General features: G+C 33.0%; 4 protein-coding genes and 1 long non-coding RNA gene across 14 annotated transcripts in view; 3 read left to right on the top strand and 2 right to left on the bottom strand.

Annotated features, from left to right (window-relative positions):
* Nucleotides 1-4,858, bottom strand: part of glipr1a (GLI pathogenesis-related 1a) — a 6,886-nt gene extending 2,028 nt beyond the window's left edge. For all 3 annotated transcript variants that reach the window (XM_017355245.4, XM_068220713.2, XM_021475192.3), the window contains exons 1-3: nucleotides 4,665-4,858; nucleotides 3,008-3,262; nucleotides 930-1,048 (exon numbers count right to left, since the gene is read on the bottom strand). In XM_017355245.4, coding sequence (XP_017210734.1) covers nucleotides 930-1,048; nucleotides 3,008-3,262; nucleotides 4,665-4,832 — 542 coding nt within the window. In that variant the 5' untranslated portion in view covers nucleotides 4,833-4,858. The remainder of the gene's footprint in view (nucleotides 1-929; nucleotides 1,049-3,007; nucleotides 3,263-4,664) is intronic.
* A 1,863-nt stretch (nucleotides 4,859-6,721) lies between these two features.
* Nucleotides 6,722-28,418, bottom strand: cmah (cytidine monophospho-N-acetylneuraminic acid hydroxylase). The gene is made up of 15 exons (NM_001002192.1): nucleotides 28,410-28,418; nucleotides 26,271-26,490; nucleotides 23,177-23,268; nucleotides 21,002-21,114; nucleotides 17,907-18,097; nucleotides 15,519-15,599; nucleotides 15,205-15,271; nucleotides 15,047-15,128; nucleotides 13,015-13,152; nucleotides 12,709-12,844; nucleotides 12,483-12,626; nucleotides 11,008-11,182; nucleotides 9,388-9,504; nucleotides 9,178-9,293; nucleotides 6,722-7,188 (listed from the first exon to the last, which is right to left on the bottom strand). The coding sequence occupies exons 2-15, from the start codon at nucleotides 26,474-26,476 to the stop codon at nucleotides 7,071-7,073; spliced, it is 1,776 nt and encodes a 591-aa protein (NP_001002192.1). The 5' UTR covers nucleotides 26,477-26,490; nucleotides 28,410-28,418; the 3' UTR covers nucleotides 6,722-7,070.
* Nucleotides 16,474-19,312, top strand: LOC141381553 (uncharacterized). Its single transcript, XR_012401704.1, has 3 exons — nucleotides 16,474-17,682; nucleotides 17,864-18,535; nucleotides 18,750-19,312. It is a non-coding gene; the product is annotated as an uncharacterized lncRNA (long non-coding RNA).
* Nucleotides 28,419-37,583: 9,165 nt separating the features above from the next.
* On the top strand, nucleotides 37,584-50,027 carry si:ch73-278m9.1. 2 transcript variants are annotated; one of them, XM_002661331.7, is made up of 6 exons: nucleotides 37,584-37,809; nucleotides 39,233-39,465; nucleotides 40,680-40,752; nucleotides 41,568-41,658; nucleotides 43,221-43,330; nucleotides 46,699-50,027. In XM_002661331.7, the coding sequence occupies exons 1-6, from the start codon at nucleotides 37,674-37,676 to the stop codon at nucleotides 46,980-46,982; spliced, it is 927 nt and encodes a 308-aa protein (XP_002661377.1). In that variant the 5' UTR covers nucleotides 37,584-37,673; the 3' UTR covers nucleotides 46,983-50,027. The 2 variants fall into 2 exon arrangements, with proteins under 2 accessions (XP_002661377.1, XP_005164520.1); XM_005164463.6 differs by having other exon boundaries at nucleotides 39,230-39,465.
* A 10,376-nt stretch (nucleotides 50,028-60,403) lies between these two features.
* kcnc2 (potassium voltage-gated channel, Shaw-related subfamily, member 2) overlaps nucleotides 60,404-62,500 on the top strand; it is a 139,056-nt gene continuing 136,959 nt past the window's right edge. For 6 of the 7 annotated variants that reach the window (XR_012401392.1, XM_073945381.1, XM_005164447.6 and 3 more), the window contains exon 1: nucleotides 60,404-61,144. Coding sequence is in view for 6 of the 7 variants with exons in the window: in XM_073945381.1 (XP_073801482.1) it covers nucleotides 60,590-61,144 (555 nt within the window). In the remaining variant the exon portion in view is untranslated. The remainder of the gene's footprint in view (nucleotides 61,145-62,500) is intronic. The other variant, NM_001089529.2, reaches the window with a different exon arrangement.

Here is a 62,500-nt window from a genome sequence, read left to right as displayed (position 1 = left end):
ATTTAATATTTTAGATTTGTTGTTAAATTCAGTGTCTTTGCCACTGACTAATTTAATGTTAATGCCCTAATGTATTATTGTAAATCATCATATATTAGAAAATATTCATTTAAAAGAGAGAGATCTGTGAGAAATGAACCCATTTATGTGAGCACTGTATGTATGCTTCATAGTTTACCACACATCCAAATGAGGTTTTATTTACTAACTTGTTATAATCTTAAAATTATAATCTATATCTCATATATATATATATATATATATATACAATATATATAATATATATTTACAATATTTAATAAAATAGATATAAACTAAATTAAAATAGAACAGCTTACAAAAACATCCACCAAAATTCAAATAATAAATAATAATGATAATAAAACAGTTCAGTGATAATAATTATTTGCAACCCAATAAATTCTACAACATTGCAATGCATAATTCAAAATATGCATCACTTACGAAGCAAATTTATATAGCATGTTAGTTTCTTTACTTTATGGTTAAGCCTCAAACAATTAAAAATATTTATCAATGGTGTTGAAAAAATTACTAATTTCCTCTCTCTCTCTCTCTCTCTCTCTCTCTCTCTCTCTCTCTTTCTTTCTCTCTCTATATATGTATGTACTGTTGATTTGAGCATAAACTTGCTTGATTTAGATCAATTAACAACAGCGAGATTTAAAACTTTACATACGATTTTTCATTGTTATGCTCATATACTGTCAAATTAAAAACACCTTTATTAAACAATTAGCAAAGTAGTGAATAAACACCAAATATTCATTTTAAAATTAAACATGGTCAGATTTATACCAGTTAATAACCAATCTCCTAGTGTAAAAAAAAATTATTAGCTTGATTTCTGAAGTTTTCTGCAGTGTTGCTCTAGGAAATGCTCTTATGTATTTAGTGTTTATACTTACGCAGTTGCGTAGTTGCACACAAATATCACTCCTTGTATATTAGAGAAGTGTGTTTCGGCCACACCATTTGGACAGGTCTGAACCGCACAGCCAACCTTATAGGAATCTGCCCAAACAACCTGCAGAAACACAAAACAGGCTGATCATGACACTGAGCTGGAGTCTGAAACCAGCAAAAACTGCCTATAAGTCAAGACTTTCTATCTTTTTTGTTGGAAATGTTGGTTTACCTGTCCAAATCTTATTTTTTACAATTAAATGTAAGTATTTTTTTGTATGCATGATTCTTTGAGCATTCGATATTTGATACATTTACATTTAGTCATTTAGCAGACGCTTTTATCCAAAGTGACTTACAAATGAGGACAAGGAAGCAACTTACACAACTATAAGAGCAAGAATGAATAAGTGCTGTAGGCAAGTTTCAGGTATGTAAAGTCTAAGAAGGAAAGTATTAGTACTTTTTTTTTTTGGGTGCGGTTAGTGTGATATCCAGAGAGGCAATTGCAGATTAGGAAGTGAAGTGGAGACTAAATAGTTGAGTTTTTAGTCGTTTCTTGAAAGTAGCGAGTGACTCTGCTGTTCTGATGCAGTTAGGGAGTTCATTCCACCAACTGGGCAGATTGAATGCGAGAGTTCGGGAAAGTGATTTCTTCCCTCTTTGGGATGGAACCACGAGGCGATGTTCATTCACAGAACGCAAGTTTCTGGAGGCACATACATCTGCAGAAGTGAGTGCAGATAAGAAGGAGCAAGGCCAAAAGTCACTTTGTAGGCAAACATCAGAGCTTTGAATTTGATGCGAGCAGCAACTGGCAGCCAGTGCAAACGGACTAGCAGCGGAGTGACATGTGCTCTTTTAGGTACATTAAAGACCACTCGTGCTGCTGCGTTCTGGAGCAGCTGAAGAGGCTTAATAGAGTTAGCTGGAAGCCCGGCTAGTAGAGAGTTGCAGTAATCCAGTTTGGAGAGAACAAGAGCTTGAACAAGGAGTTGAGCTGCATGTTACATTAAATTTACAAAATCTATTGTAAGGTAAGTGGTTGCAAACAATTTATATGGGCTGAATTTAAACAAGCAAATAAAATTTAGTAATGTATTTTAATTTGTTTGTTTGAATTCAGTCCATATGAAGTGTTTGCAATCCAGTTCATTTTTCATCTTTCTTTCGGTTATATCCTTACTACACAAAGTCTATCTTGATTAAAAAGTAGAATCACTTTAAAAGAATTAACTGTAAAAACAGCAAAATCACTTTAGACATTTAGGATAGTATTAACCACTATAACAATAGAAACAGTTGCTTCCAGTCCTCAGCCCTTCAGTTCCACTCGAGATCTCCGTGACCTCTGATTTAGTTTGGTGGCTCTTGAAAATAGTCACAAAGAGACAGGCAAATGCACTGAACATTCTAATATTAAGCAATGTGTTAACTTTATTCATTCTTCAATAATCATCTTTTATAAAAATAATGAGAAACAGGATGATGAGAAAAGGATAAACGTTGATCCATGCTGAGACGGATTGGAAGATATAAATCAGAATCCTTCACTGCAGGACACCGGCCCTTCAGGACTGAGTTTGAGGTCCCCTGTTATGTTAAAATCAGTATGCAAGCCGAGTAGTATGTCCGAACTCAAAATTTTTTTAAAACCGTATGCGAGTACCTGAATTTACCTGTAACAGGCAATACCAGCAACAATCAAGAATGCATAATTATATGCTGTCATGGCTTTGCAATCAAAAAATGGCTAACTTTTATTTTGATGGTTCATTTGAGTGTTAGTAGACTGTCTGCTTAATATCTGCTGATACTGCTCCTTGAACAGACATTTAACTGACTATAAGACACCTTGCAAGTACATGTCAACTTACACTAACCCCAACCCTAACAGTCTACTTGTAATCTAATGAGAATTAGTTGACATGTAGATGCAATGTAACAAACGGACCATCAACAAAAATGACCAAAATATGTGATTATAATAGAAGTCAATGGGGCAAAAACAGCCCCCAACATAATGAAAGGGGAGTCAATTGAACAATACACAGGGGGTTAAATTTATGATTTGTTTTACCTGAGTGTAGTGTCCGCAGACTTTCTTGTCATTGCACTGATTGTTGTTGTAGTTGTAATCTTTAAGCTCGTTGACCCATGAAAACACTGCTGATTTGACAGTGAATCTGCTGTACGGCGCTCCGGCCCAGATGTTTTCTCCCACTGTGGTGAATGTGGGATGAACCCGCTTTGCCTCCCGCAGGTGAATGTTGTGTTTGAAGAGGCAGAATCTAGCCCAGGCCCGCGCCGTCACTGCCAGCGCTGCGTCCCACGTCTGCACACACACACACACACACACACACACACACACACACACACACACACAGGGCTGTATTAAAGTATACATGAAATTAAAACTAACCATGTTGATTTCGTCAGTTCGCATTGCTAGTTTTGTGCTGAACAATTCATCTGTGCATGTTGTTAACAAAAAAATCAATAGTTTGCCCTTTTAATCTAATTTATATTTTGTAATTTGATGCAAAGATTACATGCGTACACAAGTAAATGTTCACACTTAAACGAAAAAATTTGAATATTAAAAACTTTCAAGGGTTTAAGATGCTGATGACATTAAATGCATAATAACCAATGTTGGGGAACGTTAATTTAGAAAGTAATGCATTTCAATATTGAGTCACTCTCTAAGAAAAGTGACTAGTTGTGTTACTCAGTAATTTTATTGTAGGTAATGCATTGCCTTGCTTTTGAGTTACTTATTTGGCTAAGGCTTTTTCACTTTCAGAACTTGAAGAGTTCAGATGCAAAAACCTTTAAATGCAGTCTGAAATGTTCTTCTAAAATGAGAATTGTTTTTACCAGGCTCTTGGGTGTAGGTTCAGTAATGTCACTTTTATGGCAAAGAATAATTCCATTTCAATGGAAATTTCAAACGACACTTAAAGGTTTTTGCATCTGAACTCCTCACTTTTTTTCTTTCTTTTTTTTAATAGAGGAGCTATGCGTGATGATGTACTGTATGACCTACAGCTTCATTTACCTTAAACAAATCTACACAGAAATAAATATTTTTAGGATAATATTATCTAAGAGAGCTTCATGACCCCGGGGCTATGCATGCTGTATCTACAGATTAAAGAAAGTTTAAAACAGTGTGCTACTTTTGTACTATTTGTCTTAATCACTGTACACTGAGACGATCCCCTTGTCCTTTTCTTCAATGCGTTCAATGTAATGAGCACATTCTTTTGTTGGCTGCGTGATTCATTCGGACTACTTTAATTTTAATTTAGCAATTTTGTTTTTAAAGGCTTAATAATTAAATAAAAAAAAATAACTCGAGTTACATTTTCAAAAAGGTAACTCAAATATTACTTATTATTATTACTTAAATAAAGTAATGCTTTACTTAACTCGTTGCTTAGAAAAGTAATGTTATTACGTAATAGTCAGCGTATTTGTAATGTGTTACCCCCAACACTGGTCAAAAAATAAGTGTCTATAATGAGGCAGTTCCAAGGGAAACTGAATGTTAAATGGGATTTATATGGGCTGAATTTAAACACATGAAGTTGAACATTGCTAAATCTAATTTGCTTTGTTAGACTCAATAGAGCCCAAATAAACAGTTTGCAGTCACTTACCTTAAAAAAAACTTAGTAAATCCAACAAAACATTTTTTCCAGCAATTCCATGAGTGTATTGAGGTTATTTACCATGTATCGCATGTTAGCTGCGGTGGGTGAAACGCTGCTGCGGTTCTGGTTGTGTTCTCGCACACATTCATCGATAAATGCCCGATCTGTGATGTCGAATAGATACTCGCTGGAGAAAACACCCAGCAGAAAGCAGGCAGAGATCAACAGCTGAAAACATGAACTCATTTCTGACACATCTGGCACTCGCTTCTGCTGTTAAGTTTAGAGGAAGTCTATTTATATATGAGGCCAAAAACCACAATGTATCATAGCTTAAAGACTGCATTTCGACATCAGTCAATGCCGTGAAAACTTGTCATTCGCTGTAAAAACATTCTACAGAACTACTTCATGTTGTCCTAACACAAATTGATTGTTTATTTAATCGCTGGTACAAATTTAAGTAAGTCGTTTTAACAAGCAGCAGTATTTTTTTTGAGTGTTTGTTTTGCATTTTACGTTCGTTCGATCACTGCTTTTATCAAGAGATTCTTATTTTTGAGTAAATTTTTTACATTTTTTTGGTAATAATTTTATTTTGATGTGAATTTTAATTATATAGTATATTATTCCCCATAAATAAAATGTATGGTTTGCTGATTTTTAAAATAAATCTATTAAAAATAAACAACAATATTTTACATAATTTAATAACATTTTATTTAAATAATAAAAAATTATTTACAATTAATTTACAATTAAAATGTGCACTTAAACTATTTAAGAAAATATATTATCTGATAAAAGTCATTTAAATTAATATCCTATTGTAATATTAAATATAGTATCTGATCTAGATAATAACACAGAGATCAACGCACATTAGCGCCCCCTGTAGTGTTCATTTCTGCTAAGCCATGACCAATTTTAGCAGGTTCGAACACAAACCATATCACCTTATGTGCACTAGAGGGCGCCTTTTAATTAACATATCTAGTGGTGGTTATTATCAGGAACATAACTGCACAGACATATATCAATAAATGACAGACAGACAGACAGACAGACAGACTAACAGACAGACAGACAGACAGACAGACAGACAGACAGACAGACAGACAGACAGACAGACAGACAGACAGATAGACAGATAGATAGATAGATAGATAGATAGATAGATAGATAGATAGATAGATAGATAGATAGATAGATAGATAGATAGATAGATAGATAGATAGACAGAAAGATGGTTGGATGGATGGATGGATGGATGGATGGAATGTTAGATAGATAGATAGATAGATAGATAGATAGATAGATAGATAGATAGATAGATAGATAGATAGATAGATAGATAGATAGATAGATAGATAGATAGATAGAAGGATGGATGGATGTATGGTTGGATGGATGGATGGATGGATGGTTGGATGGAATGTTAGATAGATAGATAGATAGATAGATAGATAGATAGATAGATAGATAGATAGATAGATAGATAGATAGATAGATAGATAGATAGATAGATAGATAGATGGATGGATGGAATGTTAGATAGATAGATAGATAGATAGATAGATAGATAGATAGATAGATAGATAGATAGATAGATAGATAGATAGATAGATAGATAGATAGATAGATAGATAGATAGATAGATAGATAGATAGATAGATAGATAGATTAAAATTATTTTTAAAACATTCAAAACTGCTTTTAATCTAGCCCAAAATAAAACAAATAAGACTTTCTCTATTAAAAAATATTATACTGTGAACATTGCTCTGTTAAACATCATAGATAAAAACACAGAGATCAACGCACATTAGCGCCCCCTGTAGTGTTCATTTCTGCTAAGCCATGACCATTTTTAGCAGGTTCGAACACAAACCATATCACCTTATGTGCACTAGAGGGCGCCTTTTAATTAACATATCTAGTGATGGTTATTATCAGGAACATAACTGCAGACTCAATAAATGACACTGACAAGATTTGTTTTTTATTACAAATTACTGTATGGGATTTGTTTTAAATAAAACATTTCAAATAATTAATTAAATATTTTAAACTAATTATGAATAATTTTTTTATTGAATTTATGAGAGTTTAAATCACAAATTCTCAGTCAGCTCTCAGGTTTTTAGAAATGATTTTATTGAAAAGTGCTGAAGAGTTTCTTTATAAATAATCTAATTACAGTGATTCTTAAAGGGAGAGTTCATAGTAATTGAACTGGGATGAAACATTGGACAAAAACACCTTTCGTCCATAATCAATTAACAACATGACAGTGATAAATTAGATTTAATCTGGTATAAAAGTTCAGAAAGATCACAACCAGTGCAAACAAGCAATCATTCAACATCATTATCATAACAAAACCTGTGCAGATATTTTTTTGGGTGAAACGTCCCTTTAAGGCAGTAGTGATCAATGTCCGAAGGTATAAAAATAAGACAAATCAAAGAGCACGTCTGAGTGTTAAGAGACGCTGCATCCATTACTGCTCCCATTCTCCTGTGTTTGGCTGCAGATTTGAAGGAAATGTTGCCAATCTGGAGCCGAAAGGGGTAATTCAGTCTGAAAGTGATTCCAGAACCTAAAAAAAAAATATGTACATATATATATATATATATATATATATATATATATATATATATATATATATATATATATATATATATATATATATATTTATATATATATATATATATATATATATATATATATATATATATATATATATATATATATATAAATATAAATTTTAAATTTAAAGAAGCATAATAAGCAATTTTTAAGCAATTTCTGTCTGTACTTCAGTGTTTTTCCACCAAAATGAAGCTTTAGATCTGCCCAGACCTGCTTTAGAGTATAAATATTCAAACGTGCTTAAATAAAGGCGCAAAAGAAATAAACAAGCAAAATTACTTACAATATTTCAAAATAAAGGTCTTGCTTGCGTAAAATGTATTTTGAAATGTTTTATTTTGTATACATGTTTTAGAAAATGAGACTAAATGTCTTAAGAATTTTTTCTCACTATAAAAAAATCCTTTTTGTCATATTTTTAAGCTGAATCAAATTAATCTTATGAGTCCATTGAGCTTATATTATGTTAAACTGACTTAAAACAGCTTGGTTAACTTAGAAAATTAAGTTAGAACTTGATTAACTTAGTTTAATAGGTTACAATGAACTAAATGTACACATGCTGTCAGGACTAATTGATCCTATCATTTTTTAGGGTGTATAAATTAAATGTGTGTTGGATTAAATAATTATACTATGTAATCATTTGGATTGTATTATTTGATTTTAGTTCTATTATTATTACTTTGTGCATTTTTAATTATTACATTTTGTCTTTGTATTTATTCTTGTATGTTTCTTTTACAGCTGCACATTTTATCTCTCTGTACAGTGCCTTGAGATGCTACTTTTAAAGGTGCTTTATATTAATGTATTGTTAATAACACTCAGATACTGTATATACTGCCTATATAACAAACTGATATATAATATATTTAAAGTTAATTACAAATATCCATATATTAAACTGACTAGGACTAAAATAAAACAGAAATATACTTATAAAATATTAATAGCAAAAAATGACAATAGTACATAATAAAGCTTCTAAAACTAAAATCAGGCATCATTATTTGACCAAAAGTGAAAAATATTAGATATAAAATCTTATTTTATTTATCTTATGTTAACTAAAACTTTTAAAAATACAAACTGAAATAAAATAAGTTTAAGTGAAATTTGTCAAATGTTTTTAATTGTTTTTTTATTTAAATGAGAGTGAATAATAAATACCTAATATGTTACAAATCAAAACTATAATAAAAATATCTGCACGCTCCCCTCCTTCTTCCCTGCTGGCCACGCCCACTCCTGCCCTTTGCTTGCGAAGCTCCACGCCCATTATGATGCGTGTTTTGAAAAAAATTCTGAGGTAGACCTCAACCGAAAGTGGGGGGTTTCATGACCCTTTAAAGTGAGACCTTAAACATACATATAAGCCCTAATTTTACATCAGATTTCCATAAATAAACACATATTTCATGAGTATAACTAAACTTATTCTATTAAAAATTATATTAATACAAATCTTCAATGTCAATCTCCTTTGTTTTTTTTCTCCAGCTTGTCCCATAATAATTCCATTTGATATGCATCTAATTTTTGATTCGTTGGCTCAGTGGTTAGCACAATTGCCTCACAGCAAGAAGGTTGCTGGTTCGAGTCCCAGTTGTTTCAGTAGGCATTTCTGTGTGTTGTTTGCATGTTCTCCCCGTGTTGGTTTCCTCTGGGTGCTCTGGTTTCCCCCACAGTCCAAACAAATGTGCTATAGGGGAATTGATTAACTAAATTGGTCGTAGTGTATGAGTGTGTGTGGATGTTTCCCGGTACTGGGTTGCAGCTGGAAAGGCATCCGCTGTGTAAATATATGCTGGAATAGTTGGCGGTTCATTCCGCTGTGGCGACCCCTGATAAATAATTGGCTAAGCTGAAAACTGAATGAATGAATGAATGAATGAATGTTATTTTATTGTATTGTGTAGTGTGTATGTTTTACTTGTGATGGTAAACATCAGGGTCTCGGCTCATTCTGTTGTTGAAGCCGATGTACAGATCGTCCCACAGCAGTCCATTCACAACCACATGCCTCATCACATTCACACGGTTCTTGATCTGAAAACACGCACACACACACACATACAGTTAACGACACACTTAGCATTAGCTTTCTATGTGCTTCATTAGTGTGGTGTACTCTTCACATTACCTCCTCGTATGCATGTTCTCTCTCTGGTCGCTCCGTGGGGAATGAAAGATCCAGGAAATCCACCAGATAATCAAAACCTCCATTCAGGGGCTGGAAATCGTCATCCGTCTCAATGACCTGATGCAGAAAAACTTTAGCACATCTGTGGCTAGCATGACTAAACATGTTGCTATGTCTCTGTTGTTGCAAACCATGTTTTTAACACAAGATTTGACATATTTTTAAAGTATTTATCATGTTTTATTGCATGGCTAACATGATTTAGCATGTTTCTACTAGCATAAATTAGTATGTTGATGAAATATTTCTCTGTGTTGTAGAGCATGCTAACATGTTTGAGGACAAACGAACGTTGCTGAAGTATTTGTGTTGTTGCAGACTATGGTTTGCATGTTTTAGCATGGTTTTAGCATAAACTTTGCCATATTGATAACATATTTAGCATGGTTTATCGCATGGCTAACATGATTTAGCATGTTGCTATTGGCCATGTTTTTATCACGTTTTTAGTGTAAGTTTTGGCATTTTGTGAAAATATTTAACATGTTTTCCTACATGGCTAACAGATTTAGCATGTTGGTACTAGCATAAACAAACACATTGCTGAAACATTTCTCTATTGTTGTGTAGACCATGGCTTGCATGTTTCATCGTGTTGTTAGCACAAAATAGAATGTTAGGATATTTACCATGCATGGGTATCATGTTAAACTTGTTGCTAGCTTAGATTAGCATGTTAAAAACATTTGTCATGTTTAGTGCAGGCTAACATGCATTAACATGTTGTTTGTATAAATGAGCATAGGTAGCATGATTTAGCATGTTTTTACTAGCATAGAGTAATGTCTTACTGAAAGATTTCACTATTTCTGTAGAAGATGGCTTGCATGTTTTAGCATGTTTTTAGCAACAAATAGCATGTTAGAATATTTATCATGCAGGGCTAACAACATGTTTTAACATAAATTAGCATGTTTAAAACATTTGTGATATTTAGTGCAGGCTAATATGCATTACCGTGTTGTTAGCATAAATAAGCATGTTGCTACTAGCATAAAGTAACATCTTACTGAAACATTTCACTATTGTTGTAGAAGATGGGTTGCATGTTTGTTTTAACATGTTTTTAGCAACAAATAGCATATAAGAATATTTACTATGCATGGGTAATTTGTTTGAACTCGTTGCTAGCATAAATCTTATGTTGCTAGCTTAGATTAGCATGTTAAAACATTTGTCATATTTAGTGCAGGCTAACATGCATTGCTATGTTGCTAGCATAAATGAACATCTTCCTAAAAAAGTTTTATTATTGTTTAAGAAGATGGCTTGTATTTTTTAACGTTTTTAGCGAGAAATAGCATGTTAGAATATTTATCATGCAGAGCTAACATGTTTTAACTTGTTGCTTGCATAAATTAGCTTTATGTTTAAGACATTTGTAATATTTAGTGAGCATAAATGAGGATGTTATTGATACTTATACCATGTGGCTGTCCATGTTAAGCACGGTTTGTTTAAACATTTCTGTTTTTTCATGGCTGTTATGTTTTTCTGCATGGCTAATGTGTTTAGTAAGGGTTAGCATAATAAAATAGGTAATCAATGTGAGTTAATTACCCGGATGACCAGATTGTAGTTTCTGAATCCTGCCCAGTTATAATAATACTGGATCCAGTGCTTGTGTTTGAAGATTTCAGCTGAAATGGAGGCGTTCAATTGATTCAAATACAGGTCAAACTCCCAGTTGTCCTTGTAGATCTTTGTGCCATGAGGCGGATCAGTGATGGCAGTTCTGCAAAGAGAAAATCAAGCAGATGGAAAAACAGAAATGACGGATGTGTGGCATGCTAATTTACTCAGATGTGATCTTAACATGCTTCTTTTGCTTGTTAGCACATGGCTAATACGTCACTAGATTCTGCAAGATTCTAGTATAGCCAGCACATGTTTTCATGAATTAACATCTTCAGCAATTTTCTTGCTAGCCATGCATGGGAAATATTTTAGCATGCTAAATTCTGTTAACAACATGCTAAAACATGCAACAACAGTGATTAGTGTTTAGCATGTTCATTTATGCTAATAGCAACATGCTAAATCATGTTAGCCATGTAATAAAACATGATAAATATTTTAGCAATATGACAACATTTTGTTCATCTGTAACTAGCATGAATTAGCATGTTGCAGACAACATTCTAGCATCACCAGACATTGCTATAAATAATTCATGTTTTAGCTTGTTTCACATGTAAACAACATGAATTGAAAAGTGGGGGGTGTCATGAATGCATGTTGTTAACATGTTTTAGCACATATGGATAGCATGTAGTACCATGTTTTTAGTATAAATTAGGATGTTGCAGACAACATTCTAGCATCACTAGACGTTGTTTGAATTAATTCACGTTCTGGCTTGTTTCAGCATTAATTAACATGTTGTTAGCATGTGTTAGCACATATGGATAGCATGTAGTACCATGTTTTTAGCATACATTAGCATGTTTCAGACAACCTTCTAGCATCACTAGATGTTGTTAAGCATCAATTAATATGTTGCTAGCATGTTTTATCACATATGGATAGCATAAATTAACGTTTTCAGCATGAAATAACATGTTTTTGCATGAATTAACATGTTTCCAGCATGAATTAACCTGTTTTCAGCATGAATAAACATGTTTTTAGCATGAATTAACATATTTTCAGTATGACTTAACATGTTTTTAGCATGAATTAACATGTTTTAGCATGAATTAACATGTTTTAGCATGAATTTGCATGTGGCCAACATGTTTTCTTATTTTTATTTTTTTACATGTTTTATAGGTCGACTTCAACATGCTGTTTATGCTAATAATAAATATCAGCGTATGATGTTAAGGAATGTTTACCTTGTTTTTTAAAAATAACATAAGCCTAAATAAAACTAGTTATAGACTAATTTAAATATGACAGAACAAAACAAATATAATAAACATGGCAAAAACACAGCAACATTTGAAATAGAATCTGATCTCATGGCACTGATTGTTGATCTAATGAATTGAAGCTATATCAATATTCTAAATGCTAAACTAATGTAAACGCACTCATTGGATCGGTTATTCAGAGCCACAGCTAAATCCAGGACAGATCCAGGTAGAGGAGTCCAGGTTAAAGTGTTCAGGCAGCTTTTCCTTATCAGTTCGTTCAGCTCTGCTGGACTGTTCTTCGTGTTTGTCTCCTTTATGTACCTGTCACAATCAAGGGCTTATGTTACTGTTAATGAACACTGCAAATGCATCCATTCTTGCTATAGTTAAACATTAACTGCACCTGTCAGACGGGTGAGCTTCAGTGAAATATCCAGCAAACGGACAGTAGATCTTCGGCTGCAGAGATTTGACCAGCTGCGCCTTGTAGTTCAACAGCTTCTTCCTCTCGTTCTTGATAAAATTCGCCTTCCAGCTCTCTGTCAAAAGAAAGAAATCATGCTAGCAAAATGCAGATTAAAAATAAAGACGTGCCTAAATCAAATTATCATGTTAGAAATATGTAAATGACATGCTAATTAATGAAGTTATATCAGTTAGATATAGAGAAGTCACAGTTTTGGTGTAAAGCTCTTGCTGTGTAAGTTACCGGTGTATTTTCCACCATGGAAGGTCATGGGAAATCCAGAGGCGCCGCCTGCGAAGTCACTCATCATCACATCCACACCATGAGGAAGACGGCCATTGTTTGGTCTGGTGCAGTCGACTGTATTCAGGATCATGTGACCTTGAGAAGGGTTTTAATACTGTCTTATTGCTTTTCTGAAAGATTGTGTGATTCTGAACTCTGCAGTAACAATGCTGGAAATTGGAGAGGGGTCTGGATGCAGACTCGGTGCAGATGCAATCTGAGCTGCATGCAATGCTTTTTAGTGCGCTCACCTAACCCCACCCCTAACCCCACCCCTCACAGTGACGTCACTAACTCCATTTAGTGCATCGTGTCTGACATTGCTTTTTCGAGCGATTCAATCTCAGCTTGCATCATAAAGGCTGCATTGAGATACTGTTGGAAAATTCAGCATCAGTTGAGCATCTTCTATTTATTTTTTAGCAATAAAATCAGGTCATCTATCTGAAATGCTTTCAACCCATTTTCCCAGTGATATATCCCATTTTAAAGGTGCAATATTAAAGTTTGACACCCAGTGGATAAACTAAATTTTGCATTTCTGGATCAAAACAAACGCTAGGGCAGGTTGCCAGATTGAGGATCAACAGTCGAGCGTAAAGGCTGATATTAATCATGTTTTAACTAAAAGCAACGGCACACGATATAAGGAATATTTCCATATTAAAGGGTTTTAGTCCTAACCAACACCTGAAATGTATTTTAGAAACGGCTTCTACTTCTTACAGCTTAACAACAGAAAACTGACAATGATCAGCTCAGGTATGAAGCAGCAGCAGATAGTTCACCTCAGATCTGGAGAATAAAATAAATCGCTTGAAATTAAACTTTAGAATACTGAGACTCAGTGCAAACCAACACATATCAGCCATTCAGCATCGATTTAATCATGTTAAAGAGGCTTCATTGATATTAATTCGATTGTAAACCTGACCATTTCGCTGGAGTGCAGTGAGTGCACTATTCTGTGCTTCTGAATGGCTGTATTTACATTTCAGTTGTGTTTTGTCTGGTGTAAACAGCAAATTGCTTATCACTGCAAATCTCGTCATGACAGGATTGCAATGTAACCTGCTCACCCAATGTTTACATTTGTAATATTTATATTAATTGTTTATTAATAACCTCATGTGGAACTCTGAATCTACGCCTCATTTCAGAGTCTGCTACTGTCCACCGGAGGTCGCATTTCGGTCACGGGCGCATGCTTTGAGAGCCTTCATGACTGAATGAATGACATACTCTGTTTTCCACCAAGACAACCCGGGGTACTGAAATATAAATGACTAAACTAGCATTGAGCGGGTTTCCGGCATGTAATGCACATTTTCAAAGCAGAATATCTGACTTCATCATTGTTTTTCAGATGAACAAGAATGTTCACCTGGCATGTTTCTGAAATATCTACACACATATATGGTATTTTAATGCTTTAGAAGAGTCAAAAACTTACATACAGCACCCTTAAGTTGTACGTGGGTCATTTTAGACTCATGTCGTGCATCAGAAGTGGTTCTGCAGCTTGTGCATCAAAGGGTTAAAGTCACAGACTTGATTATATCTTGTGCCTAAATTGTTTAAACTATTCCAGCCAAACTAAACGAAATAAGTCAGAAGACAAATAGAACAGAAGAACACACCATGTAGCTTATCCTTGCTTTGTTAAACATCACTTGGAAAATATTTGAAGAGTGTGTTTGTTAAGCTGTAATTTACCAGCTGTCACTATTTTACAGCCTGATTATCAATGCTGCTTTCCTTCAGCCGAACTTTGCCTTTGCTGTTATACTTCTGTCAATTTTACTGTAACGTGCGCTTTATATCTCATGACAGATAAGGGCAGCCTCGCTCTGCCATCACATTGTTCTTATCGTACGTTTAGTTTATAACTATTTGAACTACTAAGTAACATATAAGTGATTATTGCCTCCTCAATGTGAGACAAAACAGAGAGTGAGGTTTAGAGAAATAAAAGCACCAGCGAAAATACCTTTATATTCCACTATTAAGCAGGTGTCCATTTCAGGATGAACGCCATCCATCAGGATCATGAACCTCAGATGATCATCCACCTTTAAAACGAGACAAATTTAATAAATGCACAACATAGGAAGCATAAATACAAAAACAAAAGCATGAGTATCTTACATTCTGCCACACACCGAACGGCACAACGTTGATGTTTGTTAAATTCACTCCGCTTTTCTCCAGATACCTGCAATGACATTAAAATGCAAGCTGTTGTTTTGTCGGATGGTCTACAAATCACATTTGCAAATGAGTTATGAGATGTGATCAGCTATAAAAATGCTAGTCAAATGCTAGTTTATTTCTAGTGTTTTACATATAATATAGACAGTATAATACACTTCACTATGGTTTTAAAACATAATATTTACCATTAATTACTAAAGTATTTTTTTTTCATGTGAGTTGCAAGAAAAGCTTGATGTGGGTCTCACCAGAAAACCGGACGTGAAGTGTTTCCAACATAAATGGGAATATCCGGACGCTTCTTGGAGAGATGTTGCAAAGTCGGATAGCTGATAAAAAAGAAGAATATAATATATATATATATATATATATATATATATATATATATATATATATATATATATATATATATATATAAATATATATATATATATATATATATATATATATATATATATATATATATATATATATATATATATATATATAAAATATATACACACACACACACACACATATATATACATACATATATACACACACACACACACACACATATATATATATATATATATATATATATATATATATATATATATATATATATATATATATATATATATATATATATATATAAATAAATATATAAAATGTATGCACTATATGGTAGATGATGTGTTTATTAGGGCTGCGCGATATTGGAAAAATCTGATATTGCAAAATCTTGTTCTTCAGGGATGTAGATGTAATTTTACAAGATGAATTGAATTGCTCAATTTGGAAAGAATTCTTTTATTTAGACTGTTCGGGATGATTTTGCATGGGAATGCATCTGCATAAATTATAATAAACAAATTAAAAGCATGGATAAGTACAATAGAGATGTGATGTATGGTTTCCTATGGAGCCAGTTTACAAAAATTCAGTAATTAAATATGAAGTAATACAGCAAAGTCTTCATTGTATGCACTGTTTACAATCTCCTGTAGAATTGCCAGTTACTTCAATTATAAAATCAATACGGTATATGCTGGAGCATGCTAATAGGACTTTTAATTTGCCAGTAACCTGGGTTAACTGCTTCAGGTGAACTGAATGCCAATGCAAGATCTGCGTGTTTAAGGTCTGTTTTCTTTAAAAATCAGCGATCTCCACTGGCTGAGTGATATCCGATGTAATGTGGTGCTCAGATTGTACAAGAAGCACTGCATTAAATCACATTTTCCCCTGCCATGTCTTTATAATATGAAGATTTATTTTACACCATGATATTTAATGGAGCTTCTGAGCTAACCTGCCGATTCTGATGGGCGCGTGCGAGTAAATGGCTTTTTGTCTTGTTTTTACGCTTGAGCAAGTAAATGAATGCCAAAGTCTATTTAACTGAATGTATTTTAATGACATTACAACATCGATACAGTAAAAGGAACTGTATAAAATGGAAAAAAACTCACAATAACGGGCCACCAGAAGTTTATCAGTATGGGAATCACACTAGCTCGGCATATACCCTATTACAGCAATATACTGTATTTACATTTACAGCGCTATTTATCCCACTGTATATTTATTAACAGTCTTGTATATATATGCTTTAAAATATACAGTTATTTTCACAAAGCAACTATAAAATACAATAACATGCTGCATTACTGTCCTACAGTAAAATAAAGCTCACATTACCATTCAATAGCAAACATCATTAACAGTGCACATAATTAAATCATTGTTAAAGCCTCACACTTTATCATTTCTTGTACCTAAATGGTATAAATTATCTTGAAATCTCATACACACGGTAAATAATCATTAACAGTTCTATATTTTAATGTTTTCCATTTATGTACGGTTGTAAATTGATCATTATGGGATGTTGATCTCTGCTTTGCCCACTTTTGATGTTGAAAATTCAACTCTACAGTTTAACAACGTGATGTTTTAGTCATTTAAAATAAGATAATGTACAAGAAATAATAGGAATATAGAGAAATAAGTCTGTAAAATAACAGAAAAGCGGCTGGCAGTTTATTACAAGGTGTTTGTAGGAAAATATATAACACCAACCCAGACAATATAGCACTTTAAACTATTAAAATGTTCATAAAAGTCACTTTTTCACACTTTTCAAGGTTAAAAGTTGTTGGAAAAAAAAGATTAAGATCCCATAATACAATTCAAAAGCAGAAATAAATGGTGGAAAATAAAAACATGAGTCACAAAATACGGAAAACTGCTAATTTACGGATATTTCATACAGTACAGGCCTTTAAAACACAACCAATTGAACATTTTTCATTCCTTTAGGTCAGGGATCACCAAACTTGTTCCGGTGTCCTGCAGATTTTATCTCCAACCCTTATCAAACACACCTGAACAAGCTAATCAAGGTCTTACTATACTTGAAACACCCAGGCTGGTGTGTTGAGGCAAGTTGGAGCTAAACCCTGCAGGGCACTGGACGTCCAGGAGCGAGATTGGTGACCCCTGCTTTAGGGTTAAACATCGCAAATCTCATGTGTCCTGAACTGTAGTTCCCGATTATTATCATTTTGTTTTAGCATTGCAGATCATTCAGATCATGTGATTGTTGCAGATTCATAGATTGCGACTACATTCAAAACAGTATCAGTGCTTACCTGAGGTGGTCTGAATGCATGTGGCTGATGTAAACGAGATCTGCCTCCATCAGTCTGTCCATAGCATCTTTCGGAGGCTCGTGTAGGAGCCACCATCCTCTGGCAAATGCTGGTCCTGTGAGCCACGGGTCAAACATCATCCTGCGCTCGCCCGCTTTCAGCTCCATACACGCATGAGTGATGTAGGTCAGCTGAAACACACAGTCATACACTGTAAAATAAGCAATCTGCACAATGTAAATAAAATGAAATATGTTAATTAACATACAGTTGAAGTCATAATTATTAGCCCTCCTGCAATGTAAAATGCAGTTAGTTGATTATAATTATTGAGTAAACAATGAACTATGTGCATTATTAGCATGCAAGATAAGTCAATGGATTTACTCACTTTTCTTTTAATGTAACCTATAGCTTTTTACAGTGTGTGATTTTTATTTTTTTATTTTTTTTTCAAATATTTCCCAAATGATGTTGCACAGATTTAGGAAATTTTCACAGTATTTCCTATAATATTTTTTCTTCTGCATAAAGTCTTATTTGTTTTATTTCGGCTAGAATAAAAGCAGATTTAAATTTTTTAAAAACCATTTTAAGCATAATATCATTACCCGCCTTAAGCAATATTAGTTTTGGATTGTCTCCAGAACAAACCACTGTTATACAATAACTTGCCTAATTACCCCAACTTTACCCTATTAACCCTATTAACCCTATGTCACTTTAAGCTGAATACTAGTCTTGAAGATTATCTTATTATTATAATATTGAAACATTATTTACTGTCATCATGACAAAGAGAAAATAAATCAGTTATTATAAATGAGTTATTAAAACTGTTAGGTTTAGAGATGTGTTGAAAACAATCTTCTCTCCATTAAACAGAAATTGAGGAATTATATATACAGGGGCGAATAATTCAGACTTTAACTGTATATTAGAGGTGGAGACAAAGCAACTAGTCTGACAACTTTAACAAGGATGTAAATGAAGTGGATAGTTGAAGGCTCGTGGCCAACACCCACCCATATCTCGTCAACAAAACAGTCAAATTAATAATGGCCGAAAGAGCCTAACAAGGAAACACATGCAATTACAAATAATCTTTATTGCTCTAACAGCAAACGTGTTGAAAATCCTCACAACGCAATTAAGAAAACACACTGCAAATTCTCACAGCGCATGCAAGTAACACAGAAGACAGCGGAAATGTTTAAAGGAGACTCAAAAACTGTAAATGCGGACCAAATGTAAATACATATGTTTTTATGCTGTTTTAGGCAGGGTTTTAACTACTTATTGAAAACAAAACATTTCTGTATGACTACAAGGGCTGACACTTTAAATGTTTTTACACATCAACATGCATGGAATTTAGTTTTTCATTAAAAATGAAATGTGAAGCACTGTTGTTTTGTATTTGTTTATTATACCACTAATTAGGTCTGAACCAACAATAATTAAGTTTAAATGTTTTATAATGCACAACTAGCATAGTATGTATTGCATTTTAATAAAGCATATGAATAATTACTGATAAAACAAGCAAAAAACACATAATTCCTGCGCCAGTGTTAAATTGTTAACCGTTTTGAAAATGTTATTTTAACTCTGGCTGGTGTGGATTATATATATATACCGGTAAAGTGTTAAAATTAACTGTTGAATTAACACTGTTGATTTTGCTGTGTGGGAATTTAAAGGAATACAGAACTTTTGGAAAGCTGTGACAGAAATGATAGAAAAGATTCATGAGGTTAATATACCAATGTCTCCTGTAATTTTTTAAATTTCATTTATGTCCCAAGGAGATCAAGTTAAAAAAAGACGGAGCATATATTTATGAATATATGTATTCTGCAAGCGAAGCGGCTTATGTCTTTAAATTGGATCGATGGATCCGCATCAAAGGATTTGCTCTTTAGTGTTTGGACTCTCAGCAGTGATTATTAAACCACACTGAACTGAACTAAACTGAACTTCAGCTCTGAAAACTGGACTGACACTGTTTACATTTACTATTATCTTCAGTGTTTAGCTGCTTTGACACAATCTACATTGTAAAAGAGCTAGAGAAATAAAGATGAATAGAATATAATTGAATAGAATTGGAAAATTATTTGTGCACCAAATATAGGCTTGAAGAGATGGTAACAAACATGTCAAGGAAAAAAAACTTGTATATTCAGAAATAAATACATAATTTTTGAGTTTTTGAGAATTGTTATATTGTTTTTAAAAGGTGGTCGAGTTGGAAATGATTTATTAGAAGATTAGTAAACAAGCTGATCTTTTATTCTGATGTAAAGTACTGAGAAGCCTTTAGTTTTGTTTGTTGGTTCATGTTATATCTGGTACATGGTAATGTGTACTTGTTAAAATGTAATAAAAAGGAATTGGAAAAAAAAAAAAACAGGACAGACCCAGCTGTTATGAGTTATGGGTATTTAGGCTGATGATATATACAAAAGACAAGTTTTGGGGGTGATTTGTTTGTGTCTAGTGTCTAGTTATTTGTTTGTCAAGCTGTAACGCTGATATATCAGATTGTTACAGTGCTCAGGTCTATGTTCCTTACAGGTTGATCAGATAACAGAGAGTGAAACAGATAAAAACCACATCGATCACATTCAAAACAACGGCATTTCCCATGACAGCTTTGTGCTTTCAATAATGATCATTTGTTTGATTTAATGGCGCCTTTGTAAAACGTTCAAGTTCATCTTACAGAGCACACAGTCTGTATTTGAGTTGTAATAACCTCAGAAAGCAACAGATTAGGATGTAATGCATGACGCATACAATGCTTGTGTGTGTTGTCCATTGTAATTTGTGTGTATTGAGTCGGGCAGGTGGAGCGTTCAATACACTAAAGGCTTTTCTTTATCTGTGGATTTATATATTTACATTAGGCATAGTTTTATAGCTACAATACTCAGACATCCCTTTTCTGTTGTGATTAATAATTCGTTGGTAATGTTTGGCAAGCCTGATTAAACACATGGCTCATCTCCTTCTTGATTCTCTGAGTAATACATGACCAATATCGGTGCAGAGTTTTTAATTGTTACTACTCTGCTGGGGTCTGATTGTACCGTAATCTCTCCGGCTTGCAGATCTTGTGCTTCTCTGGGCTCTGCAGTCCAGGGGTCTGGAGGATTCAACTCCAGCAGCTCTAAACTCCCGTCAGTCTCAGACAGCACTGCTTCTACACACAAACATGACAACACGGGGTTCACTTCAATCTGATTGACAATTAATACATATCTATTCTATATGTACAGAGCTCAGGATATATAAATACACCTCTCACAAGTCTCTCGTTTAAACTCATATATTCTTAATACGACGCTCTACAATATTTGATGTGTGCATATACATTAGATTAGTCAGTACTGAAGCCAAATCTGGAGCTCATCTAACAAAATGACTTATGATAACGCTCCAAAAACTAGTGCAGCCAAAGTTATATTATAGAAAAATATTAAATACAAATTTAATAAAGAGGAAAAATCAAGAGAAGCAAAAAAAAAAAAAAATGAAACATTTAGTTGAAATTTGATAGGTTTTAATTTATTTTTGCAAAAATTAGCTTGAATTTAATAGTTTAAAGTATGTCATTTAATTAATCTTTCATTTCCCCAATATGGTTGGTGACTGAAATACAATTTTAATAAATATATCTGTTTAATAAATCTGTTTTGTTTAAACGCAGCAAATACAATGCCTATATTCATTGAAAAATGTAGAAAAATATTCATTTTCAAAATGGGCTGTACTCTATTATGCTGAGCACTGTTTAACTAGACAACATGTGTCAATTTTACCTCAAAATCTAGTAAATATTCAGTAAAGTGTAGTTTCTGGAACATTTCATTCCAATTTTTAAAACATTCCATTTTTGACAGATAACAGTTTAGAATGTTCCATTCCATTTTTGAAACAGTCTGTCTTTGGAACATTACATTTTTGGAACAGTCTGTTTTTGGATCATTCAATGTTCAAGCTAGTGTGCTACAAAACAGTGACTAAACCTGATCTTAATCTGCCAATGGTGTAAGTAATCTTCGGCTCTATTTTATCGATCTAAGCGCAAATCTAAAGCACATGGTGCAAAGGCACCGTGTCCGAATCCATTTTTGCTATTTTAAGGATGAAAAAATGTGCTCTGCAATCTGGCGCATGGTCTAACAGGGCTGTGCTTATTCTCTTAATGAGTTATGAGTGTGTTTTGAGCAAAGCTTGCATTAAACCAATCAAAGTCTCATCTCACATTTCCTTAAAGAGTCAATTGTGTTGCACTATTGTTGTGTTTGCTATTTACATGGCAGAAGTTTCAAGTGGAGAAACTGAACGCTTCACTAGCTAGAAAACAGTTAAACAGAGCCTCTGCAGCACGAGGATAAAGAACGAGCCTCCTCCATTCAGCCTTTTTACCTTCTCTTTACTCACTCTACTGAAGAAAGCCATTAGCCCACATATTTAATTCAATCTGTTAAGAGCAAAGATTTGTTTGAAAACTATTCCTAAATTAAGTTCTAATATCCAGCAAAGGAACAAATGATCAATAATAATGAAGTGTGGTCAAAAAAATGGAGTTATATCCAAACACACTTCCTGTTTTTATGCCCCATATGATGATGCAGACGTCTCCAAAACCCCACAGGTGGACAAATCTAAACTAGTTTTTATTAAAACAAATATAAATATGCATGCAGTAAATAACGCACCAACAATGCGTCGCAACTCATTTCTTTTATAGACAAAGTGGCGCAAATGGATTTGCTATTTAAACAATATGATGCAAAACGTGAAAATTACTGTTGTGCTGATCTGAAAATAGCAACAAATCGCGCCATACACGTTTTGTGCCTTATTGCACCGGGTGTATGATAGAGCCCCTTAAATAAATAACTTATTTAACTTGTTTAACTTATCACATTGGTTAATTATTTTGCTTTTTTTTAAAGAAAAACTCACTTAATTTGGACTTATTATTTCTGAAAACAACACATTATGCGCTAGTTGTATAGAAAGTGCTTCTTGATTTAGGAATTTCTAGACATTGGGACTAAAAACAAGACAAAAACTCCATGTAAGAAAAGCTTGCAGTAATACAGAGGCAGATTTACTTCCAGAAATCTAAAGTTAGAAAAGAAAGATGCATTAGTTGTTGTAGCTTCTTGGTGAATCCACTGAAGCCGTAAAGACTCTTGTCAATGTTGTCATCATTGCTTCATTTACAAAAACAAACGTTTGAGGGATCTTACCGAGTTCATCCTGCATGAAGCTGTCTGGTGGATTGACGTACTGCATAGTGGCCACGTTGAGTTTCCAGTAGTGTTTGGTACACCGAACTGTTCTGTAACGAACACACAATTCATTATTTACAATAATTTCTACAGTACGGCATTTGTAAATCTTGCTCAAAACCTAAAGTAAGAGTAACACATTTTGCACAGTATAAAATATCAGTGAAATGAACAGTTAAAGATGCAGTTATTAGCCACAAATGGTTGTGAATTTTGTTTGTTTTTTTACAAATGTTTCCCAAGTGCTGTTTGACAGAGCAAATCAAATTTTCACAATATTTCCTATTATGTTTATTCTCTGGAGAAAGTTGTAATTCTTTTAGTTTGGCTGGAATATATATGTAAATCAGGGTGTCCGCGGGGTCTTAAAAAGTCTTGTAATATCTTTAATCTCAAAAAGAAAATTCTGGGCCTTAAATTGACTGAAATATTGTGTTGTAGGTCTTTAAAACCTTTAAAACTTTGTTAAACAGGTCTTAATTTTCCTTTGTTCAAGTATAGTTACCCAATCAGGCTAACTTATACAATCACCAACAATCCCTCTCAATAAAACTTTTAACTTTTTATTTAAGAATGTAACTTTTAACCATGATGGTTTAATTATTTTCCTCACAATTACCTTTGTTTAAAAGTTCTCCATGTATTTACTGCTGAGGACGCTGACCTGGACAGACCGCTGTGCATACATTTAGTTTATAATAGTTTTAATACATTTTAAATGCTTTTCTATTATTTCCTTTTAGGAAAGGTTATAATAATAATTAATAATAATTCCTTACATTTATATAGCGCTTTTCTGGGCACTCAAAGCGCTTTACACACAATGGGGGGGATCTCCTCATCCACCACCAGTGTGCAGCATCCACCTGGATGACGCGACAGCAGCCATTTTTTGCGCCAGACCGCACACCACACACCAGCTGATTGGTGGATTGATGAAGCCAATTGGAATATGGGGATGGTTAGGAGGCCATGATGGACAAAGGCCAGTGGGCAGATTTGGCCTGGATGCCGGGGTTAAACCCCTACTCTTTTCGAAGGACATCCTGGGAGACCCCCAGAGAGTCGGGACCTCGGTTTAACGTCTCATCCGAAAGACGGCACTCACTGAGCAGTATAGCGTCCCCGTCACTATACTGGGGCATTAGGACCCACACAGACCGCAGGTTGGGCGCCCCCTGCTGGCCTCACTAACACCACTTCCGGCAGCAACCCAGCTTTCCCATGTGGTCTCCCATCCAGGTACTGACCGGGCGCAGCCCTGCTTAGCTTCAGTGGGCGACCATGTGAGAGTTGCAGAGAGCTAGCTGCCGGCGGTTATGTTGTTATGTTGTTATGTTATGTTGAAAAGGTGTATGTAAATATTTAGAGCTTGCTTGCTTGATTTGACACAATATTTAAAATATTTTGCACTGAATTACTTAAACTATTTACTCTTTAATGATTAAATTATTATTATTGCATGACTGAATTTATTAAATTATTTTAAAAAGGTTGAAAAGGCAAATAAAAATCTTTTCCAGCTGGCCCATTCCACAATTCATTAATGTTTAGCCCTGTATGAGTCTTATTTCATTCATAATGGTCTTAGAAAGTCTTGAATTTAACTTGCTGAAATCTGCAGAAACCCTGATAAATCAATGTAAAAATTGCTAAGGTCATCATTATTACCGCTTTAAGAAATTTGTTCTACAGAGCAAACCACTGTTATACAATGACTTGCCTAATCACCCTAATTTTACCCTAATAGGTAAGCCTTCTTTAACACTTTTAAGAGTGTGGACTACGTTCATAAACACGTTTTTTAATGTCCTGTCTAAAAGGAAGCAATTGTTAAAGGTTTTCCTGTGTGAAGCTGTTGTAAAAACAACCAGTCAGCAAACGACTTTCGCTGTAATCGATCACAATCTTTACCACAGTGTGTGTTTGAGGTGTGAAAAACACCTCAAGAAACAAAAGAAAAGTTGTTGAAGAAAGGACACCTGTACAGAGAGGTTTATGTTCATTTTGCTCTAATCCAGCACAAAACTGCTCTGTTTGATTAGGAATGAGATAGTTGGTGATATGAAACAAACGTTTAGACAGCACAGACACAGTTTTGTTTGTCCGATTGTTTCTTTTGTTGATCTAAATAGCCGATACTGCAGTGTCACTTCTCCTTTGGCCTCCTTTGTGGTTGCTGTCAATGCATTTTTAAGTTATTTATAAATGGTTGACTTGTATAGACGGTGGTTGTTTTATGTACTATCAATTTTTAAATAGCGCTACCTCAGGAGCCCTTTGTGCTTTGGTACCAAAACTTAACACAAGGACTGATCATTCCACCAGATCAACAAATGCATGTTTGGCATTAATGGCTTTTAAGAACTGTTATGGACAGAGATCTTTCTTTTATGCATTCACAAAAGCCTGGAATGAGATTCCGCAACATCTAAACACAATACCAACACTGAGAAAATTTTTAGAAAATCCCATGCTCGTCATCTGATGGTCAACTATCGCTGGAGCCACTGAGATAGTAGCCGGCTTTTCTCTATTTTATATGTTTGGTGATTGTTTGTACTGTGTTGATGGATGAGATGGCAAGTGTGTCTGCCTGTTTTAATGTTCTGCAGAGCAGGAACCTGCTGAAAAATAGCATTCATGCTGAGTCAGGCCCGATTATCTCTTAATCTTTTCCTGTATTTTTATAAATAAATAAATAAATGTATATGGAGGTCTATTAAAAACACATTTTGTTATGATTTGTCTGGATTTAGGTCTGATCTGAATGTTTATCAATGTCAAAAAGTAGCAAAAATATTATAACAAAATAAATATTTAAATGCAAAAGACTTGGACATTTTTAAGTGGTTGATTTATGCATGTTCAGTAAAAACATGGTCTAGAAAATGCTTCTTAATCAAAGATTAAGATAGTTTTGATTTATTTGGACTAGAAACAAGTCAAAACCTCTAAGAAATAAATAATAATAATAATAATTATTATTATTATTATAGGCATGTTTAACTAGTAATGTTATTTATTTTTTAGAAAGAGTGTATCTATTCACCTGCCGTCCATGTCCTCGATGTCTTTAATGAACAGTCCTCCCTGGTGTTTGCACTGGTTCCTGCACGCCCGCAGCTCGCCGTTTGCTTTGTAAATGATGTAACATTTTCCATCCTTGTTGTTTTTCTGAAAATTAATTCCGTCTTTGAGGTTTCGAACATCTTCAGCCTCCAACCGCAGCACTGTGTGCGAGACCTGAGCTGCCATCCTGCTGCAGTGGCCTAAAGAACAGCATGCTAGATCATCTTTAACATGTTTACATATGTTTTTTGGTATTAGGGAAATTTTTTAGTACTGATTATATTATAATGCAATATTTAAATATACAAACTAGCAACTGTGTGTTTAAATGTGCACTGATTTGCATACTTTTCCAGATCAGATGCATATTTGTTGACATATAAAAGTCAAATGACGCACACTTTAAAATCATGGCCCCTTGTTAATGTACTTACTAACATGGACAAAAAAAATTAACAATATATTTCTGAAAGGATTTGTTAATGTTATTAAGTAAATCTTATGGCATTATAAAATGCTATTAATATTCAGTTAATGAAAATACAGCTGTTCATTGTTGGTTCCTTTTATCTCACAGTGCATTAACTAATATTAATAAGCACAACTTTAATAATTTTAATAGATTTTAATAATGTATTGGTAAATATTGATCTAGTAAATGCTGTGCAAGTACTGTTCAAAACATTAGTTTGGTAAATGCTGTAAAAATTATATGACTAAAAAGTCATGACAAGACTTTAACTTATTTTAATAAGTTTATCAGGTTTCAACTAAATTATTTATGTTATTTAAAGCTTAACTTAATATTTACTTGTTATGTTGATTCATGTTGATGAAGTTGACATTATTATTTCTTTTATTTAGCCAGGAGATCACATTGAGACAGTTCTGTCTCTTCTTCCTGTGAAACCTGGTCACGGACATGACTAAAAAGGTTAATTTATCGCTTTAAAACAAGTTCCCTCACTTTATTTTACAATGAGATTCAACTTATCACTTTAAAAGCTACAGGTTTCATGCATTTTTTTTATTAAAATCAACTTATCACTTTAAAAGCAACAGGTTTACTCACTTAAAAATAAAATAAGGTCAAATAATTTCTTCAAAAGCAAAGGTTTTACTCACTTTTTAAAATAAAAATGAACTTATTGCTTTAAAAGCATCATGTTTACTCACATATTTTAAATTAAACTCAAATAATCACAATAAAAGCAACAGGTCCCATTCTTATAAAAGAAAGGCAGTTTTTTACTTTAAAAGCAACAAGTTTGTATAGTTTATTACTTAAACTATTGATTGATTCACAAATAGATTCACTTCCCTTTCACATATTTTTCACTTTCATTAATCACTTAAAAGCAACAGGTTCACTCGCATTCTTTTACAATAAACTCAACTCACCACTTTAAAAGCAACAGGTTTACTCATATTTTTTTTTAATTTAAATCAGCTTATTGCTTTAAAAGCAAAAGCTTTGCTCACCTTTTTCAATGTAAAATGAAATGATTACTTTCAAAGCAACATGTTTACTCACTGAATAAAATAAAATCAAATAATAACTTAAAAAGCAACGGGTTTACTCACTTTAAAAAAATAAAATCAAGTTTTTGCTGTAAAAAAAGCAACAGGTTTACTTACTTTTTAAAAATGTACTCAGCTAATCGCTTTAAAAGCAAAATATTTGCTCACTTTTTTAAAAACAGGTCATCAAATCACTTTAAAAGCAACAGGTTTACTCATTTTCAAAAACAAAATCAACTAATCGCTTTAAAAGCAACAGATTTACTACGTTTTTGACTGTAAAGTCAACTGATCACTTTAAAAGCAACAGTTTTACTCACTTTTTAAAAATCAACTTAACTAATCACTTTAAAAGCAAAATATTTGCTCACTTTTTAAAAATAAAGTCAACAATTCACTTTTAAAAGCAACAGATTTACTACGTTTTTTACTGTAAAGTCAACTAATCGCTTTACTTTAAAAAACTAAATAGATAAAGTTTATCACATTAAAAGCAACAGGTTTACTTTATATTTTAAAATAAAATTTACAGTGCAGATGAATATAGATAAATAAAAAGCGAGAGAGAGAGAGAGAGAGAGAGAGAGAGAGAGATTACCGTAGTGTGCAGTGCAGTCTGTGGAGTATGTCAGAGTGAAGGTCTGTGGTCTTTATCAAGCTCTACTGACTCTAAACTCCACGTCATTCTGAAAACAAAGCCTTTCTGATTGTACTCAGGACTTTATGGTATGCAATTGCACAAATGTGTAAAGGAAATGCTGCATGTTAAATGACTTATGATTGTATTGACTTTTTTATTATATGCATAACATTTTAAATAAGTCAATTATATCTTTAGAGTTTTGTGTGTGTGTGTGTGTGTGTGTGTGTGTGTGTTAATGGCACGCCCAAGTGAAAGAGCAAAAGTGTTTTGATGTAAAGGACTGAATGTGAGTTGAACAGGTTCAATTATAGAGTTGAGAGTGTTTCTTTTCCAACATTTCAATGACAAACAAGTAAATCAGGTGTTGCACTTTTGCTCACAGTCGCAAATGTCGTCTCGACACACTGAGGACACACCGTCACTGGTCAAAGTGAGCTGACGCATTTACATTTATTTATTTATTTAGCCAATGCTTTTTATTTGAAAGCGACTTCAAATGAGGATAAAAGAATCGCCAGAAAGCAGCATAGAGATCCCATTACAAGTTAGTTTGTTTTTGTGAAATGTGGGGACATTATATAGGTGTCCATTGTTTTCATACTGTACAAACTGTGTTTTGTATGATCCTAACCTCACCCTAGCCCCAAACCCAAACATCACTGGAAACTGTGTGCAGGTTTACTGTCAGAGAAAACTCATTGTGTGTGATTTGCAAGCTTTTAGAGAAATGAGGACATCAGCATTGTCCTCATATTTCACCAGCTTCTTGTAATACCAGTGTCATACCTGTGTCATTATATAGTTTGATATCCTGAGATGCCACAAAACACCTACAAACGCACACACACACACACACACACACACACACACACACACACACACACACACACACACACACACGCAAAGAGGAAGGAACAAATAAAATTAAAACATGATTACCGCTTATGTGCCCTCTATTACAGAATTATTGGATTAATTATTTTACAATTATGTCCAAGGTGTTGCAGGTAAATATAAACCCATCCCCTGATGTTGCCATTTTTGGGGTTCCAAAGATTTGGTCCCAATTCAATTTTAAACAGCTTAATGTTTTGGCCTTTACCTCACTAATAGCCAGGCGTCGTATACTACTTCACTGGAAATCAAATAAGCCTCCAACTACATCCCAATGGCTTGTAGATACCATGCATTTTCTTAAGTTGGAAAAGGTTAGATGCTCTGGGAAAACTAATTTCTTTAAAAAGTGACAATGTTTTTTAACTTTAACTCTCTTAAGGTATTGCCTTCCATTTAATAGATGCACTCTCCTGAGTTCCCTCCCTTTTTAATTTATTACGTATTAATGAAACTTTTTTGTTTTATCTAATACCATTTTATACCGTTTAATTGTAAATATTCATTTGATTGTAATATTTGGTTGTAATTTTCAGTACACTTAATACTCATGTTTCTATTTTTCTTTTCCTCTTATTATTTTTATTTTTATTATTATTATTATTATTATTAATATTTCTCTTTTTTATTATATATATATATATATATATATATATATATATATATATATATATATATATATATATATATGTGTGTATATATATATATATATATATATATATATATATATATATATATATATATATATATATATATAATTATTATTATTATTTTTGTCTCTTTTGTAAAAAAGAAAAAGAAAAAGAATGATATGTAACTATCTGTACTGATGTAATGTTTGTTTTTTTCACAATAAACAATTTAAACATAAAAATGATTACCGCTGCAAATGTTGGTAAACAATAATGGAAATAAAAATGCATCAAATTTATCATTTCTCAAAATGATGATTTGACGCATTTTTATTTACTTTAATGTTTGTTTTAAGGGAAAAATATTGCTTGTATTGCTAAAAAATGATTTGTCAGCTGACATGTACTTGAAAAAAATCAAACAAGCATGTCTAAAAGCATGTTTTGTATTCTTTTATTGCACGTTATTATTATTTAGTTGACAAGAGCTCACACAAACTAAGAACTAACATACTCTAAGATCAATAAATACTGATAAAGTTATATTAGTCATTGGATCAGTCAACATTACCTGCGGGTGATTTGTTAGTTTTACGGTGTGAACGTTCATTTAAATATTTGTAGTCCTGAAAATATCAGGGTGAGCTGCATATTTTGGATGTCAAACTAAACAAAGTATGTGGACTTGCTGGTTAGGTTGTTTCGAACTAAATGATGCTTTGTACCTGCCTCACTTCCCTGGAGGCTGCCCGGAGGATGTGTGCTATATTTCAATAATTATTTGATTACTGTGAACATCCTGGTTGTTCTGGCAGAATGAACAGGTTTAGCAGCAGCTTTTGTACACTGTATAACAGGATAGTTTCTACACAATCAACATCAATCATGTAGGAATTAGGTTACATGGAACAAATGATTGCTTTTACAAATGTAACTGAATTGAACAACACCTATAGGCTACACACTAGGGCACATGTCAAACACAGTTCCAAAAGGGCTGCAGCTCTGCACAGTTTAGTTCCAACCCTAATTAAACACACCTGATCAAACTAATTGAGTCCTTCAGGCTTGTTTGAAACCCACAGGTAAGTGTGTTGGAGCAGGGTTGGAACTAAACTGTGCAGGGCTTCGGCCCTCCAGGAATTGAGTTTGACACCCATGCACTAGGGATGTCCAAACTCGGTCCTGCATAGTTTAGCTCCAACTTGCTTCAACACACCTGGAAGTTTCTAGTATACCGAGAAAGAGCTTGATTAGCTGGTTCAGGTGTAGAACACCAGCCCTCCAGGACCGAGTTTGGACACCCCTGCTGTAGACCATTTCAATGTGGTGAGGTTATTGGCTCATAAACATTTGTTGTTTGTTGTCAAACCATTTCATAACTGTAACAGGAGGCAATTCAATCATACCTTAATGTTAAAACAGTCATCATAACATTATTTATGAAATTGTGGAGCTTTTTGGAAGCTATGAAAATAAATAATGTGTAACAGGAAATACATTGGGACCTCTGTTATTGTTATTATCAATAACATATCAATTGTTATTAAGTGTATATTATTATCTCTGAAAGTGGTCTATATAACTGCAGAGTAACTGTTTGTATATAATAACTTTAACAGTTAAAAGCTATTAGGTATAGTTATTGACTTAAAAGTTTTATTAACAAATAACCCACATAGCAAAATTTCTCTGGCCCAGATGTGGCCCACACAAGCAGCTTTTGCTTGGCCCACATGTTGCAGTGAGCGCACTCAAATAGTTTGATCAGGGGTGTTTTATTAGGGTTGGAACTAAACTGTGCAGTGCTGTGGCCCTCCAGGAATTGAGTTTGACATTCCTGTTCTAGACTAATAACAAAATGTTTTTGTTTTCAGAAAAAATACGTCCAAATTAAAGGATAGTTCACACTACAATAAAAAATGACTCACTATTTTATTTTTCCAAACCTTTGAGTTTGATGAGTTTCTTTCATTTGTCAATCACAGAGAGAAGATATATTGAATAATGCTGAAACCATTGACTTCCATAGTAGGAAAAGGAAATACTGTGGAAGTTGTGGTTACAGCATTCTTCAAAATATCTTCTTTTGTGTTCACCAGAAAAAAGAAACTCATAAAGGGTTGAAAGGAGTAAAGTGAGAAAATGATGACAGATTTTATATTTTGCGGTAAACTCACCTGAGTTTTTCCTTAAAATAAAGCAAAATAATCCACAAATTGTGTAAGTAATGTAGTTTTGGGTTTGAAATAACATAATTTTACATTTTGACAGATTATTTTGCTTGTTTTGAAGAAAAACTCACCTAATTTTCATTTATTAATTCTGAAACTAAAACAATAGTTTTAATTGTACTGAAAATGTTTCTTGATTAAGGATTTATTTATTTATGTATTTATTTTTTGCAAAGAAACTATTGGGCTCGTATGTCACTAATTGTTTGCTAATGCAGTATCTCCCAAAACACTAGAATAATGCATTTTTAATGCTCAAATCTGATGGTTTATTAATGGATTTAATGGAAATCATTAAAGTCTTCTGTGACATTTTAGTAGTTTGGATTGTTTACTTGTATTTTCATGCTGTCTGGACTATTCTGAACCACTATCTGCTTATGTTCTTACCTCCGTCTTCTTCATTGGTTTGTCCTGAATGTCTGTTTTATATTTTCTGTAGCACTACATGAACTCATGGTATGTATATACAGTTGAAGTCAGAATTATTAGCCCCCTTTGAATTTTCTTTTCTTTATTAAATATTTCAGAAATTATGTTTAACAGAGCAAGGAAATTTTCACAGTATTTCTGATAATATTTTTTCTTTCGGAGAAAGTCTTATTTGTTTTATTTCGGGTAGAATAAAAGCATTTCTTAACCTTTTAAACACCATTATAAAGTCAATATTATTAGCCCATTTAAGCTAAATTTGTTTTAGATAGTCTACAGACAACCCAACATTATACAATAACTTGCCTAATTACCCTGCCTAGTTACCATAATTAATCTAGTTAAGCCTTTAAAAGTCACTTTAAGCTGTATAGAAGTGTCTTGAAGAATATCTAGTCTGATATTAGAGATGAGTTATTAAAACTATTATGTTTAGAAATGTGTTGAAAAAACCTCTCTATTAAACAGAAATTGGGGGGGGGAAATAAACAGAGGGGCTAATAATTCAGGCGGCTAATAATTCTGACTTCAACTGTATATCTAAATATATAGATGTCATATATATCTTGAACATATACACATATACTAAACAATGCGTAAATTATTTCTGTACAATGCAATTTTCCAAACCGTTCACCTTCTGTAAAACCCTCTACATGTCTTCTGTACCACAATATGTGTTTTCAGTCTAAGTCGTTAGTTGTGTTTAATTGTTTTGGTTTTCAGTCAAATATGTCAGATATGCTCATGCAGTTGTATGTTATGTCTGTACAGACTGTCTAGGTGAAGGGTTTGGGTTATTGTTTTGTAGCACATTTAGTGCCTGCTCAATAACAACAAAGCAGATTCAGATCCTTGAATCTTTTCACATCCTTTCTGCTCGCAGTTTATCAGCCCTAAACCTGAGCAGTAATGGAGGAGTTTCTGTTTTATTTTTTTTTTTTAGAGATGCTTCTGGGGAGTTAGATATAGTTTGGGTTTTGTTCTTTTCACTCCCTTAGCGCCGCCCACATCCCGTCTGCCAGCTCTCTAGTTTTTCCCATGACTTTGTATCTGTCTCAGTGTAAATATATATTTTTGCCCTGCTTTCCTTTCTTTAATTTTGATTAATTCGTTGTTTTTGTTCACTTTGGGAATTGTAAATAAAGTCAGACTTTTTGGTATCTACTTTGGTTGTCTTTTGCACTTCGTACATTTATTTTAATTGCATCAAAATGTCAAACCCCATTTCCCCTAGACAAACATCAGGGGTTTGTAACACTGGCATTTGCTCTTTTCACACAGTAATGCCAGTACATATCCAGAATTTACAGAACAACTTAAGATAAATTCATTGTGCTGTTCAGACAGGCAAGGGTGTTCTAGAAAAGACCATTGACACATTCATTTTCGGTAATCTCTAACATCATTGACCAGAAATGAGCTCTAAATAGCTGCACTTGTATTAAATAAAGAGGGTCAGTCTTTTTCTTGATGGTTTTACTTTTATTTAAACCTTAGCAGGGCTCCTGCACGTGCGTCATGCATGCAGCTGAACTATGGCAAGCCGCTTTGACATTTAATCTATAACCTGTACTAGTATCTATTTTCATGTTACTAGTACTTATTTTTTAGATACTAGTGCTTATAGTGCTTATTCATTAGACACTAGTGCTTTTTAAAAATATACTAGTGCTGACTCATTAGACACTAGTTATTTTTATTAGATACTAGAACTCGTTCATTAGATACATGTACCTATTAAAATACACTAGCACTCATTCATTAGATACTAGTTCTTATTAAAATAGATCTAGTACTTGTTCATTAGATACTAGCATCTATTTACTAGGTAGTACTTATTAAATGGATACTAGTACTTATTAAATAGATACTAGTTGTTATTTATTAGGTACTAGCACTTATTTTAATAGTGACCAGTAACCATTCTGTTGTTACTAGTAATGCATTTAAAATGTTTCCATTGATTTCTATGGGTTCTGTCATTGAGATATCAACTATTCAGCTTTGACTAGTATGTATTCCACATATTTTTATGTACTAGTAGTTAAAAGGTACTAGTACTTATTAGATACTAGTATCTAATTAATAGATCAAATCAAATCACTTTTCTTGTCACATCAGCAGCCATGATGAGTGAAAAGCCTAGGTATCCAGACAATGACATGTCATATGGGCTAAACATTCAGTCATGCAACACACACACACACACACACACCTGCTCCAAGTCTCCATTGATTAGACTCACACAGCTGAAGCTGCTCATGTACTGATGAACTATAAAGTCAGCAGACAAACACACACACACTCATACACACACACACACACGTGGCTGAGTCTTGTTGAACTGTATTTGAACATTACAACGCTTTTTCCTTGCCTTGTTTTCGCTTTTGAACCCTGCTTTCTTTTGTTGTTTTACTCCTGTCCGCTGCCTGCCTTCTAACCTCTCAACGGATGTTTGATACGACTCTGGATTTGCCTGTTTACATCTGTTTGCCTCTGTGTTGACCGTTCTTCCCTGACCATCCTCCTAATAAATCCTGTATTTGCATCCCTGTTGTCAGCGTCACTTCACGTTACAATTACATCTGTGTGAATGTGTTCCCCACCCCTATTGTGAATCAAAGGGACATATCATTAGTAAAACAGCAGTTCAGTGCTATCTCACAGCAGTTTGTAACGTTTTACTAATTTTTTGACTGATTTACTGGCTAATTTGTATGATACATTTGTACAATTTAGTAAAATTTTCTGATCCTCTAATGACGGCTGGGTTTAGGGGTGGGCTTTGGTGCTACGCCTCCTTTTAAAGACTGTAGAACTTCATACGACTGAACTCACGTTTCCTTGTGAGGGTGGTCTATCTAGTAGTCTGAATTTTTCCTGCTTTTAAATACAAAAATTGCAGCTTATTAGAACCTGAAGGCACTACTTAACAATAACCCCCCTTTTAATATGTTTTAAAAAATTATAGAGGTTTGGAAAGCAATTGTTTATAACTGCTGAAGTCAAGTCAAGGAAATATTGAAAAAGTGCCTCATTTATCCAGATAGTGCTGATATATTTGCTCATCTGGTTGATATGGATAATTTTGGATCATAGTTGGCTTAGTCGCTTTATGTATGAGGGGTCGCCACAGCGAAATGCAAACTCCACACAGAAATGCCAACTGGTCCAGAACTCGAACTAGAGACCTTCTTGCTGCAAAGTGATAGTGCTAACCACCACTGCTAATTCAACCTGTTTCAAAACAAATCATCTAAATGATTTCCTCAGAAACTGGATCACAGTGCTGACCTATTGGTGTGATGCAGAATATTTTACCTTCATTATTAATAAAACCAAAGCAGATTGACACCGGTGGGCTGTGCAGAGGCGCCACTAATTTATTACAATCGAATAAACGTCTGACGGTGTTGACATAAAATGGAGACACAAGTTTGAAATCTTTAAAAAACATGTCTGTGTCATTGAAAAACAGCCTTGCTTTGGTGTTGAGATATCATTAAGTGTTGCTTTTAATAAAAACAAGCTTGATTCATTGACAAAATAATATATTTTATCTATTTTATTTGCGTATGAATGACTGAATTCCACTGTTTAGATAGTGAGAAGACTATACATGCTATAAATTGAATATAATAACAATATAAAGGGGATATTGTTGTGTTAAATGCATGTCTGTCACTGAAAAACAGCCTTGCTTTGGTTTGAGATATCATTACGTGTTGCTCTTTTCATTGACACAATAATATCTTGTATGTTTTATTTGCGTATGAATGACTGAGCTCCTCTAGCACTGTTTTGATGTGGTAAGAAGACTATAAATGTAATGATAAAATTAAACTGAAGGGGATAGTTGTGTTAAATGCATGTCTGTATTGAAAATCAGCCTTGCTTTGGTGTTGAGATATCATTAGTTACAGCTGTTGATAAAACAAGCTCTTTTCATTAACAGCATATTTTTTAATTTTTTTATAGTGAATGCACTGGTTTAGATGTAGTGAAAAGACAAAAGTGCTACACATTTGATGTAATATAATAAAGATAAAGGTAAACTGAGGGGGGTAGTTGTGTAAATGCATGTCTGTGTCATTGAAAAACAGCCTCACATTCATTTATTTATTTATTTATGCAGAAATTTGTGTTTTTATTAATTAATTGATTAATTAATTAATTTTTATTTATTTGTATATTAATTTATTTATTATTTTATTTATGCAGGTATTTGTTTTTATTTATTTATTTATTGTTTTATTCATGCAGGAATTTGTGTTTTTATTAATTCATTTGTTTATATATTTATTTGCATATTTATTATTTTTTATGCAGGAATTAGTTTTTATTCATTTATTTTTTATTTGCGTATTTATTTATTTATTGTCTTATTTATGCAGGAATTTGTGTTTTGATTAATTTATTTATTTATTTTTGTGTATTTGTTTATTTATTGTTTTATTTAGGCAGGAATTTGTGTTTTAATTAATTAATTATTTATTTGCATATTAATTAATTTTATTCATTTATTGTTTTATTTTTGGCAGGAATTTGTTTTTATTCATTTATTTATTTATTTGCGTATTTATATATTGTTTTATTTATGCAGGAATTTGTGTTTTTTATATTATTTTTTTGCGTATTTATTCATTTATTTATTTGCGTATTTATTTATTTTTTGCTTTATTTATGCAGGAATTTGTGTGTTTATTACTTAATATATTTATTTATTTATTTGCATATTTATTTGTAGCTTTTGCGGGTTTCGTAATCTATATGTGAAGTGATTTTGTTGTAAAATAAAACTAAAAAACATCATTAACTTCGAAACAATGAATCGGTTCAATTGACTCGAGGTTTTGGAAAGTGACTCTGTAACTCCACGCCAGTCCTGCAGGGGTCTCTGATGTCGCAGTTCTCGGTTTTAGGCACGAACCGAAGAAGATTTTTGTCAACATTGGGGGAATGTTCGTGGGACGTGTGGGTGGTCAGCATTAGTTTAGTTTTTGTGTGTTTTTCCGGTCGAGATGGTTTTGTCCTCCTCGCAGCAGCTCGTCATGGCGTTCACCGCGGTGCTGCTGGTGTTCGTGCTGTTCCCGAGGCTGTTCGGCGGCGGCAGCAGAGACAATCAACCGTACGAGCCGCGGAGCAACCGGAGAGCAGGTGTGGAGCTGCTGTTTAAATAACTCTGATTTTTATACATCTATTATTATTATTGCTCTGGTTAACATTACTTTGCTTATTATTACTCTGCTTGTTATTATTATTACTCTGTTAATTATCATTGTCACTCTGTTTATTATCGTTACTCTATTATTAGTATTCCTCCGTTTATTATTAATCTGTCTGCTATCATTACTGTTTATTTATTATTTGCTGTTCATTTTATTTCTTTGCTTATTATTACGCTGCTTATTATTTCTCTGATTGCTCTGCTTATTAATATGACTGTTTACTATAACTCTGCTTATAGATATTACTATTACTGATTATTTTGCTTATTGGTATTACTCTGTTTTTACTCTGCTCATTATTGTTCTGTTTATTATTATTATTACTTATTATTATAATTATTACTCTGTTTTTTATTACTTTGCTTATTATTATTATTTTGCTTATTATTACTTAATTTATTATCACTTTTATTATTACTCTGTTTATTATTACTCTACTGATTATTATTTCAATTATTATTATTATTATTAATATTATCTGTTTATTATAACTCTGATTATTAATATTACTCTGTTTATAATTACTCTTCTTATTATTATTACTATTATTATTATTGTTGTTGTTATCAGTTTATTATAACTTTGCTTGTTATTGTTATTTTGCTTGTTATTGTTGCTTTGTTTATTATTATTTTTTGTTTATTGTTATTTTGCGTATTATAATTATTTGGCTTATTATTATCTTTGCTCTCATTATTATTATTATGATTACTTTGCTTATTATTATTACTTTGTTTATTATTACTTTGCTTGTTATTACTTTGTTTAATATTATTTTATTAATATTATTGCTTTGTTTATTAATACTTTATTATTATTACTCTGTTTATTATTATTATTTGTTTATTATAAATTTGTTTGTTATTATTATTTTGCTTATTATTATTGCTTTGTTTATTATTATTTTGTTTATTGTTACTTTGCATATCATTATTTGGCTTATTATTATAATTACTCATTATTGCTCTGTTTATTATTATTATTATGACTCTATTATTATTTTTTTGTTTATTATTACTTTATTATTATTACTCTGTTTATTATTATTATTATTATTATTATTATTATTATTATAACTTTGCTTGTTATTATTATTTTGCTTATTATTGCACTGGTTATTATTAATACTCTGTTTATTGTTACTTTGCGTATTATTATTATTATTATTATTATTATTATTATTTTGCCTATCATTATTGCCATGCTTATTAATTATACTCTCTTTATTGTTATTACTTTATTATTATCACTCTGGTTATTAATAATCTGCATATTATTTACTTTTGCTTATTATTATTAATATTACTCCGCTTATTATTATTATTACTACTTTGTGTGTTTTCCTGCAGCAGGTCCCGGTCCGGGTATCGGTGCAGGAGCTGTGAGGAATCAGCAGCAGCTCCAGAAGGGCGCAGCACCTCAGATGAGCCACAGTGTGGAAAACATGCAGCAGATGAAGAAACTGATGGAGCAGGAGCTCAAGAGCGACAAATACAAATCCAACAACAACAAGGGCTACGTCTTCACACTCATGCCCATCTACGCCATCGGGGTCGGCCTCTTTGCTGCTTACAAGTTTCTCAAGGTGACCTTTAATTATATATTTATACACACACATATTAATAATTTAGTTTTACTGTGATAAATATATTGCAATATGAATATTATTTCACCAGATGATTTGCATAGCTCTATTTGGAAAGATTTCATTAATTGGATTTCATATGTCGTGGATCTTCATAAACTATAATAATTTACAAGCAAAAATAAATAGATAGTCCATATAGTAGTATCCTTTATGTTTTTCTGGGGACTTTAACAGTATTCTGAACAATACAGAAACTGAACAATAACATGTAAATTAGCATAGTCGTCACTGTAAGAATAAAATATAACCATATTATATACAATATAATATCTTAATCGTTAAATATTTAATAAATCTAATCCTGCAGTGTGACTACTGCAGATACACACATTTCGATATCGATGCTCAAACTATATATTGTTCAGCCCTAATTTATACACACACACAAACACATATATATTTGAAAAAGTTTTGTTTATGTTTAGAAATTTATATTTATATTCAATAAAAAATTATATAGAAATATATATGCAAATATATTAGTTTTGTATTTTATATGATTTTTTTTTTTACATATGCACAATATTTATACACACAGAGTAACTTTTAATTTGAATGCCATTTTTCATGACTAATTGCTTAACAGCACTAATATATTTTTAATTTATAGCACTAATACTATATAGTAATATATATATATATATATATATATATATATATATATATATATATATATATATATATATGTATATGTATATGTATATATATATATATATATATATATATATATATATATTTATATTTCCACACTTTATAATATTTACACATTTGCCGACAAAATTTAGCAATAATTAAGATAATTTGTAATAAATATTTAAAAATACAGTAAACACTAAATGACTAGTATATTGTAAATCTAAAATCTTGAATTTTTACGAACATTACTCATGTTAGATGTTAAACTAAGTCAGTGAAAGGCGGCAGCTCTAGGGTTTAGTTTCAGCCCTAATTAAACAAACCTGATCAAACTAATTGAGTCCTTCAGGCTTGTTTGAAACCTGCAGGTGGATGTGTTGAAGCAGGGCTGGAGCTAAACTGTGCAGAGCTCCGGAAATTAGTTTGACTGTTCTAATTTGTGTATGTTTACCTCAAATGATTACCTCTGGTAATGATGTGAAGTGCTGATCATGTCTTCATTTGTCTGATTTCAGATAAAGTCTGCAAGCGACTCTGAAGCTCAAAAAGCCAAAACAGCTCGAGGAGTGAAGAAATCCGAGGAAACAGGTGCGTGTGTGCATGCGTGACTGACCAAAACTCCAGTCATTTCACATACTGTGTCATGTTTACTAGAAAATAAGTTGTTCACTTATCCAATGCATGCCAAGATACTAGCACAGAAACACACTCAGAAGATGTTTAGGATCAGTTTGCATCATTTGTTGTTAGCCTTATGTATTTTATAATGTGGCTTTTGGAGAATTTCAGATATAAAAAATGTGTAATATCATCATATATATCGTTTCATATTATGCTCTATCATTTATATCTTGGTGTCACAAAATACATTGTTTACAGCAATACTTTTTCATAATTTAGACAGGCGCAATATTACAAAACATTATGGGGATGCAGACCGAAACACAAACAACTGCTTCATAATAAAGTTGCAATGTTGAAAGTACAAAGCGTTTTATTAAACAATATTTTGCTTTATTTTAATGTTGGACCTGTAATCATTAATCATCATTAATTAAACTATTAACTAATTGAAATTGCAGAAATGGTACTTCAGAGGTGTCCAAACTCAGTCCTGGAGGGCTGGTGTCCTGGAGAGTTTAGCTCCAGCCTTAATCAAACACACCTGAACCAGCTAATCAAGCTGATATACTATAAACTTCCTAGCAGGTGTGTTGAAGCAGGTTGGAGATAAACTCAGCAGGACACTTTCAGCACCGAATTTGAACACCCCTGTGGTACTGCATCATCATGTATATCATTATCAGGGTATGAGATGACTTTTGTCATACCGCCCAGCCCAAACCTCTAAAAAATAGAAAGTAGATTGATGCTAATGATAATATTAATGGCGTTTTCCACAGAGAATCAGCTGAATGAGTTGGAGCAAAGGTTGGCTCAGACGGAGAAGATGCTCAACTCTATACTGACACAACTGGACCCGCTTACAAACTGGTGAGAGGCTTTTAGCACAATTCTGATCCTGGACCACAAAACTAAAAGGTCATAAGTGTCAATTTGTGATAGGATTGGATGATATTTTGCCATTAAAAAATCTGAAATCTTAGCATAATAAGAACTGATAACACTTTTGTTGAGACTCGTGCTTAATTAATTATGTAAAATTAGTGCTAATAATCACATTCAAAATAAAAGCAATTAAGATGTGTGTACTGTTTATATTTATTATCTACATATAAATATACACATGCATGCATATATTTGAGAAAATGTTTATTTATTTTCATATTTACACTGGAAAATGTACAAAATATTTGCATGGAACATGTTTGATTAATATTCTAATGACTTTTGTCATAAAAGAAAATGTATTAATACATTTTGACCCACACAATACATTTTAGCTGTTGCCAAAAAAATATACCCATAAAAATGTTACTTTTTTACCACAGTAAGTCTTATTCTGGTATATATCTTGCATGAGCAAAATTAAAATTTTCATTTTAACTCTTTATAACAAAAAACAACTACAAAACAGAAAATTACAGCAGAAATGATTTCATACATTCATATGCAGTTGGTACAACATATTACAAAGGGGAAAACAAATATAGCAAAGGAAATATAAACAAATACAAAAATTATATATGCCTGCTCTACATATACACAAGTATCCATGTAGACACAAACATGCACATACATAAATATAATAATAATAATATATACATATTATACATTTTATAGTAAAATAAAATAAATAGAAAAATAAATAGATAAATAAAAAAATAGAAAAATATAAAAATAATTAAATAAATAGAAAAATAAATTAGTAAAATAAATAAAAAGAAAAATAAACAAATATATAAATAAATAGAAAAAATAAATAAATAAGTAGAAAAATGAATAAATAGAAAAACAAATAAAATAAATAAATAAATAGAAAAATGAATGAACGGATAAATAAATAATTAAAAAATTAAAAACATCTATAGAAAAATAAATAAATAGAAAAATAATTAAATAAAAATAGAAAATATAAATAAATAAACAGAGAAACAAACTAAATAAATGAATTAATCAATAAGAAAAATAAATAATACAAAAACATCTAAATAAAGAAATTATTGAATAAATAAATGAATGAATAAATAAATAGAAAAAAATAAGTAAATAAATAAATAAATTAATTAATTAATTTATTAATTTATTAATTTAAAAAAAATCAAATAAATGAATAAATAAATAAGGGCCTCCTATTTCAAAACACATGCCCAAATTTTCCTCTACATATCTCCAATTATCTCATGAAGTATCTGAATAGTCCATTTAAATGTTGGCTCATGCATATGAAAATGAGCATGAAGTTGAATCCGTGTAAAGCAGTGTGCTTTATATGAGCTCCGCTGAGGCGTGCATTGATGTGCTGGATAAAAAAACACCACAGGTTTTGTTTTGGTTATGCAAAAGCGCTGAGTGTGGTGTTCAGATGTAGATGTTTGTGCGTCTGCTTTGTTTTTTTTCCACCTGTTGTTTATGCGCTCTGTGTTTTTCTGCAGTGTGAAATCTGTTGCCATGGAGCAGAAGAACGAGATCATGTCGCAGCTGCAGTGCATTCGCCAGCTAATGAAGAAGAGGGGCATGGAGTGTCCAAACATCAGGATAGAAGGTAAACACACCTGTAACTGTATACACACATACAGTTGAAGTTAAAATGATTAGCCCTCCTGAATTATTAGCCCCCCTGTATAATGTTTTCTACAATTTCTGTTTAGCAAAGGGAAGATTTTTTTTATGCAATTCTAGTCATAACCTATTAACCTGTTTTAGTTTGAATGTTTTTGTAAGGGTGTTCTCACACTAGGCTATCTAAACTGTGGTCAGGCACGTTTGACCTTCATTTACTAGTTTGCTTGACAAGTGTGAGTGCTCCGAATCATGCCCAGGTGCAGTTCAGTTGGCCGGACGTGGCCTGACTGGAAGAGATGTGCCAGAGCGCGGTTCAGTTGGGCTTTGATGCGGTACTCTTGTAGTGTGAGTGCAAAACTAAAACCGCGATGTCACTTTTAAGATATAGATTGATTGATAGACTGTTTGATATGCATTTATTAATCATTCATACTTCTCAAAGAACACAAACTGTCTTAATTTATTAAAGATGCAAACTCCTCACTGCACATCAGCTGCACCTTCAGCACACTTCCTAATTCCTGCAGCACGATGACTGTCATGAAAGTTTATGAGTGTCAAAAGTGGTGGATCTATTCAGCAATATATTTGACTCAGTGTCACTGCATATCAAATGACTTAAAATAATAAAAAAACAATATACCTAAAGCAATCTCTATTGTGCTGAACAGTCGCATTATTAGGCATGTTCAAATTAAGACTGAACGCACATCTGTTTAGCTGTGCCTTTACTGAATGAGCACTGTGCTACGGCCCACGGATCGCACTATTATGTTTTTCTTTTCTTTTTCATTCTTTTTATAACCTGTTTTAACACATTTTTATCTGTTTTTAATCCATTTTTATTGTTTTTTATTCTCTTACACTTGTATCTTTTATTCCTGTTTATGTTAGGCACATTGAATTGCCGCTCTGAATGAAATGTGCTTTATAAATAAACTTGCCTTGTCTTGCCTATTGATGACGTAAGCGTGCTCAGGCTTGGAGGGGAAAATATGCAGTGTGAGTGCAGGCGAGGGGGCCGAGGGACCATTGCACTCATGCAAGGTTCAAGATAACGATACTTAGTGTGATTACACCCACTTAGAGTGTAAACCAAATTAAATATATATATATATATATATATATATATATATATATATATATATATATATATATATATATAGCTGAAAAAAAATCAGTTTATTTAATTTTTGGGGTATTTTTTTATTATAGTTTTTACGACATAGAAAAACAATGAACAGACAGACAAACCCATAATGTAACAATAAACTGTGCTAAATGTCAAATAAAACACATTGATGACATTGGTGACATACAGTGGGGGATGGGAAGTATTAAACGCGTCATGTCCTTTTCTTGGAATATTATTTCCAAAGGAGCTGTTGACGTGGGATTGAACCAGTTTTCGCCCAAGCCATACACCAAAACTCAGAACCCAAAGAGTAAACACATAAAAACAAAACACAACAAAAATCTGACAAATGAGTTATGTGTAATGACATGACACAATGAAATGACACAAGAAGAAAGTGCTGAACCACTGAAATCTATTGAATACTTTATATAAAAGCCTTATGTTATATTTCACACTGGATGAAACATCATCATCTTTAGCTTAACCTCGCAAAAACGGAAATACTTGAAGTTTCTGCCGACCCGACTCTACATCATAACTTTTCAATCTAGATGGATGGGGCAACCATTACTGCATCCAAAACGGTGAAAAGCCTTGGAGTAACGATTGATGACCAGCTAAACTTCTCTGAGCACGTCTCTAGAACTGCTCGATTTTGCAGATTCACACTCTATAACATCAGAAAGATCCGACCCTTCCTATCTGAACATGCAGCTCAACTCCTTGTTCAAGCTCTTGTTCTCTCCAGACTGGACTACTGCAACTCTCTACTAGCCGGGCTTCCAGCTAACTCTATCAAGCCTCTTCAGCTGCTCCGAATGCAGCAGCATGAGTGGTCTTTAATGAACCTAAAAGAGCACATGTCACTCCGCTGCTCATCCGTTTGCACTGGCTGCCAGTTGCTGCTCGCATTAAATTCAAAGCTCTGATGTTTGCTTACAAAGCGACTTCTGGCTTTGCTCCTTCTTATCTGCTCTCACTTCTGCAGATGTATGTGCCTCCAGAAACTTGCGTTCTGTGAATGAACGTCGCCTCGTGGTTCCATCCCAAAGAGGAAAGAAATCACTTTCCCGAACTGTCGCGTTCAATCTGCCCAGTTGGTGGATTGAACTCCCTAACTGCATCAGAACGGCAGAGTCACTGTTCACGGCAGAGTCACTGTGAACGACGTTCACTGTCTTCAAGAAACGACTTAAAACTCAACTATTTAGTCTCGACTTTCCTTACTAATCTGCAATTGCCTCTCTGGCTCCACCGCTAACTGTACTCAAAAAATATATAATAATAATTACTAATGTTTTGCTTCTTACACTTTACATACCTGAAACTTGCCTACAGCACGTATCCATTGTTGCTCTTATAGTTGTGTAAATTGCTTCCTTGTCCTCATTTGTAAGTCGCTTTGGATAAAAGTATCTGCTAAATGGCTAAATGTAAATGTTATGTGGTGCTGCAGCTTAAAGACGCCTCTCATGTAGAATGAAGAATAAAGTCTCATGCATTGCTCAGGTGTGAGTTTCTCACAGATTTGTGCTCAAAATCTTGATGCTTCTGTGGGTCTCGTCTATGAAATCTGAGCTTTATTTTGTATTCTCTATTGGATTGGGGTCAGGTGATTGGGTGGGCCATTCCACAGCTTGATTTTCTTTCTCTGAAAGCATCTGAGAGTCTCCTTGGCTGTTTTTTGGATCATTGTCTTGCTGACATGTCCACCCTGGTTTCATCTTCTGCTAATGTAGATGTTGGACTGAAGCAGCTGATATTCATTTACACTGAGGAAGAGCAGAGAGTTGCTGAAGAGCTACTGAGAGATTTCAGCTGCTGTCTGGGCTTTCACCTCCCTTTCTTCATGTGTTCAATCCTTCTTCCCTGCATCATTACATCTTATTATACATAACTTTATTTGTAAGGTAATTAATATTGTTTTCTTTGCATATATTGATTTATCTGGCTGTTATCAACATCCGGTGAAAATTTTAAGTCAACAGCACCTTTAGAAATTTGTTTTCTGAGAAAAATTGTGACGTGTTCAGTACTTATTTCCCAGCTATATATGATCTACAAAAAGACACTGCAATGGATGTTAAGAGAGAAAAACAAACAACCATACAAATCTTCAGATAGTAAACAGCATCATTAGTCTGTTTAGTTAATCTTATTTGAAGTAATTGAATGTGAGTTATGCGAATGGCTGGATTATTTCCCTTTAGAGCCGAGCTGTGAACGCAATCTAGACCAGCTCATCCAGAATCTATCTGCAGCAGAAACGCAGCCAGAAACCAGCCAGGAAACACAGACCAGTGCAGAAACACAGAAGACAGAAGAGGAAGTGGAAGAGGACGTAGAAGAGGAAGTGGACACACAGCAGGAAGAGGAAATGGACAGTGATTCTAGTCTGCCTTCCCTTGAGGACAGTGTAGACGATGTCTCTGACACTCAGAAACTTCCAGAAGAGCTGGCTGAAGGATTACGGAGACGCCACAGACCAGAGTAGGAGAATCAGACGAAGACGGATATTTATATATTTATTTATTTAATTCCTTGTTATGAAGTGCTCAGTGTCTTCGTCCTCATTGTGTGTGTTTAATGTTAACATTATTTCGAATTTCTTAACCCTTTATTTGAAATGCTTATTAGAAAAGCCATGGATTATTGGGGGTTATTGCATAAAACCATATATTATATTGTAAACAATGTCAGAGAAGTTTCCATAAATGGTTCTAAATAGTTAATACACTATCATTATGATTATTATGATTATTATTATAATTTTTATTATTATAATTTTTTTAATTATTTGGTTAAAAGTCTTTTGTGCTCACCAAAGCTGCATTTATTTGATCACAATATACAGTAACAGTTTTAAAATATTTTTACAATATTAAATAGCTGGTTTTTATTTAAATATATTATGAAAATGAATTAATTCCTGTTATTGAAACCTTTATTTTCAACATCATTACTTATTACTATTCACGTGATTCTTTAAATTTAATTGCAATATGCTGATTTTATTCAATTCAATTCATGTCTATTTACATAAAACTTACAATGTAGATTGTGTCAAAGCCGCTTCACATAGAAGTTCTAGTAAAGTCAGTTTTAAAGTCAGATTTCAGAGTTTAAGTTCAGTTTAGTTCAGTGTTGTTTAAGTTTCACTGCTGAAAGTCCAAACACTGAAGAGCAAATCCATCGATGCGCAGCTCCACAAGTCCCAAACCAAGCAAGGTAGTGGCGACAGCAGCGAGGGAAAAATTCACCAATTGACAAAAGTGAAGGGGAAAGAAACACGAGAGAAACCAGGCTCTCAGAAGAGCATTCCTCCTCTGGCCAAACTTCTTGTGCAGAGCTGCAGTTTAGGTGCAGGAGACTGGAGAAATCTGGATGTCCATCGTAGAGAAGCTGCAGGTGTGAGTAGGTCACCAGCAGGTGTTCAGACTGGCCCTTCAGGATCAATGCGGAGACTTGTCTGTCACTGTGGTCTTTCAGGAATCAGTGTCATGCTCTCAGCTCCTCCATAAACACCACAGCATCTGCTCAGGATACGGCCTGGTCCAGGATTATGGACACCTTGGTATCATATCTCCACACTTATAATGTATTATTTTTGAGGAAAACACTATGATACACATTTTCTTTCAGAATTCGTTGATTAATAGGAAGTTCATACAAATGACATTTAATTAAAATAAAATTATTTAATAAGTTTTAAACGAAGTAATGTCAATTTGGATCCTGGATCAAATAAATTTACTTCTATTTAAATATTTCATAAAAATATTATAATAAAATGTATTACTATATATTATTTTAACAGTTTATATATTCATTCATTTTACTTTGGCTTAGTCCCTTGTTTTATTAGGGGTTGCCACAGTGGAATGAACCGCCAACTATTCTAGCATATGTTTTACTCCCTTCCTGCTGCTACCCCTTACTGGGGGAAATAAATAAAGAATTGTGTGTGTGTGTGTGTGTTTGTGTTTGTGTTTGTTTGTTTGTTTGTTTGTTTGTTTGTTTGTTTGTTTGTTTCCCAGTACTGGGTGGCAGCTTGAAGGGCATCTGCTGTGTAAAAGATATGCCGAAACAGTTGGTGGTTCAGTGCACTGTGGCGATCCCTGATAAATAAGGGACTAAGCCGAAGGGGACTTACGGACTCTGAAACTAATTTAATTTCCAATGACATCATCAAGGCAAAGTGGGAGGGGCATTTAATGTCATCCAATAGCTTAACAACAGTTCAGGCATTATTTTAATGGTCATTTAGTCTTTTTGAAATCTTTACAACACTTAAAGCAATAGAGGACTTTAACAGAGGGTAATATGATGAAGGTTATGACAAAACGAGCAAATAATAATGCGATGTCTCACTTTACAGATGTGAAAGGAAGTGAGAATGGTGTTTTGTGTTTACTTCATTTCATGTGCTTTATTTTTGACCCCTGATCTTGTATATATGTGTGTTTGTTTCTCTCTTGATTTGCATGTTTGTGGAGCAGGTTTTACACACAGCCGCATGGCTCTGACACTCAATCATGTGTCCTGAAGCGTTCTGTATGTTACTGATTTATCAAACCTGGACAAACTTTTGTTGAGCTTTAAAAATTGAGCTTTATAATTACACTTAAAAATACTGGGTTATTTCAACTCAATTCTGGGTTAGTAATTTTACCTCAACTGCCGGTTTGATTTTTAATTAAGTTAAATGGACCAGATTTAACCCAATGTTTGGGTAAGTCCATATTTTACTCAGTTTGGGTTTAAATGACCCTGCATTTCTTAGTGTTTATGCTTTTATTTTGGATAAAACACCAAACACTAAATGTGACTGAATGCTAGAGCATGCACGCTGTTGCTCTCTGTGCCAATTTTCAGCTTCAATGTTTTACTTTTTAACTGCTTTATCATATATTTCCCGCCTGATCTCACGAGAAAACGTAAGTATTTTACGTTTTGCCAGTTTAGTGGCTAATTCGTACGAATTCGTACGAGTTCAGTCATACGAAATGGTACGATTTTAAAAAGGAGGCGTGGCACCTGACCCTACCCCTAACCCCAAACGTCATTGGGGGATAAGCAAATCGTACTAAATTGTACGAATTAGATCGTACGAATTCATACGAATTAGCCACTAAATGAAAAAGTTACGAATTGCCGTGAGATTGTGTTGTATATTTCATATGAAGTTTCAGATATTTTAGCAATAGATTACCCTCTTGATTAAGTTTTCATCAGAATAGTGATATATTTACAAATGTGTTGAGAAAGTAGAAATCTGGCATGAAATCTGAATCAAAATGTTTACACACATATTGAGCTGTGAGTTGCTGCTGTGCTTTAAGATCATAAATCCATGCATCTGCTCCTGTATATCAGAATGAGATTTATTTGTCTTTTTTTTTTTTTTTTTTTTTGCATGGTTTATGCTCTGATTTGGATGATTGGCATGTGATGAGACTGTTTCTGTGTATGTGGTTTGATTATGTTTGTTATGAACTGCTGCTGAAAGCCTTAAATAAACTCCAAATATTCAATACAACTGTTTGGTATTACTAGAGACATTACTTGGTGTCCTTTTACTAAGAATTAACATCATTCAGTCAGTCAGTCAATCAATCAATCAATAAGTCAATCAAACAACCAATCAATGTTGCGACTCACGAGGGTCTGGACTCAAAATCTTCAGAAATAGGTTAAGACATTTTCTAAGATAATTAAAGATAATAAATTCAATATTTTTTTCTTAAGAACATCTTATTTGTTTCTTAAATATAAATTTAAAGTATAGCTACAACTATAAATACAATACAGCTAATTTGAACCATATACAGTTATTCTTTAATTTATAATGTCATTTATTCATTTATAATAATTTTTATTTTTAATTTATAGGTTTTTAAATGTTTATTATTATCAATAATGCATTTAATATATATATATATATATATATATATATATATATATATATATATATATATATATATATATATATATATATATATATATATATATATATATATATATATATATATATATTAGGGCTGCACATGTATTGTTTCAGCATTGAGATTGCAATATGCTTATCTGCAATGGTCCAATCGCAGGATCTCAATGTCAAGTACACACTCAGAAATAAAGGTACAGGAGCTGTCTCTGGGGCAGTACCTTTTCAAAAGATACTTATTTGTACCCAAGGAGTCTAAAGTGGAACCTCAAAGGTGCACATTAGTGTCCAAATGTACCTAAAAGTACCCTGTTATGCACCCTTCAGGTACAAATATGTACCTTTTGAAAAGGTACTGTCCCAGTGACAGCTCCTGTACCTTTATTTCTGAGAGTGTATGGACTATTGTTGACCAGGAGTTGTAGATTAATGGCAAAGTTTAACCATTTAAAGTTTATTAATTGCATTTTTTCCCTGTTAAATACAACAGGCATTAAAGCATTTAAAGCGTTCAGGCACAAGAACAACAGCATTTGTAGCTTTCATAAACACACACACAGTTTTATAGTAAAGACCACCGTGTCATTCACGTGATATTTTTATTTATTTGTGTCCGACTGCTATTAAGACCAAACAAATATAATATAAAGCATTTTTTCTCTCATTTGTATGACTTTTCTCCACTAAAAATCAAGTTTAAAAGTAATTTGAATAATCTAGAGCTTTAATAGAAGCAAAATATTGACAGTTTTTGTAAAGGGGCAGAGCTACCACTTTAAGGGAATTCGGGTGAGATTACTTCAAACGTCAAATATATAATGTGCATTAAATTTTAATCATTTATGCAGATGTAAGATCCCCCTAATCATTCTGAAAGATAAGTTATACACAAAAAGAGGTATTCAATCTATCTAGTGAAGAATATTTCATATCGCGATGTGTATCGCTGAAAAACAATCTTGCAATGTCAATTTTCTCCAATATTGTGCAGCCCTAATTTAATTTAATGTTTAATTTAATGTTATTTATTAACCTTTTTTTATTTGAAATGCTTTGCAAGTGTAAACCAAATGAAAGTGTGTTTTTATTAGTGTTTATTTATTTATCCTGTTAGTTTAAATGTTTTTTTATTTCAGTTTGTTTATTTTATTTTATTTAATGTAATTAACATGCTTTTATTTTGTATTCCTGTAAATGTTAAATGTAATGTGATGTTTTTGTAGTATTTTGACAACGATTTTCCTAACAAATATTTAACTTTAGTTTACTGACAATCAATCTAGTGACCAATAGTGTAGATCCTCATGTGAGCAGCAGATGGCGCTACAGTTTACTGTAAAACATTAAATCAATCCTTTTAATGCAGGGGTGTCAAACTCAATTGCTGGAGGGCTGAAGCCCTGCACAGTTTAGTTCCAACCCTGCTCCAACACACTTTCCTGTAGGTTTTAAACAAGCCTGAAGGACTCAATTAGTTTGATCAGGTGTGTTTAATTAGGGTTGGAACTAAACTGTGCAGAGCTGCGGCCCTTTTGGAACTGAGTTTGACACCTGTGTTTTAATGCATCAAGACAGAATCGCTTGTCATAATACTTTGTTTAGTGCCGCAGTGCGCGTGTTATTTTCTCACTGTGATTTCATGTGAATTAATTAATGACAGAGAGACAGATTAGCTTCCACACTGAGTCCACTGGGGCTGGACATCCCATCACAATCATCCGCTTTATTAGTTAATCAAACGCGTTTCCACAGTTAATGGACCGCGCTGCTCTCCGTAGCCTATCTACCTTGAATAACTAACACACACACACTTTAATTAATGTGCGCTTAATAAGACTCTTTCATTATCAGATCTCCTCTGATTACAGGATTACTGCTAGAGTTATTCTGCCTCTCAGGAGACTCATGTTGATGAGCAATCGCCATTCAAACGACCCACTTGAAAAAATACTGTGGTAAGTCATAGTATAGTGATTTATAAACACAATAGAGTGAATTAATGCGTGTATTTACAGTATTATGTTAATCAATACTACAGCATACTGTTTAAGTCAACTGATAAACTATAACAATTACTTTAGTATATATATATATATATATATATATATATATATATATATATATATATATATGTATATATGTATGTTTGTCTGTTTGTTTGTTTGTTTATTTATTTTATTTTTTACAACAGTTCTGTCTGGTTCTTGCATCTGATTGGCTGATTTAAGTGAATCTGATTTAAGTAATATCAGCATCCGTAAATCCTTTGTACCCTTTGTGTATTCCTCCGCCCAAAAACAGCCATCAAAAAGCAGAAACTACAGAGCTAAAATTTAAAAGATGCACGCTCAGCTGTTTAACTGTCAGGTTATGATTTGAATACAAAGCGGAAGAAAGTAGTTCCTCATACAAAAGGGTTTTTGAGACTCTCCATGTTTGAATTTGTTTTTATATACACAATTATGCCGTCAAACTGTTGTATAAACGCAATATCACACGAGTAGCAGTGCGATATTGCTGTATATCGGCACTGGTGGGGGCACCAGTGCCCCCACTTGTATACTGGTATTGTATACTGGTCAAAAGTATGGGGTCAATAGGATTTTGAAAATAATGTTTTAAAATAAGCTTCTCCTGGTCACCAAGGCTGCATTTATTTAATCAAAAATACAGTACAATTGTATTATCATGGACTGTAGGTAATTATTTATTTGAATGTATTTATATATATATACAATTTATACATTCAAATAAATAATTACCTACAGTCCATGATAATACAATTATTCGCACTATTATGAATTTTTTTCTTTTCCAAATATTTCCCAAATGATGTTGAACAGTTTCAGGAAATTTTCACAGTTTTTCCTATAATATTTTTTCTTCTGGAAATTTATGTTAATTTTGGCTGGAATGAAAGCAGTTTTAAATTTTTTAAAGTCATTTAAAGCTCAATATTATTAGCTCCCCTAGGCAATATTAGTTTTGGATTGTCTACACAGAACAAACCACTGTTATACAATGACTTCCATAATTAACCTAACTTTACCCTAATTACCCTATTGAAGCCTTTAAATGTCACCTTAAGCTGAATACTAATATCTTGAAGAATATCAAGTCAAATATTGTGTTGTCATCATGACAAAGAGAAAATAAATCAGTTATTATAACTATTATGCTTAGAAATGTGCTGAAAAATAATAATAAATAATACTAACGTATGCAGGAGGGCAAATAATTTGACTTCAGCTGTATATATTCATTTGTAGACTACTGTTTGGTAATATACTGTAGATCAGGGGTCACCAAACTTGTTCCTGGAGGGCCGGTGTCCTGCAGATTTTAGCTCTGACCCTAATCAAACACACCTGAACAAGCTAATCAAGGTCTTACTTGGTATACTTGAAACATCCAGGCAGGTGTGTTGAGGCAAGTTGAAGCTAAATCCTGCAGGGACACCGGCCCTCCGGGACCGAGATTGGTGACCTCTGCTGTAGATGTTGTGTTATCATAGCAAGGGGTGTCGTATTAATAGCAAATTAAAACTATTGGGTAGCCTACAAAAATAAACAATGTTAATTTAGCCAGCTCTCACTGTTTGTTATTTTTTTACAGTGTGCTTTCAGTTAAATTTCCTTTCTCTTTGACAGTTTGCAAATACAGTCACCTTCGTCACAAACCAGAGGACTTTAGTGCCAAAATATCAGTCATAATTCAGATTTAAAGAAAACCGTTTGCATAACAAAAGCCACCTGCAGCGTATACATGCAGTCGCACACACACACACACACACTGAGCCTTAATCCTATTCGCAAATACAGAATTAAAAATAGTTGCACAACTGGGACTGACATTCATAATTCATAACGCCACAGAGAGGCCGCTTAAAGACCAATCTTAACTCTTTTTATCCCACAACTTCTGTCACATGTTTGAGGTTTATTTATTTATTTCCTCCAGTGGAAAACAGAGCTAAAATTAACGCATCGTCGTGAGCTGGATTGGCTTTTCAAGAACGTTTCATCTGAGGAGAAAACAAAACACTTTCATATGTCAACAGAGCTGAAAATTAGATGTAAAGATGTAAATATCAGCTAAAGATTCAAGTTAATGCATATATCTGGAGTTTCGTCTATTTCGGGGAGAATATCAGTCATGCACATGCAAATTTAAATGCTATATATATATATATATATATATATATATATATATATATATATATATATATATATATATATATTTAATGTTTTTTAAGTCACTTCTACTGCAAACCTGCATATATTTAATCCAAAGTAAGCAAAACAATAGTATTTTGAAATATGTGTACTATTTACAATAGCTGTTTTCTGTTGTACTTTATTCTATCCAGCGAATTCAAAGCAGAACTTTTTGCATGATTTTTTCAGTCAAAAAATCCTTCAGAAGCATTCTACGTTGATTTGATCCTCAAAAAACATTTATTATTATTCTTTTATTATTATTATTATTATTATTATGATTATTATTATTATTGTTGTTGAAGATTAGAAAGATCTAAAGATCAACGTTTTTATCTGAAATAAAAAAGCTTTTGTAACATTATACAAAATAGCTTTCACAATCTTGAAGTCAGTACATTATACATATTTATTATTAAAGAAATTAGAGGAATTATTACTTTTATTTAGCCAGGATGCTTTAAATTCAACTACAATAACAAAAATAATGATAACAACAACAACAATAATATTATTATTATTAATGATTGTAATATTTTAATAATAATGATGATTATAATTATAATAATAATAACAACAACAATAATAAAAATAATAACAATATTATTGTTATTAATAATGATAATAAAATTTGGATAATGATGATGATGATGATGATAAAAATGATGATGATAAAAAAATATTATTATTAATAATTATAATAAAAAATTATACTAATGATGATGATGATATTAATAATAATAAAATGCTATTATTAATAAAGATAATACAAATTTGATATTAATGATGATGATAATTATAATAATAATAATAATAACAACAACAACAATAATAATAAAAATAATAACAATATTATTATTAATAATAATGATAATAAAATTTTGATGATGATGATGATGATAATAATAAAACATTATAATGATAATACAAATTTGATACTAATTATAATGATGATAACTATAACAACAACAACAACAACAACAACAATAATAATAATAATAATAATAATAATACAAATTATACTTAATAAAATATTGATAATAATAATAATATCAATAAAAATAATAATACATGTTTGATTAATAATAAAAAAATTATTGTTGATGAATCATGACTGGATTAATGATGCCAAAAATTCAGCTTTGATATCACAGTAATAAATTAAAATTGAAATTATATTCAAATATAAATCCATTGTTTTAAACAATAAAAACATTTGACATTTTCTCTGTTTTTGCTGTACTTTGGATCAAATAAATGCAGGTTTGCTGAACAGAAAAGACCTAAAAGTAAGAACTTTAAATGTAAAAATTATTTAAAAACATTGAGTTAAGTTACTGCTTAGTTATTGTGTTGCTTTAACTTAATTACTTTTACCATAAAGTGTTTTATGAGTAATATAATGTGCATAAATATAAAGTAATTTTTTAAGTTATACAAACTTTAACATCATATTTTTAGTTAGTTTGAGAGATGAAAGTTCAACTGTATTTAATTCAGCTAAATAATCGAAGTATTTTTTTACAGTGTATACATTGTTGGCTGTTATAGTGTACATAAAGGGATTGTGCAAAGAGATTGTGCTGAGATTGGCTAAATAACACAGAGACGCATGCAGTGGTTTTCCTCTCGTCATGTTTTGGCGAGTGATGCAGCAGAGTTTTGGCGCAGGGCTCACATATCCAAAACTGACCTTGATTCAGCTGTAGGTTAGTCATGTAATTCATCCTCCCACAACTGTCTGGGCTTATTTTAGACCTCGCAGAGCTAGTTTAGATCTGCACTGAAGGGTCGCTGACAAAAAAAAAAAAGAGTTCAATCTTAAAATGTAACACATTAAAAAGTAACGCTCAGTTGATCATTATGGGATGTTGATTTCTGTTCTGTCCACTTTTGATGCTGAAAACTCAACTCTACAGTTTACCAAAGTGACTTTTAGTGACATTTTAGTTGTTTACAATTATTTAATGTATAAGAAATAATAATATAAGTGTGTAAAATAGCAGAAGATGTGCTGGCAGCTTATTATAAGGTTTTTGTAGTGTAATATACAACACTAATACAGACAATATAGCACTTTACACTATTAAAAATGTTCATAAACGTCTCTTTTTCACACTTTTCAAGGTTAAAAGTTCTTGGAAGAAAGATCAAGATCTCATAATTCAGCTCAAAAGTGTAAATAAATGGGAAAAAATAAATGAAAACATGAATAAAATATAAAGAAATCTGCTCATTTACAGATATTCTTTGTTCGTGATGAAAGTAAGTGCATAATGGGCCAACCAGCCCCCCCGGTCCCCCTCATTCTGTCCAAATCCGTTTAGCCAAAAATGGTGGGCATGCATAAAATATGAGCTGATTAATTATAGATGAAAACATTTCACTACATGGATCTTATTGGAATAAGTCTGTCAGCGGTGCAGATGATCTCATTAAAGCCTGATATAAACATTTGCAGATTCCTCCGAGCATCTCGAGCTGTGACCCAAACATCATATGACATTCATTTATCCTTCAGCTTAGTCCCTCATCTATCAGAGGTCGCCACAGTGGGATGAACCACCAAATGTTCCAGCATATGTTTTATGCAGCGGATGCCCTTCCAGCCCCAACCCTGTACTAGAAAACACCCATATGCTCTCATTCACACACACTCACTCATACAATTTAGCTCATTAGTTCACCTATAGCGCTGTGGGGAGCACCTGGAGGAAACCAATGCCAACACAGGGAGAACATGCAAAGTCCACACAGAAACGCCAACTGACCAGCCAGGACTTGAACCAGAAGCCTTCTTGCTGTGAGGCGATCATGCTATCCACTTTTCCCAAGTAATTTACAGTAGATTGCTGATTTAGCTTGGACAACGATGAAATTTAATATCTGACATTCATATTCCTCTAGTTTTTTTTTTTTTTTTGTAAATTATTGCTCCTTAAATAAATACTGGGGTGCCGGAAAAAAACCTGTAAAAAAGCGGCCATTAAATTACAGACATATACCGTAAAATAACAGATATTAAATTACAGAAATATGCCGTAAAATAACAGATATTAAATTACAGAAATCTACTGTAAAATAACAGACATTAAATTACAGAAATATACCGTAAAATAACGGACATTAAATTACAGAAATATACCATAAAATAACGGACATTAAATCACGGAAATATACCATAAAAAATGGACATTAAATTACAGAAATATACCGTAAAATAATGGACATTAAATTACAGAAATATACCATAAAAAATGGACATTAAATTACAGAAATATACCGTAAAATAATGGTCATTAAATTACAGAAATATACCGTAAAATAACATACATTAAATTACAGAAATATACCATAAAATAATGGACATTAAATTACAGAAATATACCATAAAATAACGGACATTAAATTACAGAAATATACCATAAAATAACGGACATTAAATTACAGAAATATACCATAAAATAACGGACATTAAATTACAGAAATATACCATAAAATAACGGACATTAAATTACAGAAATATACCATAAAATAACGGACATTAAATTACAGAAATATACCATAAAATAACGGACATTAAATTACAGAAATATACCGTAAAATAACGGACATTAAATTACAGAAATATACCATAAAATAACGTACATTAAATTACAGAAATATACCATAAAATAACGTACATTAAATTACAGAAATATACCATAAAATAACGGACATTAAATTACAGAAATATACCATAAAATAACGGACATTAAATTACAGAAATATACCGTAAAATAACGGACATTAAATTACAGAAATATACCATAAAATAACGTACATTAAATTACAGAAATATACCATAAAATAACGTACATTAAATTACGGAAATATATCATAAAATAACGGACATTAAATTACAGAAATATACCATAAAATAACGGACATTAAATTACAGAAATATACCGTAAAATAACGGACATTAAATTACAGAAATATACCATAAAATAACGTACATTAAATTACAGAAATATACCATAAAATAACGGACATTAAATTACAGAAATATACCATAAAATAACGGACATTAAATTACGGAAATATACCGTAAAATAACGTACATTAAATTACGGAAATATACCGTAAAATAACGGATATTAAATTACAGAAATATATCATAAAATAACGAATATTAAATTACAGAAATATACCATAAAATAACGGACATTAAATTACAGAAATATACCATAAAATAACGGACATTAAATTACAGAAATATACCATAAAATAACGTACATTAAATTACAGAAATATACCATAAAATAACGGACATTAAATTACAGAAATATACCATAAAATAACGGACATTAAATTACGGAAATATACCGTAAAATAACGTACATTAAATTACGGAAATATACCGTAAAATAACGGATATTAAATTACAGAAATATATCATAAAATAACGAATATTAAATTACAGAAATATACCATAAAATAACGGACATTAAATTACAGAAATATACCATAAAATAACATACATTAAATTACGGAAATATACTGTAAAATAACATACATTAAATTACGGAAATATACCGTAAAATAACAGATATTAAATTACAGAAATATACCATAAAATAACGCACATTAAATTACGGAAATATACCGTAAAATAACGGATATTAAATTACAGAAATATATCATAAAATAACGGACATTAAATTACGGAAATATACCGTAAAATAACGGACATTAAATTACAGAAATTTCCTTAAATTTAAATTTCTGATGAATTTCTGTAATTTAATATCCGTTATTTTACGTTTTTCTCCGGCACCCCAGCTGATGAAAAAATTCTGATTTATTAATATTTTTAATTTATATTTTGATTTAATTGTTTTTACAACTACTATTGTGTTTACTGTGTTTAATAATATATATGTATGCTCTTTTTCATGTAAACTTTATAAATGCTTTGGCAATACATTTGTACCATTTGTCAGGCCAATAAAGCAGTTATTGAATTGAATTGAATTGAATTGAATTGATTTGATTTGATTTGATTTAATTTGATTTGATTTGATTTGAATTGAATTGAAATGAATTGAATTGAATTGAATTGAATTGGGCGTCACTGTGGCACAGTGGGTGGCACGATTGTTGCTAATTCGAGCCCCGACTGGGTCAGTTGGTATATCCAACATATGCTGGATAAGTTGGCGGTTCATTCCGCTGTGGCGACCTCTGATTAATAAAGGGACTAAGCCGAAAAAAAAATGAATGAATCGAATTGACAGAGATATGTATAATGTAGAGAGAGAGAGAGAGAGAGAGAGAGAGAGAGAGAAATAATGGAGAGAATAATGGAGAGATGTAGAGAGAAAGAGCTATATTTATAATGTGAGAAAAAGAGATGTATGGAGAGAAGTGGACATTTTATATTCATCTTTTAGATATGTTTAATATTCATATTCGTTTATCATATTTTATCAATGTGATGTATCATGTAGGCTATGCTTATTGTTATTGCTTTGGCAACATTGTGTTATATTTGACAGTCAAAACTCTATTGAATTGAATCAAGAGAGAGAGAGAGAGAGAGAGAGAGAGAGAGAGAGAGAGAGAGAGAGAGAGAGAGAGAGAGAGAGAGAGAGAGAGAGAGAGAGAGAGAGAGAGAGAGATTCAATGGAGGGATGTAGAGAGAGAGAGATGCGCTTGTTGCTGTGGAGCCGCAGGTGAGTCTGTATCAGTAGAGCGCAGCTCCGCTCCCGCGCCTCGTCTTTCACCTGTCCGCGCGCTCAGGGCTGGTCGGAGGCGCGCGCTCATCTGACAGACAAACAGACGCGCTCCGGCGAGAGCGTGCGCGTGTGTTATTCTCCTGTTCAATGAGCTTGTTGGCGAACTATCGGAGTACTCACAGCACCGTCGCCCCCCTCGCGTCATGTCTCACCCTGAGAGATGGGCAAGTTCGACGAGCGCGAGAGGGTAATCCTCAACGTCGGCGGCACGAGGCACGAGACCTACCGGAGCACGCTAAAGACACTGCCGGGCACGCGACTGGCGCTGCTCGCCTCCGAGTCCGATCTCGAGTTGGTTTTGGATCAGCTGCAACAAGTGCCTGGATTCATCGAGTACAGCGCGCGGAGCAACGAGTACTTCTTCGACCGGCACCCGGGCGTTTTCGCCTACGTGCTCAACTATTACCGGACCGGGAAGCTGCACTGCCCGGCGGACGTGTGCGGTCCGCTGTTCGAGGAGGAGCTCTCCTTCTGGGGCATCGATGAGACGGACGTGGAGCCGTGCTGCTGGATGACCTACCGACAGCACCGCGATGCCGAGGAGGCGCTGGACGTGTTTGAGATGAACGTGGACACCGAGGAGGACGACGAGTACGGGAAGCGGCTGGGCATTGAGGACGTGGTGTCCGCGGACGGCACCGTGAGCCGCTGGAGGAGGTGGCAGCCGGTCATCTGGAACCTTTTTGACGACCCGTACTCCTCCAGAGCCGCGCGGGTAAGAGCTGCGCGCAGCCGGTGTGGAGTCGCCAAACGGCTCCTTTACGCGCTCGCGCTTACAGTGCGAAAATGTAGAGCTTACAATGATAACATGATACTTTTTAGGACTAAAGGGAATACTTTGTGCATTTTAACTTGAATATACACTGTAAAAATGATTGATTGGATTTACTAAATCTTTTTTTGTGTGTTAGTGGTTGCACGCAGTTTATATGGGCTGAATTTAAATTAAGTTAAATGTAGTAATGTTTAGCTTAATTTTACATTCAGCCCATATAAATGGCAACCACTTATAATTTAGTAAATCCAATGAATTTGTCAGTGTAGCTACCAAAATGGACAGCTCGCCCAATAAATAAATACAAATCTGTCATTTATTCGTCCTTCACTTGTTCCAGACATGTTTGATTTTATTTCTTTAGTTGAATACAAAAGATGTGGAAAGCTGAAAAACTAATCATTCATTACATTTACTAAATGTGTTTAGGGTAAGTGGTTGCAAACAGTTTATTTGAGCAGAATTTAAACCAACAAATGAAGCTAAACATTACTACATTTAATTTAAATGGTTTAAATTCAGCCCATAAAATTTTTTTTTGCATACCTTAAACATATTTAGTAAATCCAATCAATCACTTTTTAGTAGCACCTTAAAGTGATAGTTCGACATAAATGTTTAAATTCTGCCATCATTTATTCAGCCTTCATTTGCTCCAAACATGTTTGAGTTTCTTTTCTTTCTCCTCAAGACATTTTGAGGAAAGCTGAAATGCTGCGTGACAACTGACCTATTGGTTTTAGTCATGGAAATCAACAGGTGTGCAGCTTTCATTGAAATATATGCATTAGTGTTCAACAAAAGAAAGAAACGAATACATTTTGCAAGCACCTGAGAGTGAGTAAATAGTGAGTACATTTTCATTATTGGGAGAACTGTGCCTTTAAGAATGCTTTGAAACACTTTAATGGTTCATACTACACCCATATGTGTTGTATTACAAATTTTTGCACATTTAATTTCTGACAATATGCATGCTTGAGCCTGTTTTAAGTCCTTGCAGATGCTTGTAATGCATGCTGGTCATAAATAAATGGCCTAAATATAAAGTCATTTGAAGACATCAGACCTTGTGCATCCACTCTGGGTTGTTGTAACTCAACGTTTAGGTCAAATATGGACACATCCAACAGTTGGGTTAAAAAGCGTACCTTAATTTTAAGTGAAATATTACTTTAAGCTTATATTAATGTAGGTTGGTCAATATTAACCCAGCATTTTTTACATGTGCATATCTGAAAGTGATGTTTTGTGCATGCATAATCATGTACGTACCGTCATGAAATGAATGCAGCA

This window comes from Danio rerio, chromosome 4 (assembly GCF_049306965.1).
Source record: "Danio rerio strain Tuebingen ecotype United States chromosome 4, GRCz12tu, whole genome shotgun sequence".
In the NCBI taxonomy this organism is placed as follows: domain Eukaryota; kingdom Metazoa; phylum Chordata; class Actinopteri; order Cypriniformes; family Danionidae; genus Danio; species Danio rerio.
Note: the sequence above shows the minus strand (reverse complement) of the source record. Positions and strands in the feature narration are given on the sequence as shown.

Excerpts from the sequence above, each read along its gene's own strand:
- cmah (NM_001002192.1), bottom strand. The coding sequence starts at position 26,476 with ATGGCAGCTCAGGTCTCGCACACAGTGCTGCGGTTGGAGGCTGAAGAT. Across the intron at positions 21,115-23,176 it reads CTTCATGCAGGATGAACTCG|AAGCAGTGCTGTCTGAGACT; the intron begins GTAAGATCCCTC and ends GTTTGTGTGTAG. Across the intron at positions 11,183-12,482 it reads CTGAATAACCGATCCAATGA|AACTGCCATCACTGATCCGC; the intron begins GTGCGTTTACAT and ends TTCTCTTTGCAG.
- si:ch73-278m9.1 (XM_005164463.6), top strand. The coding sequence starts at position 37,674 with ATGGTTTTGTCCTCCTCGCAGCAGCTCGTCATGGCGTTCACCGCGGTG. Across the intron at positions 37,810-39,229 it reads GCGGAGCAACCGGAGAGCAG|CAGGTCCCGGTCCGGGTATC; the intron begins GTGTGGAGCTGC and ends GTTTTCCTGCAG. Across the intron at positions 39,466-40,679 it reads CTGCTTACAAGTTTCTCAAG|ATAAAGTCTGCAAGCGACTC; the intron begins GTGACCTTTAAT and ends GTCTGATTTCAG.